This window comes from Tenrec ecaudatus, chromosome 7, assembly GCF_050624435.1.
Source record: "Tenrec ecaudatus isolate mTenEca1 chromosome 7, mTenEca1.hap1, whole genome shotgun sequence".
Classification (NCBI taxonomy): domain Eukaryota; kingdom Metazoa; phylum Chordata; class Mammalia; order Afrosoricida; family Tenrecidae; genus Tenrec; species Tenrec ecaudatus.
In genome coordinates this window covers 122,002,494-122,074,582 of record NC_134536.1, presented here as the reverse complement: position 1 = coordinate 122,074,582, position 72,089 = coordinate 122,002,494, and the positions used below count along the sequence as shown (strand labels likewise).

Genomic DNA, 72,089 nt, shown 5'->3' with positions numbered 1-72,089 from the left:
TCTGCAGCTTTATCTAAATTTGTCATCATTTTATAGAACTAGAGTAACTCCCATAGGATTGGAGTTTAATGCCTATAAATTTGAGATTAAAGATTTTTTTCTGGAGTACCACTGATGTTTCTTCGACTTCAAAACAGCTGACACTGGAATTTTACATCGAAGGTTTAGGCAGCACTTTAGTTTTGTTAGGTCTCTCTCTCCGGAACTAGATTTCAGCCTCGGTCCTCGGCTCCACGCGAGAAAGATTTCACGCCGAAGCCGGGCTCGTGATCCATGTGAATTTAATGAAAGTTCAAAGAAGCATCAGGTTTTACGCGGCACCCATTGAATTCCTTTGACCATACGGCCTGGCAGAGACTGCCCCAGGTCACGCGAGGATGTCTCTCTTCCCATGAAGACGACCAGACCACCCAAGAAAGACAAGCCCCTCTCCCTTCCGGTCCCTGCCTTTTCAAGGGTTCCTGGGGGAGGCGTGGTGAACGACCCCAGGTCATTCCCATTGGCTGAATTGCAATCACCTGGCCCAGGTGGGCTGCTCCAAGTGTCACGCCCATCTGGGCCCACCGGCGGGAAAATCCAGCTTTGTCCTTTGCTGGCTCTCCTGGGCTTGCGTAAATGGACTTCCCAATTCCCTAGGCTAAGCTACCTAACAGTTTCTTATTCAACAATTTCTACACAAGTATATCAATCATATTGCTTACATTTTCCCCAAAGTTTGAACATTTCTTTCATCATCTTCTGATTGTCCTGTGGATTGATTTATTTTTGTAGTTTCAGATTATTTACTTCTTAAGTCATGTTTATTTGCTGCCTGTATTATGAACTCATTTTTTTTCTGACAGGAAATAGCACAGTTAGATCTGTCTAAATAGTAGAAGACTACAAGAAAAGCTCGAATCCTTACAATCGGAACTGTTGGATATAAATAATAACTAGTATGCTTATCAGTGTAGTTATTTTAAAAATGTTTTTACTATGTGAAATAAGAAAATGGAATCATCGCAGATATCATATCTCTATTAATTTAGAAATGTTGTTCTATTAATTTGTAAGCTCCCTCAGATTGAGAAACACTTTTAATTCCTATGGCTATGTGTAATGTTTCTCTCCAAGCTTACGCTTTTTCTATATTGATAGGATTTACACTGTCTGAGCATGCTCTCTCTAATCTTGGTAACTGTTGTGATAACCTGTAGGAACCCAGATGAGCATGAGGAGCTCCATTTGAATTAAACTGCCTTCAATCCCTTGCTGGCAGTGAGCCCCATCCTCCCACCCCTCCCCCTTCCTGTTCTCCTGACAGACCTTGACTTCCAGCCCAATTAGCAAGAAATGTAAACTATCCTGTTAGACCTTGAATTATTACCAGTAGCTGTGCTGTTCTCCCAGCCACCAGTCAGAACACCACCCCACACCACCGCCCTACCCCCCAGCACACACGCACACACTCTACCCCCAGCCACTGCCTGCCTTTATCAAGCCAGCCTGCTAAGAAAGTAACTGCTTGAGCATCCCTCCCCTTAGGCTTGCCTACCAAAGATGTTTCACTTTCTTTGTTCTGAGTGGAGAGTATTCCAGGCTCTAACCTACTCTCGAACCAACTGTTAATAAAGGCTTTAGTTAGTAATGAAGTGGTATGGATGACCTCACCTGGTACAACAAACCCAGACCTTTGTTCAAGTCAATCTCTAAAACTGTCTCCCCCCCCATTATTATGCATGATTCATTAACATGTCCAGTTAGATTGTACCTTTAACCAGTTGGTAGTGATATTCATTTAGTGTTATTGAATTACTGGAAGAGAGTATTCTAGGCATGTTCATGGTCAAACTCCTTAATCCCTGGGATTGCTTCCATTCATGCATGACATCAAGCCCACAGCATCAAGAGAGTTCATTTCAAGTTGTCCCTGCATGCTAGAAACCAATAAGTATCATTGTAATTTAAGCTAAATGGCAATGCTCCCTAGCCCCACTTTGAGTCAACAGCCGAACACTTGATGTCCTGCTCCTCCACTTCCCCCCTTTCCATACAGACCGCCCTGTGCTGCTCTCCCCTGGTTTCCGATCCTTCTTACTTCACTTGAGCTAGAAAAGCACCTCTGTCCTTGGATTTGTCCGGCGCTGTGACTTGTTCTCAAAGTTCTCCTTGCCTTCTTCACTCTACTTCGACCATGCTAGGCTTAGTCCCTGTCTTCATATCTGCCAGATTTATTCCTTACTCCATAATTTGGCACTCAGTAGTCTCTATGACTGAATGATTTCCTGATTAGATCATCTCATTGTTTCCGTCCCTTCTGTTGTGTTCCTTACCCAGCATTATGATCTGACAGAGGACTGGCCTGGTAAATTTGCATTTTTCTTCCCATCAGTTCCTGTGATTCTCTTCTCATCAGCTTAGTTCTTGGTTCCTTTTCTTTTCGGACACCATGTGGAATGGCTAAAGCAAGTGGAGCAAGCCCACTTCCGTCGAGTGGATTCCGATTCCTACCTACCCTGCACGACCGAGTAGAACTGCGTCATAAAGCTCCAAGGCCATAAATCCCTACGGAGACAAACTGTTACATCTTTCACCTTTGGAGGCCTAATAGGTTGGGACTTTTTACTTTTTTTTTTTTCGGTTGCAGCTTTAACCACTATGAAATCAAAGCTCCCTAAGTTAATTTTTTTTGTTCCCTACCCCTTCACCTGGCCTGTCTTATTCATTACTTGATTTAAAAGCCTATGATTAAATACTTGATCCCTACTGGTCTTCTGAAGCATCCCTGGTATCAGAGGAGTTACAGCACTTGGTGGCTAACCAAACCGTGAGAGGTTTGCAACCCAGCAGCAGTTTCGCTGGACGAAGCATGTCAATCTGCTTCCATAAAGATTGACAACCTAATGAGCAGTTCTGCTTTATGTTACAGGGTTCTGCGAGGCAAGAGATTTTCTTTGGCAAATGTTTGCTAAATGTAGGAATGTATGGCATAAATGAGCACTTAAATACATTATTTTATATTGTGTTTATTTCAATCAAGAGAAAAATCAGGAACTCAAGAGTGGGGATGCATTTCTATAGGCACTTATTCAAAGGATCTCTTGGAATAAAATGGTATTTATTTTGTGATAAAAACAGTGTGCAGGGACTATGTCAGTATAAAATAGGCAATTTCTCTATAAGCCCCAAGTCTCACCACTGTGGAGTTGGTTCTGACTCTCCATGACCTTCTATAGGACTTTAGAAACTATCCGTCTTCTGAACACAGTATTTTTGGCATAAAATTTATGTACCACCCAATTTAATGGCTTAAATATATCCAAAAGACTTGTGCAATCATTACCACAATTAAAATGACTACAGTTTCTTCATTCTTATACCTAGTATAATTAGCACCACATGTCTCCTAAAACTCATCTGCCATAATCTGAGGGACTATTAATATAGTTTCTGGCTCTATAGATTATAAATCAGGGATTTCACATAAAGAAAATTATACAAAAATTCTAATAATAACTGCAAAATAATATAGACAAACCTCAATCCAAAGAAAAGAATAGAGCAGAATAGAAGCTAGAACAAACTAAATATAAATCAAAAGGTCTAGACCTCTATAAAGGCCCTTTGCCTCCCAGCTCTTTCCTCTATTTAGGGCATTTATAGAGGTCTAGATAAAGCATGTACATATGCAAATATTTTATATATGAGGACGGGGAAATAGATCTATGTGCATATATTTATAGGTTTATTATTAAGGTAGCAGAAGGACATTGGGCCTCCACTCAAGTACTCCCTGAATGCAAGTATACTTTCTTCTATTAAATTGGCATTCTATGATGCTCGCCTTCCTGACACAACTGATGAAGACAAAGCAGGTGAATAAGCAAATATGGTGAAGAAAGCTGATGGTGCCTGGCTATTAAATGATATAGTGTCTAGGGTCTTAAAGGCTTGAATGTAAACAAGTGACTATCTAGCTCAGATGCAACAAAGCCCACATGGAGGAAGCAGACAAGCCTGTGTGATCACGAGATGTTGAGGGGATCAGGTATAAGGCATTATCAGAACAAAAAAATCATATCATTGTCAATGAGGCTGGGAGTGTGGAATGGAGACCCAAAGCCCATTTGTAGGTCACTGAACATCCCCTTACAGAAGGGTTTCGGGGAGGAGACAAGCCAGTCAGGGTCCGATGTAGCAACAATGAAAAATACAACTTTCCTCTACAATTTCCTCCTAAATGCTTGCTCCCTCCCCGACCCTACCCCCATTATCATGATCCCAATTTTACCTTGCAAGTCTGGCTAGACCAGAGGATGTACACTGATACAGATAGGAACTAGAAACACAGGGAATCCAGGGTAGATAATCCCTTCAGGATCAGTGGTGTGAGTGGCGATACTGGGAGGGTAGAGGGAGGGTGAGTTGGAAAGGGGGAACCGATTACAAGGATCTACATGTGACCTCCTCCCTGGGGGACAGACAACAGAAAAGTGGGTGAAGGGATATATCGGACAGGGCAATATATTACAAAATAATAATTTATAAACTATCAAGGGTTCATGAGGGAGGGGGAAGCGGGGAGGGAGGGGAAAATAGAAGCTGATGCCAAGGGCTTAAGTGTAGAACAAATGTTTTGAGAATGATGAGGGCAATGAATGTACAAATGTGCTTTACACAATTGATGTATGTATGCATTGTGATAAGAGTTATATGGGCCCCTAATAAAATGATTAAAAATAATTCAATGTTGAAAAAAAGGTAAAAGCAATCACAATATATTATAACATAACTATATCTGCAATTTTCATTGCACTCACTCTGAGGGCAAAGTTATTCACATCCATAGTCAATAATCTGAGGGAGTTAAGTAAAGGCTTAATCCATATGGGGTCTCTGCAAATGGATTTTGGGTTTCACTCTCATCCGTAGCCTTTTGCAAGCTGGTGTTCAGAACTGGAGTGCTAATACAATTCCTTCCTCTAATATTGGATTTTATAACTTACAATCCTCGGATTACCTTAATGGTGTGCTCCTTCCATGTGAACTTAGCTGACAGCTCACTTAGATGTGTGCTTGTTTTAAGACAAACCATTGAAACTCCAGGTGCTATATTTTCTGATAGCTGGGCACCATCTGATTTCTTCACCACACTTTGCAATAACGCCCATATCTTCAGTCATCTCTTAATAAGGGCAAGTAATTTGAAGTTATAAATCTTAACCAAAGCAAATAGTCTCAAATAGTTCTCCCTGGAATTAGTAGGTGAGTTACTTTGGGTTGTTGATTGCAAGGTCAGCTGTTAAAGATGAAGTTATATGTTCCAGTAAATATACACAACATGAGACACCCAAAGAGGTAGCTCTACTCTGTTCTAACAGGTCACTATGAGTAAGATTCAACTTGATGACTCTGGTGGGGATGTCAGAGGCTCTCTGAAATGAGCCTTGAATGGAGACCAACTGGAAATAGATAATTTTATAGCTATGGGGGAAAACATAATAGGGGTTTCTCAAGCTGAAAGAACCAAAGTGGGGAGGGAACCTCAATATTTATTTATTCTATGGGCAAGAAAAAAAAAAGAATGGTGCAGCAAGCAACAAAAGAAGATGGAATACAGAGAGTCACCTAACAAACAAACAAACAAACAAACAAAAGAGGGTCACCTTCCAGCTATTTCAAGCAGTAGCATAAGATCGAGAATCAATGGGTATCAAGGGAAGCCAGCCCCTAACATCATTACGGGTCTGGTAGGCACAATTGTACAACGATAATAAGTAAAGATCATAGTAAAGTTATAGAAAGCATGAGAGATAGACGTGAAGTATTGAAATAAATGGAGTCAGACATGATTCATAGTAGCATGCTCACCTCAGCCCCACTTGGTGGTCCATGTGGAGGGAGAGAGAGCTATTTAATGCTAGCCCAGGCTTTTATATTCTCTGGGGACATCCAAGCCCCCTAGTTACAGGTGAAGACATATGTCACAGGAAGGGATTGTGCTATAGGTAATACAGTAATTGGAGGGGGTGATCTAGGGGTATCCACGTAATAGGAAGAGGAGGGATTGGGGGTACATATGTGGCAAGATGGGTGGATCCTAGATTTAGGATGGCAACTTAACTTTGGATGTCACAGAGCCGGTTTGGCCTGCTCCATGGCTCAACTGATAGAGACCATTATTGGTAGGGTGTGAAAGCTTGGTCGCAGGCCTCAGGAGAAATTGTTTATTGTCCCCAGCAGCAGGAAGTGAGGCCTACCCTGTAGTCTGGTGACTAACTGCCCTCAGGGAGGATGTCTGTAAACATCTGACCTCCCCCACAAATGGGCCTCAAGGAAGAAGGTGAAGATGAGCTAAGGACATTGGAAAAAAACACCACTCCAGGAATTGATGACGCACCAATTAAACTGTTTCTAGACACATCTGTAATGTTGCAAGTGCTCCCTCATCCATGCCAAGAAGTTTCAAGGTACGTGTCTGGACGACTGAGTAGAAGAGTTATGTATTTATGCCCATCAAAAAGAAAACAGAAATGAAAGAAACAGCATGATGTTGAGATTCTTGAGTAATGACACATCAATGTCATTTGATGTTAAAATTTCACAGAGGAATAAATTTAAATAGCCACAACAATACATGAACAAGACGTGCCCATTATTGAGGCTGGATTCAGAAAAGGACATGAACAAAAAACATCATTGCTAATGTTAGAGCTTTTTTTTTTAATCGTTTGATTAGGGGTTCAGACAACTCTTATCACAATCCATACATAGATCAATTGTGTAAAGCACATTTGTACATTCATTACCCTCATCATTCTCAAAACATTTGCTCTCCACTTAAGCCCCTGTCACCAGCTCCTCATATTTTCCCCTCCTTTCCCCTTCCCCCCTCCCTCATGAACCCTTGATAGTTTATAAATTATTATTTTGTAATATCTTGCCCTGTCCGATGTCTCCCTTCACCCACTTTTCTGTTGTCTGTCCCCCAGGGAGGAGGTCACATGTAGATCCTTGTAATTGGTTCCCCCTTACAAATCCACCCTTTCTTTACTCTCCCAGTATCGCCACTCACACCACTGGTTCTGAAGGGATCATTCACCCTGGATTCCCTGTGTTTCCAGTTCCTATCTGTACCCAAGTACGGCCTGTAGTCTAACCAGACTTGCAAGGTAGAATTGGGATCATGATAGTGGGCAGGCGGTGGGGGGACAGAAAGCATTTAGGAGCTAGAGGAAAGTTGTATTTTTCATTGTTGCCACATTGGACTCTGACTGGTTCGTCTCCTCCTGGAAACCCTTCTGTAAGGGGATGTCCCGTGACCTTCAATTGGACTTTGGGTCTCCACTCTTCACTCCACCCCTTAGTCACTATGGTAAGATTTTTTGTTTTGATGAAGCCTGATACCTGATCCCTTCGACACCTCATGATAACACAGACTTGTGTGCTTCTTCCACGTGGGATTTGTTGCTTCTGAGCTAGATGGCCGCTAATGTTAGATCTTGGTTAAATGTAGAGACTACCACGTAAATGTTTATCTGGTTTAATTGAGTATTCAAGGCATTGAATTGTTTGCATCATTACAAATTAATGATAATAACATCATGAAGAATTTCAGAAGACTTAATTGTGCTCACACAGAACCTATATCTAGACAAAAAAGCAGTTGCTTGAAGATCAAAGGTATAAGGCATGGTTTGAATTCAGGAAAGGTGTGGGTCTGAGTTGTATCCTTTCAGCATACTGAGACAGGCTGTATGCTGAGTAAGTAATACGGAAAACTGGACCCAAAAAGGAAGAATGCAGCATTGGGATGGCTCATTAACAATCTACAATGTGTAGATAATACAGCCTTGCTTGTAGAGCGTCAAGAGGACTTTCTACATATAGTGATGGACATCAAAGACTGTAACATTCATTATGGATTGGATTTAAACCAGAAAAGAAAACAAAATCATCACAATTGTACAAGTAAGCCACGCCATAATGAAAGGAGAAAATGTTGGAGTTGTCAAAGATTGCATTGTAGTTGGATCCATGACATCGATAGTAGCAAAAACCAATAAAAATGGCATATTGCATTGGGTAGAAAAGACTGCAGGTGGTTAAAAAAATACAAAATAACCCCTTGAGAATGATCATGTACTTGACATAATCTATGGTATTTGCATTTGCCTCAGAAGCATGTGAGGTAGTTAGTTTATTGTGCCAGCCTGGCCGATAAACACATGTGGGATTAATTGAAGGGCAGAGAGATAAATGGCTCAGCGAGCCTTGCCTTTCTTGTCTCTCGCTCATTGATTATCGGACCACTGTGCAGCTGCCTTGCTTATTCTGTGCCTCAATTTGCAAACTACACTACATGTGGGACCTGTGGACTGTGTTGCTGTAATTTGAGGTTCCTTCAAGACCTGCCTTGTCACACAATTGGAATTCACATTCCTTGAGCTTGGGACTGACTGTTGGTGACCTGACTGACTGTTGGTGACCTGCCTTGCTGTTTGCTGCCTGTGCCCAGATAGCCTGAATTTCTCTACAGAGGACTACCTGGTGGCCCTCAAGACTTGAAGGACTGCAAGTGTCTCACAATTGTCTCATGGGAGTGAGTTGCTCTGAGCAATCTGTACTGCTTTATAATTTAACTGTTCATTTCTTATATTATATATCTATCTGTATATATATACATATATGTATATGTAAATTATTACCAATCTGGTTTTGTCTCCCTAGAGAACCACGTCTAACTCATTTTGGTACCAGGAGTGCTTCTAGAGAAATAAAATCATAAATATGGGCTTCTTAAATTGGCTCTCCAGCCTGATTAGTTTTAATACTAGTAATGCTACTTCAACACAACAAAGCATGGAAAAGCCTGCTACTCTTACTAGTCCATGGTGTGAAATAGCAAGGTAATACCTACAGTAGCACCACCGAGAGATGAGGTGCTGGTTAAAGGAGAGGCTCTGAGTGATCATATGTTTGATATTTTCCAGGAGTTTTGTAAGGATGACAAATATAGGGAAGCTGGTTGTTTGGTCCTTCTTACAATGGAAAGTGTGATTAAGGAGAGGGATGGTCTCAGAGCCTCAGAGGTGCACCTCAGGTGCAGACTAACAGATTTGAGAGCTTCCATCTGTGCTACAAAGGATAGCCTTCTTTCCTCTAGTAAAAGAGCTGACATTGCTGAGAACCAGGTCCAGAGTCTCATGCAAGTGGCTGAATTACAATGGCAGCTGAATTGCAGATCTAGAGCAGTGTCTGATACCAAAGTGAGGGCATTGATTGGGAAAAGTTGGGACCCTGAAACATTGGATGGGAACATATGGGCTGATGATCCAGAAGAGGAGGATATTGAGCCCTTAGAAACAATTGACCCGCCCCAGTCAATAGATCCACCCCTCCCAGCTGAAAGTATTAATTCACAATCCACACCCGAGCAGATTGACCAAACTATTCAAGCTGATATGCCAGGTGGAGCTATATCAGTAGGATTTCCTGAGAGAGATGCCTTATAAGATATTGCTGAGCGTACCTAGGAAACACCTCACCACCCATTATTTCTGCTAGACCTGTCACTAAAATTAAGTCTCAGAAAGCTCCCAAAGGTGAGTTTGAAATGATTACCCAAGAAGAAGCGTGCTATACTCATAAAGATCTGCTCGAGTTTTCAAATACTTACAAGCAGAAGTCTGGGGAATATCCCTGGGAATGGTTACTAAGGGTGTGGGATACTGGTGCACGAAATATAATATTAGACCGGTCTGAGTTTTTGGATATGGGACCCCTATGCACAGACTCTTCTTTCAATGTCTCTGTGAGAGAAATTAAGAGAGGATCTAATTCTTTATTTGCTTGGTTCAATGAAGCATGGACTGCCAGATGGCCTAGATTAGACCAAGTTGAAGTACCTGACCTACCTTGGTATACTGTAGAGGAAGGCATCCAAAAACTTAGAGAAATTGGTATGTTGGGATGGATCTATCAGGTTATTCCCATAGACCCAAAAAAGGGGTGTCCTGAGGATATACCCTTTACCACAACCATAAGGAACAAGTTTGTGAAGTGGGTCCCAGCATCTCTTAAGACTCCTGTAATTGCTATTTTATGTGCACCAGGATTAACAGTGGGCACTACCCTAAGTGAACTCGGACATGGTACCCGTGATGGTAGAGGGCAGGTGTCAGCACTGAATCAACAGAGACAGGATGGGCGTGGTTATAATAGACAACAAGTTTTCAGTAGTAATCAAAGCAACCTGTCTCATGTGGAATTATGGCATTGGCTACTTAGCTACGGTGTCCCTAGGAATGAAAAAAATGGGAAACCTACTAAATATTTATGTGATCTATACAGGCAGAAGACTGGTAGATCAAGTGAACAGCAGAATAGACAGTCACGCTCGCTCAACCAATTCCCAGACCTGAGCCAGTTTACAGACCCACAACCCCTTGAATGGGGGTGGGGTGCGGGTCCCTTTGAAGGAATGACCCTGCTACATCACCGAGCTTTCTTCTAGCCTTCCCCAAAGGGACCTGCGACCTTTCACAAGAGTGACGTTCATTGAGGGAAAGGAAATAATCAAACCTTTCGGGGATTACTGGACACTGGCTCAGAACTGACACTAGTTCCAGGAGACCCAAAGTGTTTCGAAGGCCCAGCAGTCAGAGTGGGGGCTTATGGAGATCAAGTTATCAATGGACCCATCCTGTGGTTATTTCCCCAGTTCCAGAATGCATCATTGGAATAGAATAGACACACTTAGTAACTGGCAGAACCCCCATATTGGATCCCTGAAATGTGGAATAAGGGCTATCATGGTAGGAAAGGCCAAGAGGACACCATTAGAACTGCCATTCCCTAGGAAAAAAGCAAATCCAAAGCTGTACCACATTCCCGGAGGGATTGCAGAGATCAGTGCCACTATCAAAGACTTGAAAGATGCAGGGGTGGTGATTCCTACTACATCCCCATTTAACTCACCTATTTGGCCTAGAAAGAAGACAAATGGATCCTGGAGAATGACAGTGGATTATCATAAGCTTAACCAGGTGGTGACTCCAATTGCAGCTGCCATTCCAGGTGCGATTTCATTGCTTGAGCAAATGAATACTTCTCCTGGTACCTGGTATGCAGCTATTGCTCTGGCTAATGCCTTCTTCTCAATAACAGTTTTGAAAGACCACCAGAAGCAGTTTGCCTTTAGCTGGCAGGGGAAACAATATACTTTCACAACTCTCCCCCAGAGGTGTATCAATTCTTCTGCCCTGTGCCATAATTTAGTCTGAAGGGACCTTGATCACATGTCTATTCCACAAAATGTCACACTGGCCCATTATATTGATGACATCATGCTGATTGGACCCACTAATGAGGATGTATCAAAGACTCTAGATTCATTGGTACAATATCTGTGTACAAGACATTGGGAAATTAACCCAACAAGGATTCAGGCACCCTCCACCTCAGTAAAATTTCTAGGGGTCCAGTGGTGTGGGGCATGTGGAGATATTCCTACTAAAGTGAAGGAAAAGGTCTTGTATTTGGCGTCCCCAACTACTAAAAAGGAGGCACAATGCCTAGTGGGCCTCTTCACATTTTGGAGGCAACATATCCCTCACTTAGGTGTTCTACTTCGACCTATTTATCAAGTGACACAAAAAGCCTCCAATTTTGAGTGGTGCCCAGAACAAGAAAATGGCCTTCAACAGGTTCAGGCTGCCATGCAAGTTGCTTTGCCACTGGGACCATATGATCCAGCTGACCCAATGGTGACAGAGGTATCAGTTGTAGATAAAGATGCAGTGTGGAGTCTTTGGCAGACCACTATTGGTGAATCACAGGGTAGACCATTGGGATTTTGGAGTAAAGTCCTGCCATCCTCTGCAGACAACTACTTCCCCTTTGAAAAACAGCTGTTGGCCTGTTACTGGGCCTTGGTGGAGACTGAACACCTCACCATGGGCCACCAAGTCACCATGAGGCCTGAGCTACCTATCATGAACTGGGTATTGTCTGATCCATGGAATCATAAAGTTTGACATGCGCAGCAACACTCCATTGCTAAATGGAAGTGTTATATACGAGATCGGGCCAAATCAGGACCTGAAGGGACAAGTATGCTGTATGAAGAAGTGGCCCACATGCCCACGGTCTCCACTCTTGTCACATTATCTTCTTTCTCCCAGTCTGCACCTATGGCCTCCTGGGGAGTTCCTTACCATACTTTAACTGAAGACCAAAAAAGTCATGCTTGGTTTACGGATGGCTCTGCACGATATGCAGGTGCCCCTCGTAAGTGGACAGCAGCAGCACTACAGCCCCTTTCTGGGATCTCCCTAAAGGACAGTGGTGAAGCGAAATCTTCCCAATTGGCAGAACTTTGAGCAGTTCACCTGGCCATTCAGTTTGCATATAAGGAAAAATGGCCCGATGTGAGACTGTATACTGATTCATGGGCTGTGGCTAATGGTTTGGCTGGATGGTCAGGGAATTGGAATGACCATGATTGGAACATTGGTGACAACGAGGTGTGGGGAGGAGGTTTGTGGATAGACTTCTCTGAATGGGCCAAGAAAGTAAAGGTAATTGTATCTCATGTGAACACTCACAGAAGGATTACCTCTGAAGAGGAGGACTTTAATAATCAAGTGAATAAGAAGGCATGTGCTGTGGAGACTGGCCCTTCTCTTTCCTCTGCCACTCCTGTTATCGCCCAATGGGCAGGGATGGAGGTTATGTATGGGCACAGCAACATGGACTTCCACTCACCAAGGCTGACTTGGCCACTGCCACTGCTGAGTGCCCCATTTGCCAGCAACAGAAACCAACATTAAGTCAAAGCATGGGACAATTCCTCAGGGAGATCAACCAGCAACTTGGTGGCAGGTTGATTACATAGGACCACTTCCATCATGGAGGGGACAGCATTTTGTTCTTACTGGAATAGACACCGACTCTGAATATGGATTTGCCTTCCCTGCACGCAATGCTTCTGCCCAAACTACTATTTGTGGACTTACAGAATGCCTCATCCACCAGCATGGCATCCCACATAGCATTGCTTCAGATCAAGGAACTCACTTCACAGCAAATGCAGTGCGGCAATGGGCCCATTCCCATGGAATCCACTGGTTGTATCATGTTCCTCATCATCCTGAAGCTGCCGGCTTGATAGAACGATGGAATGGGCTCCTAAAGACAAAATTACGGTGCCAACTAGGTGGCAGCAACTTGCGGGGCTGGGGCAATGTTCACCAGGAAGCTGTATATTGCTCTAAACCAGTGGCCACTATATAGTGCCGTGTCTCCAATAGCCAGAATTCACGCCTCCAGGAACCAAGGGGTGGAAACTGGAGTGGCACCACTGACTATTACTCCTAGTGATCTACTTACAGCATTTTTGCTTCCTGTCCCAGCAACCCTGTGTTCCTCAGGCCTGGAGGTCCTGGTCCCGAAGAAAGGAACTCTCCCACCTGGAAACACAGCACAGATTCCACTGGACTGGCAGTTGAGAATGCCTCCTGGCCACTTTGGGCTTCTCATGCCTTTGGATCAACAGGTAAGGAAGGGTGTCACTGTACTAAATGGTGTGACTGATCCTGATTACAAAGGAGAAATTGGACTGGTGTTACACAATGGAGGTAAAGAAGAATATGTCTGGAATCCAGGAGATCCCATAAGCCGACTCTTAATGCTACCATGGCCTGTGATTAAAGTAAATGGTAAATTACACTAACCCAATCCTGACAGGACTTACAATGACCCAGACCCCTCAGGAATGAAGATCTGGGTCACCCCCCCATATAAAATATCACAGCCAACTGAGGTGCTTGCTGAGGGCAAAGGTAATACAGAATGGGTAGTAGATGAAGGTAGTTCTACTTATTAGTTACGACCATGTGATCAATTTCAAACGCGAGATTTGTAATTGTCAGTGTATTTTCTTTTGATGTGCTTATTGCATATCTTTCCTTTCTTCAGGTATGATATATCAAATACAATTGGACTCAATGTGTTTTCATTTATATGTATGATAGAATATTGATGATAAGTATAAGTGTGATTTCATCCGTCTGGAAATTATATAATTATACATGGCTAAAGAATTGTGTTAGTTACTGTGCCAGCCTGGCTGATAAACACATGTGGGATTAATTGAAGGGCAGAGAGATAAATGGCTCGACTAGCCTTGCCTCTCATCTCTTGCTCTTTGATCATCAGACCAGTGTGTGGCTGTCTTGCTTGTTCTGTGCCTCAATTTGCAAGTTACACTACATGTGGGACACCTAACCTGTGGACAGTGTTGCTGTAATTTTAGGTTCCTTCAAGACCTGCCTCGCCACACAATTGGTATTCACATTCCTTGATCTGGGGACTGACTGGTTGTGACCTGACTGACTGTTGGTGACTTGTCTTGCTGTTTGCTGTCTGTGCCCAGATAGTCTGAATTTCTCTACAGAGGATTACTTGACGGTCCTCAAGACTTGAAGGACTGCCAATGTCTCATAGCAGTATCACGGGAGTGAGTTGCACTGAGCCATTTGTACTGCTTTATAATTTAACCATTTATTTCTTATGTTATATATCTATCTATCTGTATATATAAAATTATTAGCAATCTGGTTCTGTCTCTCTAGAGAACTGTGTCTAACACAGCATGTGAAAACTGGTCAATAAATAAGAAAGACTGAAGAATAATTGACTGAAGAAAGTGAATGATGATGTTAGTGAAGAATATCAGAGATAGTATTAACTACCAAAATAATGGACATATTTGCCTTGGAGAAAGTGTAGCCAGAAAGTGCCTTAGGAATGAGGATTGTGAGACTTCATCATCATGTTTGGCCAAGTACAAATGCAACAAGATTAGGATCCTGCAGCTATGGCTTTTACATGGCTTGTAAATTGATTGACAGAATGGTTGCATCAATGGGCTCAAACATAGCCATGACTGATGCATGAATGATAAGCAAGTGTTTCATTCTTTGGTACAAGTGGGAAACTGAGGACCTGAAAAGAAGTGTGCATGGCCTGCTCTCAGCACTCGTGACCACAGGGATTGGTACACCATCCCTAGTGAGAGGCCTCAATACATATAATCCAGGAAGGACATTTCTTGATAGCACATGTGCCCACCATAAATGCAAATATAAAGCTGTCTCCTATAGACTCCTGTCTCCTCACTTACTACAGTTAATGGGAGTTGATGTCTAAGAGCATTTGCTCCTTTGTCCCATGCTCCTAAGTAGTGATTTGCACCTCTTGTCTCTTGGACGCCTGGTATTCCATTTGAAGTATTCCCCTTGAGGTCTTGGGATATTCAAGATTTGTACATTGCCCATTTGTGTGCTGTGTAATAAGAAGTCGGCTTGCCTCAAGAGCTATAAAACCTATTGTGGAATAAATTCTGGTCTCTGTACCCCTTTATACTTCTCCTAAGCCCAGTGTCCTGAGCTCTGCTGTCTGTCTTCTTTGTTTTCTTGCACACATTGCTCAACAGGACCATTTGACTGTGGGGCTGCACTACACAATAGAGTGGCAGAGAATCAGAACTAACCTTAAGGAAGGCACCTAGTGGCAATAACCAGACATGAGGGGGATGCCGGGGGAAGTCAGCTTAAAGGTAGTCTTTGGCTGTTGCTTGTTTTCTCTTTCAGTCAAGAATACAAATATCCTTGAAATCATTACTGAAACCTAATGCTAGATAAAATCTGTGATTCGTGCATTGGATTTGATGATGCAGTCAGTGTGACATCTTTTTGATGGAGCCACGAAAAATCAAGGTGCTTTTCAATACAATTTTTATTTTACAATTTTTTTGATTAACAGCAAGTTTACAAAGATATTAAGAGAGTTCCCCCACACCTGCAACCTGGTGTCAGTTTAATGTTATCATCTTATACAGCGTGGCATATTTGTCAAAACTTACATCAACATGACTGTTAACAAAATTTCAGAATATTCACCTTTTACCAATTTGTTTCACTAATGATATTTTTTCCCCTTTCAGGATCCAGTCTGGGGTATCACATAGTGTTGCCTCAATCTCCTCTGATCTGTGACAGTGTCTCAGAATTTTCTTGACTTTCATGCTTTTGACAATTGTGAGAAATGTTGGTCATTAAGGTGTATTTGGGTTTGTCCACTATTTTGCCTCATGAAAAGATTGGGGTGATACCTTTTCAGATAAAATGCTACAGATGCTAAATGCCCTTATAATCACATCACATCAAGGGTCACAAGAACCCACATGATTTATCATTTTAATGTTAACCATGATCACTAGTTTAAAGTAGCATTTGCCAGATCTCTGCACTGTAAGATACTATCATTCTCTTTCCAAATGCCATTCTTCAGAAATGAATACTAAAGCCAACCTACACACAAAGAAAAAAGGGAATAAGTTTTATAGAGTATGCATATTATTTACTTATAATTCCTTAAGGAAGATTTGCTTAACAGAATAGTGACTTTAATATGAAGTGCTGTCATGTTCTCCTATAAGATTTATGCAAGTTTGATCATTAATTTTAGCAATCTTAGCTATAAGTGGGAAGAGGTTAGAGGATTACAGTCTAGTATACATGTAATAATGCTATAATAGTCTTTTACTTATTAGAAAGTTTTCTGGAGACATATGATTTTCAGTTTCAATCTAGCGTTATAGTGCTCCTGTGATAAGGAAACACAAGTTTCAGAATCACCAATTTGATTCAAATCTTCATTTCATAGCACAAAATTCATATAAAAATCCATAGATATTACTATCAATTACATAATTTAAAAATAATTTGCATAGGAGAGTTTTCTGTAAAGAAGAAAGTCTAAGAGAAAAAGTCCACTATTGTTTGTAATTAAATTTTCCCTAACATTTCATTTCTAACACTTCACACAAACAAAAACCCTACTGGGGTTGAGTCAATTCTCACACACAGCAATCCAACTGGACAGAGTAGAACTGCACCATAGGGTTTCCAGGGGTGTCAATGTTTTTGAAAGCAGACTGCCACAACTAAAGGAAAATGGCTGATTTTTTGGTTAGCAACTGCATGCTGTAACCATTGTGCAACCAGGTTTTCTTCATTTTCCTGCTGGGTCATGTCCAATCTAAGCAGATGAGGGAGCCCTCCTCCACTTAGCCTTGGCTGCTAGAGTTAATAAATTTTGCCTATACAGTTGCAGCTGGACTTGCAATTGTTTTTGACAAACTCATGACTACATGTCCACCGTTTCTTCAAATCTTCACAGTTGCTGAATTTATCTTCAACTTCAGGACAACTATTGGCTGGAATAAAAGCAAAGCATTTAGAGACTTCCTTATCATTTCCCTCTAAACAGCAACGTAGTCATTGATTTCAGTGTCATAGACATTACATTCAGTTGACATTCATAGACATTCAGTTGACATTACATTATGGTGGATATTCCCAGCCTTGAGAAAAGATAAATTCTTGCAGTTAAACTTATTGCTAAATGGATTTCTTCCTTTAAAATTTGAATTTTACTTTTTAAGTCATTTTATTGGGGGCTCATATAACTCTTATCATAATCCAAACATACATCCTTTGTGTCAAGCATATTTTTACATTTGTTGCCCTTATCATTCTCAAAACATTTGCTTCCTACTTGAACCCTTGGTATCAACTCCTCATTTTTCCCCTCCCTCCCTGTTCACCCGACCCTCATGAACCCTTGATAATTTTTATAAATTATCATTATTTTGTCATATCTTACACTGTCTGGCGTCTCCCTTCACCCATTTTTCTATTGTCCATCCCCCAGGGTAAAATTTGAATTTTAAAACATTTTAAAAATGAGTTGATCTTTTCTCCTCCATCAGAACTCAGAGTAGAAGTAGTGTCATTGAATCTCTCTGGGATTTTGCTACCCAAAATGATAAATGTTAATCAGATGTCTATTTATACATTAGCTTAAATAAGACTGAAATTTTTTTCTCCACTTACATTAATTACACTTCATATTAGAGCCAATGTACTTCAAAGAACAGTAACAAAATGTCATTCATTGCAGAGCATAATGGTGGACTGAATTCTAATACCATTAGGCTTAACTATTATTTTCTTTTAAAAATTAGATTATTTTTATTTAATAAATCATTTGGGGGCTCTTACATCTCTCATAACAATCCATATTTGGAAATCAAATATTTGGAATAGAATATCTATCTGACTATTATTTGTTAAAACCTTATTGAGGCTTCTGTGAGCTAATATCATAGATAGATATGATTTTGACATTTAAAAGTGAAAAAAATACTAGCAAAGGAAACTGGAACTAAATACTAAGGTAACCTTATTGATTCTAACTACACAATGGGGAGAGAATGAGTACTTTAGAATGAAAACTAGATAAATGTAATATAAATGGAAATATTTTGCATTCCCATCTCAAATAAGCCCTATCTTATCACCGTACAAAATTAGAATTATATATATCTTTAGCTAAATTTTAAAATACCATCCATGTTATAATGATCCAATTTTGATTAATGAAGTATTATATTTTATTACACTTAACTACAATTCACAGAAACCATTATTATATGGACTCAACATAATTAGAAATACACATTAATGGAAAATATATCATTTACATGTGGTAACATACTTTTCATTGAAAATAATACACAGATTCAAAATTGTATAAAAATATTCATACATAGATACAATGTTAAGTAATATTTCCATCTTTTGCATAAAATATCACTTACTTTTATTATTTTCATATGATTAATGAATTATTAAATGTAAACATCATATCATTTTACTAGAACTCATGTTCCAACGAACATGAGTGAAACTTACTGCACAGTCCTTTGTCACAGTCATTAGGGCAACTGGCACAGGGGAGCCCTTCGTCATAAGGCTGATACAGGCGGTTTGCATAATTACCACTGAAATTCGAAAGGGCAAACATGTTTCACTTATCTCTTTAGTTTATGTGTCAAGAGTAACATGTCACCGAAAAAAAATGCACATATACTCAGAATTTTAAATTACATTAACTAACTAAAAGAACAACATGTTTCTAATATGTAAATTAGGTACCAATAAAGAATGAGTGACTCCACACATTCACTTATCTCCTAGAGTATTATAATTTCAAGGCCTGAGCAATTAAATGGGCTAACTAGTATCACATGTTTTTAGAATATGTATTCAATGGAGCAATACTCTCTTTTATTCTTAGTTTCAAAAAGGAAAAGTAAAAATACTAAACAATTAAATGCTATTGATTCAACCCCTAGTGAGCCCCCATTGGGTTTCCAATACTGTAATTGATTACGGGAGTAGAAAGGCCAGTTTTTCTCCCCCATAGGCAAATGATTTCAAACTGCCAACCTTATGAATCACAGCTCAACAAATAAGCCCTACACGACCAGGTGTCCATTGATACCTGGTAGAGTAAGTAGCTAAGGCAGTGCACCATAAGTGTGCAAGGGTGTGTACCACAGTCTCAAGACATAGGAGACACCCCCAGTAGCCAAGATTTTGCAGTATAAAAACAATATAAAGTAGATATAGAAAGAAGCAGCTATATAAGTGAGGCATCCACTAAATCCACATGAAAGAAGCATACCAGCCTGTGGGATCCAAGGACTGTGGGTAACAAATTCCCAGTTCAAAGGAGAAGATGCTATCAGAGATTTAATTGGGAACACCATTTTGCAGTAGGTGTGGGTAAAGGTGGAAGCCCCAAATCCATTTGTAGGGTTCACACATAGATTAAGTCTCCAGTGAATACCCCCTGACCAGAGTCGAGTGGTGTGAATATGTTTCTTATCAGACAGACTGCATTGTGAAGTCAATTATGACAGAAAGAGGTTAAAAGGCAATAACTTGTCATTTGATCTTTCTTTTGACCCACTTTAAAACCGTGTGTCAGTTTTTAATATTCTCTGCATTTAAAAATTTTTTGTTTTGTCTAGTCATTGGTTTTTGTTTGTTTACTTGTTACTTTGTATGGCTTGCTGCATTTGAAATCCAGGATCTGCAGGTATATAGAGATAGTAACTGGACTGATAATTGCCTGGGGGCATGGCGGTAAGGATGGGGCCGATGGGAAACAAGGACCAACGAATATAAGAAGAAACTGTTCTGAAACTGATGGTGGTGATGAGGGCACAGAGCTTCTGACTGTAGTTCAGTGATTAAGTTGTGTGATACTTGAAATGTTTCTGTCAGCAGAGCTGTTTTCAAAAAGTGTTCGGAATGTTTTCTTCTCTGTTTTTCCTCATCCATCTCCCAGTATCTGGATTCAATGCCTGGCCCTCTTTTCGTAGCCTAAGATCTTCTAGAATCTTTCAGTTATTTTCTATAGAACTCAGTCGGTGTCCTCTGAAAAATTACTTCAAAGGTTCCACTTCTCAAAATGGATAACCGTGTCCCCAGGTAATCTACAAACACAAAGTAAATCAGACAGGAGGCTTGGTTTGGAGGGTAAGGTGTGCCCTACTACCCAGTGGTTCAAAACACACAGGCCCTTCCAAGGGAGGACGACTAGGCTCTGTGTTTCTGTAAAAACGGCGAGGCCTCAGGAAACCCTGCAGAAGAGCTGCAGCCATGAAGTAGAACCCACTTAATGGCTGTGGGTTTGGGATTTTTTATGACTGCCTCCCAGGGTTAAGAATTTTAAAACTTTAACAGAAATGAAAATGAATAGATACAGTGTACCTATTTCGTCAATGTATTCATATGATTGATTGCGGCTATATCCAAGCAAATTGCTTAAGTAGGGCATGATCCAGCTATAAATCATGAAGTTAATGTATGGTTTATTGTGGAATTTTCTTTTAAAAAATCCGAGAACAAAGTCTTAGGGTGTTTCCCTTTTCTGGACTATTTGCAACATATTAGGATTTTTTTAAAGTACTCAATGCCTAAGATCCAATTTTTTTTTTCATGGCAATAATGTATTACTTTCAGAACATGACTCAGAACACATAAGGAGAGAGATCTGGAACCACTTTACTGTGTTGTTCCCTATTGTTACCCAACCCTAATTATAGCGCAACAAAAATGCCACATTCCAATGAGCGAGTTTACTAAGAAATTATTATACCAAATCTAGAGAACTGCACCATACCCCCATTCATAAAATTAAGCCTAAATTTAAGGAAACCTGATGGAGACATAAAACAAATCACTTCGACATGAAAATTGACACCTTTGAAATTTACACTTGAACCTTGGAATTGTGGCTTCTTTCTTAGAAAACAAAAAATATCTCAACTTTAGAAAACAACATTTACCATGGTTCCTTCCTTTGATTGAAACATGCTTTCTACTCCAATATTTCTTATTATTTGAGAAATTTTAATTATTAAAATTTCAGAGGACAGCATTAGCATTCGACTCTAAAGTGTATACTTACGCAGGACAGTACTGACAAACGTAGAGTTTGCCTATTTTGGGACAATCAGCCACTCCACATCCAACTTTGAAAGACGAATACCAAACAACCTACACACCCATAAATGAGAGTACATTGAGAAGAAGAAAAAATATCACCAAACAAATAGTGGCAAGTATAAAATTAAAACATTAATGATGTAGTTTATTGTACAAAATGATAAACTATTGAATGCAAATCACAAACTTTAAAAAGTATAACATATCTATGTATATTCCCTACTTTTTTCATTTAGATTGTTTCTTTAAGATATAAAATATATATGTTTTCCTACAGAATCCACAGTGTACTTACAAATTACATCTTATAGTTGAAGTAGATGGATGATTTTTTTTTAAACAATTGGATATTTTCCTTAAATTGAACATAGAAATCATTCAAAAACAAGAGAAGTTTTTTTTTAAAGGACAGGTCATTTGAACAGAATAACAACATCAACAAAATCACTGACTTTTCTTACCTGAGTGTAATGTCCAACCATTTCTCCTTCTCTCACTGGTCCCACACCAAGCACTAAATTGTTGACTTCATCATACCACGCTTGGACTGCATTTGACCAGCGAGCAAAGAAACTTGCCAGAAAGAGATTCTCACCACACTGTTTATCTAAGAGGAATGTGTTATTCATGAGAATAAAAGTAACACATACAATGTCGCGATAAACCATATATGTAGACACAAGAACTGTCACCATTCTGAAAATGTGGGGGCCAAAGTTGCTAATTGTTGGTACACTAGGATGGTTTCTCAGATGCTAAGGAGCTACTTACTGAATAGAAGTCAGTAGTGGCTAACCCAAAGAAGTTGTCATGAGTGTGGAAAAGGTTGATTAGATGAAGAATCTCTTTGGCTTGAAAATTACATTTCTTCGAACTGTCAGAGATGTACTCACTGCTATCGAAGCCATGTGTACCGTGCACTTTGCATTAGGAGATTATTGAAGGCACAGACTAAGACTTGTACTCTCTCTCCTGCTCTTGCCCAGCATCACCAAGACTTTTTTCAGGAACCTAAGTAAATATGTACTATTGTGATTTTGTACATGGTTTTGTTAGTATTGTTGGTTGCAACACCATTCATAACAATGTTGGTCATTGTGAGCCTCCAGGTTTTCAGTGACAGCTTTTCAGAAGCAGATAATCAGGCCTTTCATTCTAGCTTGTCTTAGTCTGAAAGCTCCACTGAAACTTGTTTAGGATCACAAAATCACACAAGACTACTCTGAAAAACTAAACAGGAATTTTATTGACTGAGAACCCAATCCAGTCTCCCACTGCACAGAGATTTCTACCACAAACTGCTTAAAGACAGTACAAACTACTCATGGAGAGCTCTGCTCAGAGGGGATAAAGGAATGAACAGTAAATTGGGATATTTAAGAACACATGTTCCCTGAATTGTCTACAGAATACATTCATTCCTCTTCATAATCTTATTATAATTATACTATAAAGTATAAATAATAATGGAAGCTTCCCTATTTTCAAAACAGATAAACAGTTTATTTACTACTTCAAACTGAACTTGTTTATATTTAGACTAGGCTGATGAAGACCAAGGATATCAGCCTTCAGTGTGGATGACCACTCAATGTCAAGAAGACCCAAATCTTCACCACTGGACTAATAGGTGTCATCATGGTAAATCGAGAAAAGATTGAAATTGTCAAAGATTTCATCTTGCTGTATTCACAATCGATACTCATGGAAGCAGCAGTGAAGAGGTCAAGCATCATGTTGCATTGGGCAAATCTGCTGCATAAAACCTCTTGAAAGTGTTAACAAGCAAGGGTATTACTTTGAAGACTCAGGCGCACCTGGCCCAAGTCATAGTACCTTCAATGATCTCATGGCCTGTGGAAGTTGGACACTGAATAAGGCAGACCAAAGAAGAATCAATGCATTTGAATTGTGATGCAGCAAGGAATGTTAAAAGTGCATTGAACTGCAAAAGGTCAAACGACCCTCTCTTGGAAGATGTACGGCTACAGTTTCCTTAGAGGCAAGCAGTGGTGGCATTCAGCCATTTTTGCACCAGTTCGGCATAACCAGAAAGTAATTCTTTGTTGAGTTTAGCCAAGTGGTTATTAAAATGACACCTTTAATCAGGGTTCTCTCTAAGGTGGGCAAACACACCATGTGGAAATAAACACTTTCCATTCCTTACCCTTTTCCCATGTTAATCTATTCAATTGAGTATTCAAAGCATCTGTGGGACTGTTCATCCCATTCATAGGGATAAAATGCGCTATTTTACAACTGTGATCGTCACATGGTTTCAAGTCAACTTGAAGAGATACAAAAGTGTAGAGGTGGTATTCAACCTGTCAGTAAGAGCATAGCCTGGTGATGCCTCTTTGTGGGCATGGCCTTCTCCTAAGGAGGGTCCTGTGAACCTCCCACTCTCTCCCTTCCTTCACTTTCCTGTTGGCTGACCCTGTTGTTGCCAGAGCCCAGTGATGTTCCCACTGCCATTGGATCCACATAACTTTGCACCCACTGGCCTGTGATATTCCTGCATTGTGCCTCATTGCATGTGGCTCTGTGAGCCTGAAGAGGGACGTACAGAGGGACGTATCTGACTTATGGACTTGAGCGGGACTGGGCTGGGATGTTCTCTTGATATATAATTACTTCTTATATAAAGTTCTTTCTTACACACATAGGAATGTCTCTGGTTTTGGTTTCTCTAGTCCACCCAGCCTAACACCCACCTACTTTTTTATGTTTCTTTATTTTAGAGTACATTCATCATAGTTCATTACATCAATTAAAGGTACCCAAAGCATAAATGACTTGAGTTTCATCCTCAAAGATTAATTAGGAAATATTAACAGTCACAGAATAACTAAACATGAATGTTTATTTTGATTAAAAACATGTTAAATATTAAATCTAAAAATCAGAAGTAATGTAATGTAAAATCCACTACAATCTATAAATAGAAAAAAGAATTATTTTTAGAGCACAAAAGGTTATAAACATAAAATAGTTAAAAATGCATAGTATTATGAAAAGAACAGTGGTATAGAAGTCAGAAAGCCTGCCTTCAAAGTTTCTATATATTCCCTAAATATGTTTAATATGCCAAGCCTGTTTTTTCCAATCTTTTCCCTCCTAGAAGCCTGTTTCCGTATCTTTACTGACTTGTATGAGAACAAAACCAAAACCAGACCCCCTGCTACCAAGTAAATGTCAACTCAGAAAAAGCAGGGGAGGGTAGAACTACCCTTGTGAGATTCTGAGACTCTAACTCTTTATGGAAATAGAAAGCCTTATTTTTGCAAAGAAGTACCTGATGGCTTTGACCTGCTGACCTTGAGGTTAGCAGCCCTATGTGTAATCATTATGCCACCCGGGCTCCTGGACCTGTGTTATAAATGACATTTATTCAAAATGCTTTTGTAATGTAACAGCATAAAGTGTCAAGTTATTGTTTCACTCATTTGTTTACTCAATAATTAGTGATTAATTTACATACCAGTTTTCCGCATCCATTTTTCACTGTGTTCAAATTTGCACACATTTGCCCACTTTTGGGCATTAGCTGCAGTTTCATTGTCCCACTGCTAAAAAAGTGTGAAAAGGGCACTTAAAATACACAAAGCACCAATATCTTACATTCAGATTGATAAGACTGAGAAAGATATTTCCAACCATTGTCATAATAAAAATAAAATTTTATGTGCATTTAATCTGATCCATAAAAAGCATACTTATTACATTATATCTATAGCTAATTTTTAAAATCGGTTCTACTCTATTATAAACAGATGGAGGTATTTTTGTTACTTTGTTTAATAGTACTGAATTGGCCTGAATACACTGGGGAGACTCCTGGACTTTGTAGGGGGTCAAGGAATGTAATTTGCTAATTGTCTAAAGAGAAATTGATCCTAAATTAACAAGGTCTTTGAAATGGAAGATTAAGAAAAATATTGATAAGACAATGTAATGGCCTCTAACTGGGTTTCCAAAGATTTGGTTTTAATTCTATCAATTTAATAGCTTGGTCACTGTGGCACATTATTTCATTATTTGTAGAATGAATTTAATAATTACTGCCTTGTCCATAATACATTTCAATTAAAGAAAAAACAAGCAAAAGACACTAAACATTTAAACCACCAAGTTCTTGAGGTAAGTTTATTGCTAAATTCCTATTCATATCACAATTAATTCACATAATTATCCTTATTATATTATTGCCTGTTACCATCTTCAGCATGTTGCTGGCTGTTGGAGAGACATTTCTTCTTAGTTCATTGTGTTTATCTACAATCTCTTTTTGTACTTCAAGTAAAGTAGGTAACAAAGCAGCTAAACGTGGATCCTAGAAGGAAATAACAGTATGAGATAAAAAATACGTATTAAAGGATTTTAGTTTAATCTGCATGCAAACCTCTGGAGCTATGATTTTTGAATGGGTAGTAAATAATGTTAAACTTTTGAGAGGCGAGATATAATTCATATATAAAATTAAGTTAGTAATTCTTTTAAGACAACAAATCTCCATTTCTGACTTCAATGAAATCTTAATGTGATTTATTTTTAGATATTTTCATGCTAACCTAACCACAGGAGTGCATGGGATGAACTATTTTAAACACACCTTCACAAAGCGGGAGGTTGCAACAAAGAGATTGCTAAGGGTCATGTTGAAAAATTCGCATTAATTTAAATAGAATGTAATCTGACATGGTGTTTCATCTTTAGAGAAGTAATGTTTAGGCTTAGTCTAACTATAGCTAACACTCAAAACTAATATGCAAAGCAAAATGGTAATTGATGTTGCTACAGGCTGCTGAGTTAGTTCTGACTCATAGCTAGCCATAAAGAATATGGTTGGTCTTAACCGTTTTCACAACTGTCATGTTGAAGCCCAATGTTTCAGCTACGCGGTGTCAACCCATCTCCTAAGGGGTCTTCCTCTTTTGGGATGCCCTTCTGCTCTTCCAAACATGCCCTTTTCTGGGGACTTGTTTCTCCTGATAAAATTTCCGATTCATTGAGACAACATCTGGTCATTCTCACTTCTTTTTTTTTTTAAATATCATTTTCTTGGGGCTCTGACAGCTCTTATAACAATCCCTACATCCAGTGAGAGCACATTTGTATATAGGTTGTCATCACTCTTTTCAAAACATTTTCTTTCTACTTGTGCTCTTGATATCAGCTCCTCATTTTTTTCTTCCCTCACCCACCTTCCCATCCTCATGAACCCTTGAGAAGTTACAAATTATTATTGTTTTCATATCTTAACTGTCTGCTGTCTCCCTTCATCCGTTTCTGTTGTTCATCACAGTGTGTGTGTGTGTGTGTGTGTGTGTGTGTGGTGGGGTATACATCAATTATTGTGATAGGTTCCTGCTTTCTCCACTCTATCATCCCTGTACCGTCATGGATCACTACCCCAATTATTGCTCCTGAGGGGTCTATTTGTCCTGGATTCTGTGTGTCGAGAGCTCTTATCTCTACCAGTGTACATGCTCTTGTCTAGCCAGATTTGCAAGTTACTACTGGTGTCATGATAGTGGGGGTAAGGAGTTCAGGGAGCATTAAAGAACTAGAGGAATATTGTATGTTTCGTCAGTGCTATACTGCCCCCTGGCTGGCTTGTCCCTTCCTTGTGACCCCTCTGTGAGGGGATGTCCAATTGTCTACAGATGGGCCTTGGCTCTCCCCTGACCCTTTCACGTCAATATGATGATTTGTTTGGGGTTTTCTGATGCCTGATGCCTGATCCTGTCAACACTTCATGATCACACAGGCTGGTGTGCTTCTTGCATGTGGGCTTTGTGCTTCCCAGCTACATGGCCACTTTTTTATCTTCACACGCTTTTAAGAATCCAGGTGCTGTATCTTTTGATAACTGGGCAACGTCAGTTTTCTTCACCAAATTAGCTTATGCATTGATTTTTGTTTTCAGTGATTGTGTTGGAAAGGCGAGCATCACAGAATGCTAGGCTATTAAAATACAGTTCTTGCGTACTTGAGTAGAGGCCCAATATCCATCTGCTACCTTAATACTTAACATATAAATATGCATACATAGATTTATGTCCTTATCATTATATAAAAATATATTTACATATGTACATGCCTATATTTACCTCTATAAATGTTCTTTGCCTCCTAGTTCTTTCCTCTATTTCCTTTTACTTTTCTCCTGTCCCACTATCATGTTTGACCTTCACTCAGCGTTCAGTAATTCCTCTCGGCTACATTGCACTTGATCAAACCCCACCAGGCATTCTACACCCTGCTCTCCATCTATTTTAGGTCACTTATTGTTCCCTTGTCCTTGGGTTTATTGAGTCTCTCCCCTTCCTTTCCTCCACCTGCCCTTTTCCCTTATTCCCCCAACACTGTCAGTCCCACTGTTTTCTCCTTGGTCTTGTTGATCTTATATAGATAGATACGAAAAACAACAACAACAAAAGCCGATAAATAGTTCCAAGTCTGTCTGTTGACAATTATGAATGTTTTCTGATTGAGTCTGATGAGGTGCCACACCCTACCCCAAAAGTCTATTTTGGGGATTCCCCATAGACTGCTTTGCTATGCTCCCCTTGCAGCTCTGTTGCATTCCATTCGTGTTTTGCCCAGGTGTGGGGGGATGCTCACTTCTAAGGAGTACTGTGACTATTCTCCCTCCATGACAGATATTTTTTTGTTCCTCTAGAAGTACACAGAGTAGTTCCAATATTTTTAGCCAACATCATACTTCATATGGATGCAATCGTGTACATTTTTCCCAATTCATTTTCCAAGTTTCAGATGCATTGAGGCCTTTGAACATACTCTGGCTTGGGTCAGACCCACCTTATCCTCAAAATAATATCATTGCCCTGTAGTGTTTTAAAGAGGTCTTTGAGAACTTTAATTATTTTTCTGCTTATTGAGATGGTTTCCACTGCTACAGTGGTGAGGTTTTTTGTTTTCTTTACATTGAATTTAATCTATGTGGAAGTTATCAGTTTCTGATTTCCAGAAGGCATGCTTCAACTCCTTCTCAATTTCAGAGAGCAGGCTACGCCAACTGCTGTATTAACTGTGATTAATAAGACGTCCTCCTATCCTGATACATAATTTTTCTTTATATCAGCCAGGTTCTCAGATTATTTGGTCCCCATAAAAATTGAATAAATGTGGTGAAAGCTATAATCTTGACACACACGTTTTCTCATTTTAAACCATGCAGTAATCCCTTGTTCTAATAAAACAATTTCCTCTTGATCTATGCATAGGGTCCACAGTAGCAAAATGATGTATTCTGAAATTTTTCTCAGTGTTATCCATAGTTTGTTATGATCCACACAGCTGAATGCCTTTCCATGGTCAATAAACACAAGTAAACATCTTTCCAGTATTGGCTCCTTTCAGGCAAAATCCTTCTGATATCAGCAATGATTCCTCTCTTGACATGTTCTCTTCTAAATCTGGTTTCAGATTCTGGCTGTTTTCAGTCAATGTGCTATTGCCACCATTTTAAAATTCCCTTTAAAAAATTACCTAGCATATAATAGTAATAATTTTGTTCACAAATGTCTGCTATCTGTTGTGTCACAAATATGAACTCCTTTCTGTTGCTTGGCCAAGTAGCTATCTTCTGAATTTCTTGGTATAGATGTGTAAATGCTTCCATTGCTTCATAACGTTTCACTGCTTATCAAATTATTTTCATTGGAATGCCATCATTCCCTGGAAGCTTGCTTTGGGGCTAATGTCTTCATTTTGCCTTGGAGTCTCCTTGCAATATCATTAGTTCTTGGTCATGCTACTTCTTAAAATGTTTGAATGCTGACCAACTCCTCTCATATAGAAAGTCTGTGCATTCTTTCCATCTTCTTTGGATGCCTCCTGCACCATTCAACATTTCCCCCAATGAATCCTCCAAATAGAACAACTTAAAATTTGGATTTATTTTTCTTTAACACTTTCAGCTTGAGACATGCTGAGTGTACTCTTTGTCTTTGGATTTCTAACTGCATGTCTTTGCACAGTGAACTACAATACTCATCACTGTCTTGTTAGGAAACCCTTTGAAATTTTCAGTTCAGTTTTTTTTACTTCCTAAATTCTTCTATTTTATTGATCTACTCTATGTTCAAAAATACTTTAAAAAAATCTCTTCTGATATTCATTTAAGCCTTTTCTGTATTTCCTGTCTTTAAAAATCTTATGTTTTTTCATATACAATGTGGTTACAGCCATCCCGCATCTTATCAGGTCTTTGATCATACTAGTTCAATCAAATCGGTTGTTGAGAGATGCTCTAAATACAAGTGGGACACATTTGGGGTTGCATTTGAGCTCCAGAGGACTTGCTATCATTTTCTTCACCTACAACTTAAACTTCCACTGGAGCAATTGATGATCTGTTCAACAGTCATATCTGATTTTATATTTGGTTGATTAATATTGAGCTTCTTTGTTGTCGCTTCCTAACGTTATTCCTGTGTATTTCATCCACTGAAATCCATCTGTATATTACACAACTTTCTTGATATTAAAAAAAGCATATCTATAGTGAAAAATACCTGTGTCTTGCAAAATTTTTTCATGGAGCCTCTATTTCCAGCATCAAAGCCATATATTCCAACTACTATTGCTCCTTTTTTGTTTCTAATGTTCATATTCCGGTCACAAGAAATGATCAACGCATCTTTGTTGCATAATTGATTAATTTTGTCTAAAAAAGTTGGTAGAGTCCTTCAATTTCTTCATCCCTGGCTCTCAGAGTATATAAATGTTAATGGTTAACCAGACTTCCTTATAAGGATGTCGATACTATCCTAAAACAGACAGCTTTATAATTTAATATAGAGATCGAGATATTCTTTTGATGATGAACATGACACATTGCGATGCTTTTGTTATCTGGTATATAAGGAGAAGATAGACATCTAAAGACTGGAGAGACTAAAATGTTTACATGCCCAGGAACTCCTGAGATGGAAAATTAAGGAAGTTGAGAAAGGATATGGGCCAGAGAGAGCTTCCCTTACAGCTAGTATGCTGAATCTGTGTTTTTAGCCTCTTAAACAGACACAACTACTTGGTGATGTCACTGTGTTGCCTGGATTCTCTATGCTCTGCCACTGGTGTTTCAAACATCAGCAGAGTCACTCACAGTGAGCCAGTTTTGGTGGAGCTTCCATACTAAGAACAGACTACAAAGAAGGAGCTGAGGGGTGCTCTACTCAAAAACTTATAAACAGCAGCCAGACACGGTCTGACAGTGCACGAAGATGAAGTCCTCAGGTTGGAAAGTAATCGATTTTGACTGGAAAAGAGCTGTCTCCTCAAAGTGGAGGTGACTCTAAGGATGTGGATGGAGTAGCATTTTCAGTACCTTCATCTACTGATAGGGCAAGGCTCACAATGAGAAGAAACAACTGCAAACACCCTACAAGCGTCAGCATCTGGAATGGGCAATGTATGAATCCAGGAAAACTGAAAGTAATCAAAAAGGAAATGGAACAAATAAAGATTGATATCCAAGGCATTAGTGATTTAAAATTGACTGGTAGTGAGCATTTTGAGTCACCGAATCGTATGGCTTACTATTCTAGGAATAACTAAGGCACGAAAAATGGTGTTACATTCATCATCAAAAGAATATATTAATACCTGCCTTTTAGTACAACACTATCTATGATAGGATTATATCAATATGCCTGTAAGGGAATCCAATTAACACAATACCAGAAAAACTCACTGCCACCCAGTTAATTCCAACTGGCAAACGGAAAGTGACAGGAGAGAATATTCTTTCCCCTGTAGGTTTCTGAGACTGTAACTTTTTATAGGGGCAAAAGACTTCATCTTTTTCCCATGTAGCAACTGGTGGTTTCAAACTGCTGACCTCCTGGTTAGCAGCCCATCTTGTAACCATTATGCCACACCAACCATTAAAGCCAGTGATGAAGAAGTTGAAGGATTCTACCAACTTCTTTAGTCTAAAATTCATCAAGAATAAAACCAATATTTATTGATAATTACTGGTGATTGGAATATGACCGTAGAAAACAAAAGGAAGGGATAGTAGTCAGAAACTATGGCCTTGGAAATGAAGCATAATAGGATTTGGCAAAAGTAATGTCTTCTTCCTTGCAACTACCTCTTCTGAACATCAAAAGCAGTGCCTATTCAAGTGGACTTCCCCCAATGTAAGACCCAGGGATCAACATGGAGATGTCAGTGTGGCAAGAAGCAGGAGTAGGAGTAGCTAGATACCATTAGCCAAAACAAAGGCTGCCTCACACGCAAGGCTCGGATGAAGTGTATGAAAACCCAACCTTTAGTGCGTCCCATCTGAATACAGAGATAATCTTAAGAGTAGAGATGCTGCGTGCAACATTAAGGACAAAAGACCTGATGAATTGTGGGATGATATCGATAACATCATGCGTAAAGAAAGCAACAAGTCATTAAGAAGGCAGAAAAGAAAAAATAGCTGATAGTGGATGTCAAAAGAGACGATCAAACTTGCTTTTGACTGTAGAATAGTTAAAGCAAGAGGATGAAATGAGGTTGACAAAAAGTAGAACAGAACAATGAAAAATACAGCTTGAGAAAACGAAAGAAATCGATATTGGGGCGCATGCAATGAGCTAGTGTTAGCAAAACAAAGTAAATAGGAGGCTCAGCATATCTCAATCTAACAGAGCTGAAGAAAATTTTGAGTCGAGTTGGTATGCTGAGGACTTCTATCGGCCAAATATTGCAGGATGCAGGAAACATTACAAGACAATAAAAGGAATACATTGAGTCACTGTATCAGAAAGGATTGGTCTGCATGTAATATGCTCTTCATGGCTGCTCCAAAGTAAAGAAAACAATGCAGTTAACATTAATCATCTACTTTATTTAAATAATATATCTAATATAGTACCATTATACCCCAAATATAATCATTCCACTATAAACTCAATGTTAAAATTGTGAATGAGATATTTTACCTAATTTATTCATATTATGGGTTTGAAATCTGCTTTTTATTTTCATATTTATATTTATCCACATCTTAACTACCTTATATTTATGCACATACCATAATGACATTGGACTAACTACATTACAAGTGGTTATCATCTCTCAATGTTGTCTGAATTGTTCTGAAAATATGTTCAACCTTGACCATACCGGTTCATCTGCAGGGAAGACCGGACCCATCACAGCCACCAGAAGCAGCATCTCTAAGAGCAGAGTCATAGCTGGAAAACACAACAAAGGGAACAAGTTCTGCATTGACTTATTTATTATCTGCATTCCTGAGTACCAAACAACAATGTAATGGTTTTCCTTATCCCAAAGGAACTGTGATTCCCAAGTTCAAATGCAACTTAACAAGAGAAGAATTATTACAGTCCCAGAACTGTGCCTCCACTGAAACCAAGAGGGAACAAACAAACAGAAATACTTCACAGAAGCCCTGGGCACATACCTTTAATGATTGTAGACATGCTAGCTTATTCAGGTCCAGTCTTATCTATGAAACGGATCTTTTCAGGTTCCATTGCCCATTCAAAAGTAGTAATGGTTACAGACTATTATTAGCCCTTGCAGGTTTTCTTAAATCTTGTCCACACTTTATAAATATTCCCTTATTAACATCCCTCAAATTATCACATCGCATGTATCATTTATATGTTGTCAGAACTCTGGCCGATATACTTGCCTTTCTTAGAAACCCTACAGGAATATTTTAAGAAGAAAATGGTGTTTCTTTCACACACCTTCTTCCTATTCCTTGATATCTCTCTATGCTTTCCACTCAAATCATTCTCTTAATTATCCTGATTCTAATTCTAAAAAGAAAACAATCTATCTCCTACACATCTGTCTGAATGCAAATCTGAAAGTGGAGGACAGTAATTTGATTTCTCATTTTAAAGTGGTTATCAATCCAATTTGTACTAGTGCTATTAAAATGTTTACAGTTTTTCCCTGACTAACTGAATCTATGTGGAATCTTAGGAAATGATTATATATTTCATTTGAAATATTTATTCAATTATATTATAATATAATTATATAAACATTTTAAGTCAATTATATTATAATATAATTATATTAGTAAGTAACAAAAGCTTTGTAAATTAATTCCAAGTCCATCTTTGGAGATGAAAAATCTTACTAAATTGAATAATCCATATGATGACTATATTAGACATAAAAATATACAATGGATTTCAAATGTCTTTGGAAAATTAATTATCTTTTATCTCCATATTTTCATGAAATCTTGAAGCCCCTTCATAGTTGTGGTGACTTAAAATTACAAGGAAAATGTCCATTCTTGAAGGTTAGGACCCACACTGTAGATAGGTCCTTAATATTTTTATATTTAATATTTGAGCATTAATGTATTCTTGACTGAGCGTTTGGAGTCCCGTTTCTGCACTGAGGAGGGAAGTGTGTGGGAGAAAGTCACTTATTTACCTGATTATGTCCTACTACCATCTGGCATCCATATCTTAATGCAGTTTTATTTATGAAGTAGGGACGTGAGACAAGATTAAATTTAGAAAACTGAAAGAATTCTATTGCATAGAAGCCTTATGGATGTGAGGAGAGTAATCTCATAATATGTTCAATATGAATCTACAATTCTCCCACACAGGAAAGGAACCCTGTCCTCTTCTTCAGAAAGTAAATGAACAAACAAAATTCACGATGAGTAAATAAAGATAGTTTTATATATATATTTATATACACAAGACAAGGTAGTTATCGTCATTTGTTAGAGCATATCTGAATATTCTATAAGTGCTTACATTACTATAAACACTTTAGTGGCCATTCCTACTAATTTAATTAATAAGGAGAATTCTTTAATAAAAATAAGCTACAAACCCTTAATAACATGCTCCTGACTTTGTCCAATGTGGTTTTGGTTATTTTTTTAATAGAAATTCTGTAAAGTTGGATAGCTGTTGATAGTTGCTCTCAAGTTGATACTGACTCCCAGCAGCTCCACATGTGCGGTGTAGAACTGGGCTGCGTAGCCTGTCCAATCCTGTAGCCAGTGTCGGGAAGTTCACACTGGTTCCCCAGAGCCAATACCCATTTTCTGCTTGAGCTCAGTGAACCGGGTGTTAAAATGGCATTTGGAATAAAGGTTCTCTCTCTGAGCAGCTGCCCGATCTCAAATTTATATTCCTTACCACAGTGATGTATTCTTAGCAATGTTTATGCCATCCCTAGGTATAAAACATTGTCCATAAGTGTCCTTGTAATATTGTTCACTTCATAAAACTCATTAGACTTCTGATGAAATGCTACACTTTTATCCCCCTGTGATTGTTACTTCAGTAAACAAGCACAGGACCTACAGAGAAAAAGTGCCAAACAACCTGACCTTGACATGCTGTGAAGGCTCTCTGCCTGAAGATTACCTGTCATCAAAAGCAGTCAGACTATCTAACCCTATGTATGGCCCAGTCCCTTCTGATAAGGATCATAGATTTTTCCTCTTGGAGAAGAGCTCAGAGACACGTAAGGTCAAGTCAACTCAGAGACGACCAAGGTTAGACTACCATATTAATACTAGAACCCACCCACCTTGTGCCGCCCTGTCATGGGTATGCCCCTAGTGTCTCCTTTTCCTGTCATGTCATACACTTAGTATATTCCCTGTCTGTTACATGTAAGACTTTAATACAACCCTTCCTCTTATGTGTGTGTATGGTGTGGTTTGCTAGCCCAAATTATAGAAGCCTGTTAAGAGAATACATTACTCCCTCTTGATCTTGCCACAGGAAGAGCTGAGCCCTTTCATGTCTTGTCTGATGTCTCTTTAATTAACCTCCTCTTGACCCATTTGTTTGTGAAGGGTGGTCCCCCATATCACAGCAGATGATGCAGCTAAGAATATTGTAAGTAGGGATGCCAATAAAGAAGAAATATGGAACTCTCTTAAATAATTGTTTTACAGGGTTTGTCAGGCATGATTTAATATTTTTCATTAATATTTTAAAACTCTTTCTTATAACATAACCTGGTGTTATGCACTTCCTTTATTGTTCTTATTTAGGTATTAACTGTACAATATAATAAACTACTTCTTGATGTATCTTCTTAGACTTCAGAAGATCATTAGGGCAGTAAACCAGTTAAATTATTTGAATCCCACCATTGGCTGTAACTGTTCTGAAGCTGATAATGAATAATTTAGTTACATTATACTTACATATTAGAGTTAAAGGAGAAATATGAAATGATTTTCAACAATTCTTATGGGTAATTGCACATACTTGGGAAAGAACCTAAATTCTCTTTTGACCTCAAAATCCATTTCCAACGGGACAGTGTTGAATTTGATGAGATGGGAAGCTCCAAGAAAATCATGCATTGCCTTCCTGCCTTGAAAATGAAAATGTTATTTTTTGCTCTAAAATGTTCAGCTGCTGGGGAACAACTGGTAGATTGCTACACATGTTTGTTAAAATGAGGGGGGGGGAAGACAACATAATAAACTATACCATTTTACTAACATAAATGTAAAGTCTTCAAATGTAAAAGATTCCCAAGCCTTAAAGAGTTCAAATAATAAACTCTTAAAATGTCCATTCTGAGTTAGAGATAATCCATTATGTAGAACTTTATTTATATAACTCTGTTGAAACAGCAGGGAAAATTATTGATTGGAGAACAATTCAATGAAGTCTTTTTGGGTAAAACGAGAAGAAAAAAATTGGAGTGGAAACCACAAAATTGATGATGTCTTGCATAAGGTATAAAACTTGCACAGGTGTTCTTACAAGTTTTTGAAAATTGTAAGCTGTGTTTATAGTTATTAGTATAACTTACTCCTAGTAATATACAAAGGTTGAGTTTTTATTTACAAGGAATTTTTTTAGGTGGAACAGAGGAAGAGATGAGAGATCCAGATGAAAATTTCAACAATGAAGGAAAACTAAGGAAAGAAAATTTAACTTAATTCTTCCTTTTTTCATTAAAAAAAAATCATTTTATTGGGGGCTCATAGAACTCTTATCACATCCCTCCATTATGTCAAGCACATTTGTTGCCATCATCATTCTCAACATTTGCTTTCTACTTGAGCCCTTGGTGTCAGTTCCTCATTTTCCCCCCTACTTCCCCACTCTCCTCTCCCTAATGAGCGGATTTTATACCCATGAAAACATTTACATAATATTGATTACATCACTTGATGGGAATATTGATTCTGTTCCAGGATAGAAATATTTAGAGTTCTAAAAGCCATCTTTTGATTATATTCAAGGTGTCAGACTGATGTTGCTTTTGTTGTTAGGTACCATCAGGTCAGATCCTACTTACAGCTACCCTATGATGACACAGTGAAACATTGCCTCATATGCATTGCCTCATATGTTGGACATGGAAGAAGAATTGATGCATTTTCACTGTGGTGCTGGAGAAGAGTATTGAAAGAATCAGGGACTGCTCAAATGAACAACTAATCACTTTCAGAAGTGTGTCCCGAGTTCTCCATAGAGGTAAGGATAGTAAGACTTTGTGTTATATGCTTTGAACGTGTTGTGAGGAAAGACTGGATCTTGGAGAAGGACATCATGCTTGGTGAAGTACATGGGCAGTGAACGAGAGAAAGGCCCTCTAGGAGATGGTTGACCCAGTTGTTGTAACAATGGATTCCAACATAGGAATAATGGTGAGGATAGCGCTAGCCTGGGCAATGTTTTGTTCTGTTGTGCACAAGGTCATATGGTTTAGAGCTGGCTCAGTGGTACCTAACTAAAACAACCATAACAACAGTACACTAAAGTGCATCCCATGCTGATGCTGTCATCCTTGATCAGCACCAGCAAGTGCTTCAAGTCTGTCTCACTTTCAGCAGGCAGGCTTGAGTTAACCACATAGTCTTCCAATCCTGATGCCACATTCTTCTTCATATAATCCATTTTTCTTAATTCTTTGCTCAGCATATAGATTAAATAAGTATGAGAGGCTACAACCCTACACACACCTTTCTTGATCTTAAACTATGCACTATTTCCTTGCTCTGTTTGCACAGCTGTTACTTGACCTTTGAACAAATTTCCCATATGAACAATGAATTATTGTGGAATCCCCATCTTTCTCAAGATTCTCTATAGTTTGCTATGACTCAGACAAGTTGAATGCTTTGGGATTCTCTGATTTCAGCCATGATTCACATGACTTCAGCAATGATATCACTTGCGTCATGCCCTTTTCTGAATCTGGTCTGAACCCAGCAGGTACCTGCCAATGCACTGCCGGAATCATTGTTGGATGAACTGCAGCAAAAGTGTACTGTTTATTGTTCTTGGTTCTATAATGTGAGCATTGTGTTTGGCCATCTTTTATTTGGAATGGAAAGAAATGCAGATCTCTTCCAGTCAGTTGGTCACCTGCCTGTCTTCCAAATGTCCTGGAATAGATGAGTGAGTGCTTCCAGTGTTTCGTCAGCTTGCTCACACAGTTCAACTGGTATTCCATCAAGCTCTGGAGCCTTGACTTTGGCTAATAGTTTCAGTGCAGCTAGAATGCCTTCCTTCAGCACCATTGGTTTTTGCTCATATGCTACCTGCTGAATGGTGGAAGGGTGACTAGTTCCTAGATTTATGTAGAGGACTGTATTTCTCTCGATTGTCTAATTAAATTGTGAGTTTGGAAAAACAATTCTCAAATTTCTTAAAATGTCTTATGGTTACTGATTGGCAATCTGTGCTTTCTCAATTGTGTGGCAGCAGAGTCTTGATACATCTCAAAGAGAACCTCTGTTAGCCTAGCCCTTTGGACACAATGTTCTGTCATCATTTCAAGTAGACCTCCTGGAGAATTTGAGACAAAAGAGAAACTTTTTTCAAGTTAAAGATCCTTAAGTATTGGTCTTTCTTTAAGTGATAGTATTCAAGCTTGTGCACTCTAACCCAAGTATCATGCTAGAGCCTCGGGGTTGTTATTGGTTAGAATAAATTGGATTTTAACTTAAAGTGACCCCATAAGACACAGCAGACATAAGTTATAGAGTTTTCTATGCTGCACACTTTACAAAAACAGATCACCATGTGTTCCTCCTGCAGAAGTGCTGGGTAGGTTCAAAACACCAAGCTTTTGATGAGACATAGAGCGTAACCACTGTTCCAACTCTCTGCTTACTATTGAGGGTGAAATGAACATCCTGAAGTGAAGAACACCTGATCTTTCTCTTCAGAGCTTTAGTGGACCTTCAGGGGAGTCACTCTTTCAAGCACCTAGTGTTTCACTTCTCCATGCATATCAAAATAAATTGTGCACGTTAGTTTTCTTTTTGTCCTGAATTTTTCTGAGTCTGTGGTGAGAGACCGGCAAAAATCTAGCACATTTAAATGTCTAGGGGTAAATATTTTACATGAAAATAAGATGCATGGACTTCAAACAGATTGGGGAAACTCGATCAGAAAGAAACTCTTGAAGCTACTTATGTAATGAGGGTCCGTTCTTGGCTACAGTATTCAGAATGGAAATGACTGTTTTCTTTGAAACAAGCCTTTAAGGAAAGTCTAGTAAAGTCTTATTGATCAATTAAAAGCTCAGTAAACTCAAATTAAGGGAGTGAATTGGAATATCCTTTCAAATTAATTATTAAGATTATTAAGAAAACAAAACAAAAAGATTATTAAGATAATTATGAAGATTGATTATGAATTTATGTTGGCAAAAATGGAATGTTATTGTAATAATGGGGCAGTGGAGATGAACTGAATGGCAATGAACCACACTAGGTGGCTTCGAGAAATTTGGCTTCAAAACTCTTGCTGTTAACAGTGCAGGTCAGTGATGGAAAGTTCTTAGAGGATTACACAGACCCCAAAGGATGATGTTAAAGAGCATTAGCAAAGCTGTAGAGTGTACATTCACAGTGCAGGCCCTCGGAGATGCTAGGCACAGCCCAGAAACAGATCCTGCATGGGGTATTTTCTAATTTCAAATGTAATATTTACTGTGTGTTCTGATCATTTTCATTCATCTCACCACTTGTCTGTGAAAGCCTGTCAATGTAAAGAGTTGTCAAAATGTTACGCTTCGCGTTTTAGAGAATATATTAAGCACATTGCTGTCAAATAATTCTGTTCACAGAAACCTTAATGTACAGGCTATTCTATAGAATTCCCAAGGTTGTGATCTTTAGAGAAGCAGACTGCCACATCTTTCTCCCTTCCAGTGACCTTGGAGTGTGAACTGCCAGATTTTTTTTTGTTTTTGTATAGCAGTGAAAAGCTTAACCATGCTACAGCCAGGGCTCCTGAGGAAGTGTATAAAACATCAAATAACAGAAAGAGAAAGAAAACTAGCCTAATTGCCATTAAGCCAATTCTGACTTGAAGTGTACAGAGCAGAGTAAAAAGACTCCCTAGAGGTTCCAAGGCTGCAAACTTTTACTGGGGGACAGTAGCTGATGTACTTGAACTTGTGATCTTGCAGTAAATACTCAAAAATCCCAATGTGTAATTCAGACACCAGAGCTCCAGAAACTCTGTAAGGAGGTCAAAACAAAAAGTGCCCTCCTCACCAGTCTTTGAAAACCCCCAGCCCTTCAAGGTTGAATTACCTACCACCCCTCCCTCTGTACTTGAATTTACTAAGCAATGTCCCTAGATCATGTGAATATTTGATTTGAAAATTATCAGAGACGCCTGGCAGTATTTCAATTTCCTCCTAAGCTTTGTAAATCATGGGTCAATTTAAGGTCCACTTCTACCTCAAGGCACATCATTATAGAGTAATTACTGTGCTTGAAACCTAACAATGGTTTAATTTCTTTTGGCTTTTCTTTAGATGTTTAGTCAGATAGGCAGGCATTTCAGGTTTGGTCATTAACCAGTAGAAGAGGCAGCACCAGATTGCTTTAGCAAAAGCTGAAGAGCTCCTGGTGCTTCGTGGATAGCATCTGGCCATTGTGGATTGAAACATTCCCAAGCGACTTTTTGGAGTTAAAAGGATTCCTCTATGAGGTACATTTTTCCTTACCTGTTGTCATCAGAATTTCTCTGGTTTCCAAATTTGATTCTCTACAATTATTTCATAGTTGTCAAACAATATAAAGTTTTGCATAGAAATTGCTTTCTTAGATTATATATATATATATATATTTAACAAATTAAAATTTGACGGTATAAATGTAGTTGGGTAGGTTGGCTTTTAATCAGAATTTTTTTCAATTTTTATTTCTTTTCTTTGAGCACATTGCATGAGGGAAGGCATTGTGTCCTATGTGGATCATCTTTAAAAAATATTACCTTGTAGTAATTGTTATTTTTTGCTTTTGAATCACTTTACTATTAGTAATAGTTTTTCACTCTCATTTAACTATTTTATTTATCCCTACATTAATTATAACTACAGCTATAAAATTATACATAATTAACTATATTTAACCAATGAAAATTATTAATAATGAATACACACATCATCATAACTTTTGATTTAAAAGTTCATTTTATATTTAAAAGTACAGTGTAATTATTTTTGAAAGTATATGTTTTTATGGCAGTAAATAATTTATTAATATAAAGAGTGAATTTGAATATTAATTGAATGAATTTTCTTTTTAACTGCTATCAATACATGTTACCTTCTTAAACTGAAAAGACCCATAACGACTAAAGAGCATTACATTCAATAAAAATTACGTAGCAAAATTTTGAAAATGATGGATCAATAGATTTTTTTCATGAAAATTTAACATTAGAAAGCTTAAAATATATTGGGACATAAATTGTTCACCTTCAAATAATGACATGATCACTTACTTTTGGTTTCTGGAGAAGACTGAGGTACCAGCGTTGTCTGGAAGAAGGACTGTGGAAAGAGGGTTTGAGCAGTGGTTATATGTTACATCCATTTCCTGTTTGGCAACTTCTCATGGTGCAAGGAAATCTGAGTCAATAGACTGAAAGAGGATTTGCATGTCAATAGTCTCAAATTTCATTGCAGGTATCTAACTGCCATGGGGACATAAGTTAATAATTTTTGGCATGGCTTTTAAATATAAATGGCCATGTCTTAATCCTTTATTGTTCACTTACTCTTTTCACTCTGTATATGGTGTTGATATATCTCCTAAGCTGATTAACAACTAGTCAATTTTTAGCTTTGTGAATATTTCCTTATCGCTCTGTTAAAGTTTGCAGAGGTACTCCTTAATGTAGCGAAAACTTGCCACTTCCATGAAATCTACTAAATAAATTACATTCTTTCAGAGGTGTAAAATGTTTCCTAGTTAGAAATCTGCTCAACTTTATTGATTTTGGAAATAATTTAATCTTTTATATCTGTAACTTTAGACCATAATATACTTTAAACATAATGGTTGACGACTCCACAATAAATTTTAAAATTATCCTTATATTACCTGCTTTATTTTCTGGAAGCTTCTAATTCATCACAACCATCAATTCATCTATGGAAGTTTTAATTGTTAGAGATGTATTTCCAAAAACAAAGTAATTTTCATTTTTTCCCATTTCTAAAATGCAATAATTTGAATTCCTGTAATTTTATAAACAAAGGCATACAAAGACAAAATAAATATCAAGGATCACATATAATGCACATTGACAAGCATTTCTGGATGCTGATATTAACATATGGACTATACAATATGGCGTATCATTCAGCAACTTATTTTGTTCATTTTCATAGGTACACTTCGTTTTATTAATTTATGGACAAGCAAGTACAAGTAGGACTTGTAATCAACAAGGCACCTCAGATCTATATACTGCAATGATTAGAGGACAACAGCAACTTGAAAGGTTAGGTAAAACATGCACAAAACAACTACAGATCCCAGATGAGCAAAGGGAGAGGAAAAACAAGCTTCACAGCAATTACAAGAAGGGACAAATGAGGTCAGAATAAAAACATAGATTCATGCATTAACCGCTTTGCCTGCTTGTGTGGAGCAGTGTGGTTATTTTGGGATAGCATCAAATAACACCCTAGAAAGAGGGTCACAGGAAAGCAATTGCAAAGGCGGATCATCTAGTGGCAGAGATTCTGTGCAATGAACCTTTGAAAGAAATGGTGAAGTGGACATTCTAGGATGGGAGAATGGAAATTATATACCGTTGAAACCAGGGGAAAATGAGAGTGCTTCTAGAACAAGCAAAACAGAAGGGGTCATATGAGACTGAGAGAAGAAAACTGTGTAGACAGGGAGTTCACAACTGAAAAGAAAGAGGTGGTTGAAAATCCCAGCTCCTACGATGAGTGCAAGAAGGGAGAACATTAAGTATTGGTATAGAGGCTGCTTTTTGGTGGAGGCACCCACTCATTTATATGGGAGCCACCCAGTGAAAAACCAGCCCACAAAGTAACAAGTAGACCCTCGTGCAAACTGACAATGCACAGCAGTCAGTTGAGCTGCTTTAACAAATATCTTGAGGCAGAGACCTACAAACCCAAGGCAATAAAACCCAACTACATCCACTGCCTCTGTCCTCAGGCATAAATGGCACATGCTGATGTGCATGTCAGGCCAATATGCATAACCCATATATCTTGGAAAGAAGACACATTGCCAAGTACATTTCCTTTCATGTACTTGGCTGCTCATAACCGATATCATCACAAAAGTGATTATGTTATATTAGATCTCATCTCATGACTGCGCCACCAAGTTGACATGGAACTTAATAATACAGAACCGCAAAACATCAAGGGAAATAATATAAATAAGATATTTGAAAGTAAAAGAGAAGAAACAAAGATCGAAATATATTAAAACAAACAAAGCATGAAATAAGCACACATCCAATCAGTGAGGAAATACATACTTTAATGACTCAGAGACAGCAGAAAATACCCAATCATAAAAGAAAGCAGAATAAGGTAGCCCAAGTTCATGAGCAATATAAAAAGGTGGGGAGAACCTTCTGGGGGGGGGGGAGGGAAGTGGGAATAAAGCTATTTGATAAGAAAATGAGAGACCAAGGAAAATACAGACAAAACTGTAGAAGAATTTAGGAAAATAATACAAGAACAACATGACAAAATAAATAAATAAACAAATACAAAAACTACTAGAAACTCATAAAATTAATGATAAAATCTATGAAATATGTAACCAATGGAAAGACCAAACTCACTGACATCACGTTGGTTTCAATTCATAATGACGTATGACACAGAGTAGAACTGACCTACAGGATTTCTAAAGCTGTAATCTTTATTGGAGCAGACTGACACTTTTTTCCCACTGAGCATTTGATGGATTCAAATCACCAAACCATTCAGTAAGCAGTCAAAGAACTTTAATCATTGCATCACTAGGAATGCATAATGGAAAGTCAAAGAAGTAGATTTGAAGTAATCAATGAAAGACTAGATACAATAGGGGCCAGAATCTTTGACACGAATTGAGTTGGGGAACAACCAGAAAACAGAATGAAGAAAAATGACTAGAACCTAAGGGTTATGTGGGAAATTATGAAGAGAAAGAATTGACATGTAATTGGAATTTCAAAAGACAGAACAAGAAAGCACAGAACATTTTGTGGAAGATTTATTCATAGTCCACTTCTCTAATAATATGAAAGACAAGGGTTCCAAAAACTTTCAGCAAACCCTGTACTGGATATACCTCAAAAGAACGTCACAATGATATAATCAAACCTTATAAACCAAGAAAAAGCAAGAATTCTGAGAGTAACTTATGAGAAACAAAATATTACCAAAAAGAAACACCAGTAAGACTGAGTATTGATATCTCAGCAGAAATAATGCACTCAAGAGGACACTGTAATTTTTATATACAATAATAGTAGGAAACCTCAATGATAGAGCAATTAGGAAGAAATTAAAGAAAGAGAGATGTAAATGACATGATCAACTAACTTGACATCATATACATATGCAGAATATTCCACCATGGAGGACAATACACAGTCTTTTGCAACATAAATGGGATATTCTTAAGCATAGTCTAGTTATGAGACCACAAACAAGTCTCAACAAATTGAAAAAAAGAGAAATGCAAGACAAAATCTCTGATCATAATATTATAAAACTATAAATCAATAACAGAAAGAACAAATTAAATGAATACATGGAAATGGAATAATAACTTATAATAAAAATTATTGGATATTGTTGTTACTCATAGTAACCCTATGTACAACAGAATGAAACACTGCCTGCTTCTGCACCTTCCTCATGATTGTTTTTATGATTGAGTGCATTGTTGTAGCCACTATGTCAATCCACCTCCTGGAAGGCCTTCCTCTCATTCATTTTTGGTTATATATATGTAACAGCAAGAAGGAATATAATAATCAATTAGTCCACACAGCAGAACAGAAGGCTCAGTTCAACTTCCTTTTGTGGAACAGTTAATACACTGAAAGTTTTTCAATTCACGAGAGCTGCTGGTCCCAGGTCAGGGAAGCAGACATTGGAGTCTGCCCTCAGGCAAGGCAGGCAGAATTAGTCCAAAGGCAGCAGACAGCAGGATGGGGAAGCAACAGTTAGTAGCCCAGGAGCATAGTGAAGTGAAGCAGACCCCAATGTGGTTTTGAACTGTAGCCTAAGCGATGTATGCAGAGTGACACAATTCACCAGCAGCATAGCAAGGCAACAGTCCATGGGTTGGCTCAGCCCACAGGTAGTGCAACACATGGTTGAGGAAAAGAACTAGCTCAAGTAGCAGCATTCTTGTCCAATCACCAGGAAGAAAGAGAGATAGGATATTGTCCTCGGAAAGCATTTATCTTGGTCACCCTCCAATCAAGCCGCTACCTGATTAAACTCTGCGCACATGCTCCTATGGAGGCCTAGTTACCATGATAAACCTATCACACCAAGCATGATGTCTTTGTCCAAGGACTTGTCTCTCCTGATAACATTCCCAAAGAGTGTATGATGATGTCTCATCAACTTTGTTCTCAGATTCACTCTGTCACTACTTCTTCTAAGACACACGTTTGTCCTTTGGCAGTCCAAAATACTTTCAAAATTCATCTCCAAGACCACAATTCAAACACATAAAATCTTCTTCATGCTTCCTTACTCAATGCCCAATTTTCACATGCATAAGGCAACTGGAAACACTAGGGCTTGAATCAGGTGCACCTTAGTTCTCATGCAAAATCCTTGCTTGTTTTCAATATTCTAATGAGGTATGAGGTATTGAGTAGGAGATTTACCCAATGCAACACATTTTTCAATCTCTCAACTACTGCTTCTATCAGCATTGATTGTGGTTCCATCATATCAACACTCAAGCCACCACACTATGAAAAAATGACAGACAAGTGGCTGTATTGGATACCAGAATAAATTAAGTCAAAATGAAAAGTTCCTGGAAAAAAATAAGAATAAAATAAAACAGATCAAAATTGTTGAACACAGCTAAAAGAGCTCCCAGAAGAGAATTCATTGCAATAAATGCCTAAAGAAAGAAAGACACTAAGCCCCAAACCAAATTCACTGCCACTGAGTTGATGCTGACTCTTAGTGACCCCTAGTCGGTTTCCAAGGCTGTAAATGTTTAAGGGAGTAGAAACTTCTGTCTTTCTTCTGCAGAGTCGCTGGTGGTTTCAAACTGCTGACCACGCAGCCTGGTGCCAAAAGTGTAAGTGATATGTCAATAGGGCTTCTTAAAGGAAAGTACAGAAGATATAAATGAAACAATCAACCAACCAAAAAGGATGAAAGGAACAAAATCAATAGCTTGACCCTATGAATTCCCCCAAACAAGAGGCGCACCAAAAGAAACCCATAGTCAACATAAAAAGCAACTAATAAAAATCAAAGTAGAAGAAAATAAAATAAAAACTGGAAAAAACAAAAGAAAGGACCAGCAAGACTACAAATTAGTTCTTTGAGAAGATCAACACGATTGGCAAACTACTGATCAACTTGGCCAAAAACAGAGAGAGAGAGAGAGAGAGAGAGAGAGAGAGAGAGAATATCTGAATAATCAAAATAAGAAATGAGTTAGATGATACAGGTGCAAAAATTCTCATCAAATCACTAGCCAATCATGATATCATATAAAATTTATGGAAGAGATGCAAGAATGGTTCAACCTAAAAATATCAATCTGTATAACTCACCACATAAGCCAAACCAAGATAAAGACTCATGATCATCCGTAATGATGAAGAAAAGATATTTGATAAAATCCAACATTCTTGTGTAGTAAAAACTCTCAGCAAGTGGGAATAGAAAGGAAATTCCTCAACATTATTAAGGTCAAATATGTAAAAGCAAACATTATTCTCAATAGAAAAGAATGCCCTTTTCCACCATTTCTATTTAATCTTGTAATAGAAGTTCTAGCTAGAGCAGTGAGACAGGAGAGGGAAATACAGAATATCCAAATGGGAGGGACTAGAAAGAAAGAAAAGGCGGTCCAGTTCTGAGGGATTAGTCACTACCAGTTTTATGAGTAACAGTAGTGGAATATTATCGTATTAGTGCCTGGAGATGAACCCATCGGATTGGAAGAAAATTAAAATATGACTGGGAAGGTAACTGCTGCTCAAACTAAGCATTGATCTTAATGGAGCGAATGAAGCAAAGGTTTCAGGATATTTGTTTTATTGTTCATGTATGAATCATAAGAAGAGCCACAAATATGCTTTAATAGTGGGAACATTGATATGAATCTAGGAATATCAGAAATTGTCAAAAAATGGAATGGACCATAATTACTTTGATATCCTAGTAAATAGTAAGCGACATGGACTGGTATTGGCCATTCTGAATTAAATAATCGTATAATGATTGACTAGAAATGACAAATTCAAGAGGAATGTCATCACACTCATCATCAAAAAGAACATTTCAAGAGCCATCCTGAAACACAATGCTGTCTGTGATAGGATAATATCTATACACATACAAGGAGGTCCAACTCATATACCTATTAGGCAAATTTATGCACCAAACATTAAAACTAATGATGAAGAAAATGAATGTTACCAACTTATTCAGTTTGAAATTGATCAAACATGGATTAAGGAGTCCTGTCAATTAAAATGCAAACATTGGACACAAAAAGGGAAGATCAGTGGTGTGCATCAGTTGAACAAAAACAGGATGGATCATGAGTTTGATGATAGAAATAAACTTGGAAATCATGTGACAGAACTTTATAATATCAATAACTACTTCATTGCAAATACCTCTTTTGAACAACATAAATGGTGAGGCATATAAACATCATCAAATGGGATACAAAGAATTCAAATTGACTATACCTGTGGTATAAAATAATAGAGAATGCTAAGTTCATTATCCAAAAGATCAGGGGTCTGACTGTGGAAAATCATTAATTGCTCATATGCCAATTCGTAAATGAAACTAAAAAAGCAAATAAACAACAACAACAACAACAACAACAAAACCCCAAACAAAGACAGTCCACAAGACCCCAAACACGATCTCCAGTACATCTTACTTGAATTAGAGAACTTTTGAAGAGTAGATTAGACTCACTGAACTCTAATGACCAAAGACCTAAGGAATTGTGGGATGAAATCAGGAATTTACAATGAGAAAGCAAAAGAAAGGTCATTCAAAAGACAGAAAATCCCAAGTGGAGTCTAGAAATGGCTCTGAATTTTGCTCTTGAATGTAAACACTAAAGCAAACAGAAGAAGTGATAGGGTAAAAGAGCTGGGCAGAAAATTGTAAAGCACACCTTCAGAAACAAAGTAAAGTATTATAATGAAAGACTTGGAGTTAGAAAATCACAGAGTAAGAAAATGCTTCATGTATCTCAAACTGAAAGAAATGAAAAAAATTTAAGCATGCCAATTTGCAATATTGAGGAATTTTGGGACAAAATATTTAATGATCCAGGAAGCATAAAAGGAAGATGGAAGAAATATACCAGGTCAACATTTAAACGTTTAAAAAGATAACATTTAAGAGACATACTTCAAGAGATATATTCAAGAACCAATGATACTGAAAGAAGTCCAAGCTGCACTGAAGGCACTAGCAAAAGACAAGTCCCCAGGAAATGACAGAATTCCCATTGAAATGTTTCAATAAGCTGATGAAGAACTAGAAACACTTATTCACCTATGCAAAGAAATTTGAAAAACAGGTATCTGGCCAACTGACTGAAGCAGTGCCCATTGCAAAGAAAGGTGAACCAACAGAATACAGAATTTATTCAACAATATTATTTTTTTTAAAAAAAACATTTTGTATAAAGCACATCCGCACATTCCCTGCCCCAATCATTCTCAAAGCATTTGCTCTCCACTTAAGCCCTTTGCATCAGGTCCTCTTTTTTTTTTTCCCCTCCCTCCCCGCTCCCCCTCCCTCATGTGCCCTTGGTAATTTATACATTGTTATTTTGTCATATCTTGCCCTATCCGGAGTCTCCCTACCCCCCCGCCCCCTTCTCTGCCGTCCATCTCCCAGGGAGGAGGTCACATGTGGATCCTTATAATCAGTTCCCCATTTCCAACCCACTCACCTTCCACTCTCCCAGCATCGCCCCTCACACCCTTGGTCCTGAAGGTATCATCCACCCTGGATTCCCTGTGCCTCCAGCCCCCATATGTACCAGTGTACAACCTCTGCCCTATCCAGTCCTGCAAGGTAGAATTCGTATCATGGTAGTTGGGGGGAGGAAGCATCCAGGATCTGGGGGAAAGCTGTGTTCTTCATCGGTACTACCTCGCACCCTGAGTGACCCATCTCCTCTCCTAAACTCCTCTATGAGGGGATCTCCAGTGGCCAACAAATGGGTCTTGGGTCTCCATTCTGCACTTCCGCCTTCATTCACTATGGTATATATGTATATGTATATATATACATATACATATTCTTTTTTTTGTGCATGATGCCTTACACCTGGTCCCTTTGGCACCTCGTGATCGCACAGGCTGGTGTGCTTCTTCCATGTGGGCTTTATTGCTTCTGAGCTGGATGGCCGCTTGTTCACCTTCAAGCCTTTAAGATCCCAGACACTATCTCTTTCGATAGCTGGGCACCATCAGCTTTCTTCGCCACATTTGCTTATGCACCCGTTTGTCTTCGGTGATCGTATCATGGAGGTGTGCAGCCTATGATATGATTTTTTGTTCTTTGATGCCTGATAACTGATCCCTTTGGGACCACGCGATCACACAGGCTGGTGTGTTCTTCCACGTGGGCTTTGTTGCTTCTGAGCTAGACGGCCGCTTGTTTATCTTCAAGCCTTTAAGACCCCAGACACTATCTCTTTTGATAGCCAGGCACCATCAGCTTTCTTCACCACATTTACTTGTTCACTGCTTTGGCTTCAGCAGTTGTGTCGGGAGGGTGAGCATCGTAGAGTGCCAATTTAATAAAAGAAAGTATTCATGCATTGAGGGAGTGCTTGAGTAGAGGCCCAAGGTCCTTCTGCCACCTTAATACTAAACCTATAAATATAGACACATAGATCTATTTCCCCATCCATATATATATATATATATATATATATATATATATATATATATATATATATATTTGCATGTACATGTCTTTGTCTAGACCTCCATAAATGCCCCTTGACTCCTAGCTCTTTCCTCCATCTCCCTTGACTTTCCTCCTGCCCCACTACCATGCTCTGTCCCCACCTGGGCTACAGCTATACCTCTTCTCTAAGCAACTTTACCCTTGATCATTCCCCACCAGGCCTGCCACTCCCCCCTCACTACCATTTTTGGTCCCATGTTGTTCACTTGTCCCTGTGTTTGTTAACACCACTTCTTTACCCCCCTAACCCCAAGTCTCCCCCGGAACTGTTGGTCCCATTGTTTTTCCTCCAGATAGTTCATCCAGCCTGTCATATTCAAACAGACCTGTGGAGACACTAACATGCGTGAAAACAAGACAGAGGAAAACAAAGCAACAGTATACAACCAGACAACAAAACAACAAAAACAAACCACTGACAAAGAACAAAACAAAACACTTCACGAAAGAAAAGCTTGTAGTTAGTTCAAGGATTGTTTGTTGGCCCTTAGGACTGTTTTCCAGTCCAGTCTGTTGGGGCACCATGCCCTGGCCCCAAAGTCCACTCTCAGGATTCCCTGGGGACCTTGCCACTCCATTCCCTTGCTGTTCCGCTGCACTCCCCCAGTGCTTTGCCTTGGTGTGGTGGGACCAGACTTCAACCCAGTGCAGCAAGGGGTGAGTGCAATATCCCAGCGTGGAGTAGGGAACCAGTGGAGAGGTCTGGGAGGCTGGATTCCTGCCCCTCCCCCGAGAAGAATTTGTTTCAAAGGACAACATTGATTCTGCAGCTCCGGGAGATGGACATATCTGATCAGAGCACACGGGAGCAGATGAAGGGGCAGGAGGAGAGAGTGGAACACAGCCTGGCCCACCAGGCTGTGAGGATGATGTCCCTGAGTAGAGCAGCCAGTCCACAGAGAGAACAACATGGCTGGCCCCACTATGAGACATGATGCCCCCCCAGTGACTAAGGACGATACAGGGGACAGCACTGGAGACACAGTGTGGGAATTGCACCTGACCTGATCCCACCAATGTTATTATTATCACAAACTAATAAGATTTTGTTGAAGATATTTTTTTAAATGGCTCAGCAGTGCATCGGCACAGAGATTTCAGGAATTATAGCCAGGTTTATAAGAGGACATACCACAAGAGATCACTGCAAGTGGATTTTGGCTGAAAGGAGAGAACACCAGAAAGACAGATTATAACAAGCTATGGATAATATTGCAAAGAATGGGAATTCCAGGACATTTCATTGTGTTCACGTGAGACCTCTACAGTGTACATGCACCAGTCGGTAGTCCTTTGAACATGGGAATAGTTTGTGCTTTAAAATCTACAAAGGAATATATATGTCTGGGTTGTATCCTTTCATAATACTTGACCCATATGCTGAACATTCACTACTCCAGGCCAAGAAATTTGGAAGAAAGGTATCTGACCAAATTACAGATTCCTATTTGTGCTCATGCCAGAAAAAGGGGAACCAATAGACTGAGGAAATTCATGAATGGCATCTTTAATATCACATGCCAGTAAAATGTTGCTATGAGGTGGATGGGATAATGTTTTCCAATGAGATTCTCATAGGGTAGCCTTCGCTATACTTAAAGAAGGAGCAGATGTATTATCATGAGGGGAGAAAAATTCCTTGCCCAACATTCTTGGCCACTAGCTCATCAAACAATTTTTAATTTTTGTAAAGTTATTCATTGTAAGCTCACAACCATTTTACGTCCTCTGAGAAGCTTTATTAATATCATCCTGTAGGACTCTCCAACAGAAGTTGCCATAATCTTCTAAATTCTTTTATCCACCTTGAGTTTAATTGACCCACAAAAGTCACGATTTTGATCAGAAATTCTTAAGGCACAATATGGAAACTGAGACAAGTTTACTGAGATGACTTGTCTCCAGTTTTCCCTTAATTGCGGAATCATGTTTGAATGTATTTTGTTTGAAATGAACTTGTGTGAGTGGGAACTGTAATTCTTGTAATGCTTTTTGTTTACCCTTGTATATTCCTATGTGCTCATTCTTTTCATTGATGCTCAATGCATTTTTGCATGCATTCAAGTAGCAATAGCTTTCCTTGTAGTTATCTATAAGGTGTATTAAAAAAGAGTAAGATGAACGATCCTCTTCTTTTGTACACACACACAAAATCACAATATCCTTTTGCTATTAAATAGTTTAGAAGAAAGATTAACCAAATCAAATATTATTTCATTTATAATATTTGTAATTGTTATTACATTTTCTTAAGTTTATATACAGAGGTTGAAGAATTAAATAAAACCTATGAATAATTTTGTTAGGTGTTATGGTGAGGGTAGAATGTAATGAGCCTTTTGGGAATTTTCTACGAGATCATTTTAGAAAAATAAATTCTCTTTGGAGAATTTAAAATTAATAGCTTTATGCTCTTGTATTTGATTGTGTAAGATTGTGTAAGAATATTTTACTTTGTTTAGTTTGTGTTGGTTATTTGGTCTTTCTAGGGTTATTTAAAAATACTCCTTAAGATAGTTTTGGCTGTTTCTTCCTAAATTTATTCATTTTAAATGTGCTATTTGTTTCCATTTACCATTCTAGAGAATTGTGATGACCTATCTGAAGTAACCATTCTGTCTTTATAACCTAGGAAATGATACTGTAATGCAAGGCCAAGAGATAATTAAGAAAGCTTTCTATCACAATTGCAGAGTATGGATTGATCTTCTCCCTAAAAATCATATAAAAATTTTCTTACCTATCATCTGTGCATCCCAACCATTAAATATCAGTGATCCTTGGCTGAAGTTGCCTTCACCCCTTCTTCATTCCAAGAAGTTAAAAGAAGAATCATTAATAGCTTGAAGTGACAATTTAATGCATTGCCTAGGAGAAGTTTTACATATCAGCACTCTCATTATTTCTATATGATGAGTTCTATCTGAACAATAATACTGCGATTCAGTACTAGAGATCAATGTAGTGCCCCACGAGCTAAGCATCCTCCTTTTACCTCACCTGACCAGCCCAGTTTGAGGTAATAACCTTAATGCTCCCAAGCTGGGAGTCATATTTTTCATGTCTATAGAATTCTTGCTGTAGAAAATACCTTGCATGACAACATGTAAGATTTGCATGTCTATAGAAGGCAACATATGTTCAGGTATATAGAAAGACATTTATTGAAAACTTATTTTATCAGGAGACCCTGTTTATATCAAGCAAATGTAGAACACTAAAAGACAATTGGAATTCAGAAATTTTATCAAGTCAATATTCTGCCAGCTAAGAATTATATGAAAAAATATAGTTTGAAAAGAAACACAAACTTAATTTGCTGTTGAATTATCACACAAATAAAGTGATAGGAAATGTACTGGCAAATGAAAGTCCGTCTCAGACAGATAGTATTGTAGAAACAATTGCTCATAATACATTACAGAGATATTAGAGGAATCATGGTTGTGTACAGGGTTACGGAGTTCTTAGTTAATCCTAAGGGTCAGCCATTCACAAGGGCTGATTTAGAAGGGAAACATTAGACTTTCTACTCCAATAAAGATTTACACCCTCAGAAAACCAAAGGGGTAGTTCTACTTTGCCTTCTAAAGTTATGAATTGGAGTCAACTATAAAGTCATTATGAGTTGGACACAACTCAGTGACAGTCAATTTTTGTTGTTTGTTTTGTTTTTAGTGACTAAACAGCAAGGCATATTCTAAAATAAATCTGAACCTCTTTATTCACTGTACAAATGATTATGTAAATATATTGAAAACATGAGAGTCAGGAGACTACTTTTTACAGTCATTGGAATAAAAGTTCTCATTTGCGCTGACTCTGGTTGTAATCCCCACAGCGTAAGAGCACTGGTTCTGTTTCCTGTGTTTAATGTTTCTGTTCGTCCTTCAGTCCTGTTCCTTCCTGCTTTCCGAACTTTGTCTGAACAAATGTTGCCCTTTCAGTCTTGTATGATTGATTGTTTCATGGAGTGTGTCCTTCTCTGGTACTTTTTACAATATACACTAATATTTTCTGGCTCAAAATTGAACCACATGGATGAGTTCAGTCCTAGGAGTGAAAAGAAATTTAATATATTTTAATTCTGGTAGTAAAATTCTGTGCTTACATGGCCAAGGTTTAGAAATACAATAGATTCTAAGGAAAAAACAATGAATGTAAATGGATGTAATCTAAAGACAATGACCAATGCAGGCATATAACTGAAGAAATAGATCTAAATAGTCATATAGGTGAGTGCTCACATTCAAAATTAAAACCTAAAAGAAGAAAACAATTGTCTTTCAAACAAGGGCAATTAGTATCTCCCTACACTGAAACCCCCTTGTCACCCTTGAATCCAGATGGCTTCAGTGACCCACAGTCCTCAGAACTTGAGAAACTGAGTCATCACTATCTTCACTCCAAAATGATCATTTTTAATTTCATCCATAAACTTCAATGAAAACAATGCCAAATGTTCCACCTGTGTTAGATATTGTAGACCAGTGGTTCTCAACCTTCCTAATGCTATGACCCTTTAATACAGTTCCTCGTGTTGTGGTGAACCCTGACCATAAAATTATTTTCGTTACTACTTCATAACTGTAATTTAGCTACAATAATGAATCGACATGTAAATAATATCTGTTATGCAGCATGTATTCTCATAGTTACAAATTGAACATAATTAAGGCATAGTGATGAATCACAAGAACAATATGTAATTATATATTGTGAAATATGTATTTCTAATGGCAAATCAATGAAATATTGTCTTGAAGCATGGGGTAGCATGGGTAACACTCTTCATGTGTCGCACTCCTATGTGGGCATCTCTGCATGTGGGCGGACCTGCCTGGAGACAGGTAGAGGAGCGGTGTCTCAGTTCCAAAGACCATTGGAAATATGTTTTCTGATGGTCTTAGGCAACCCCTGTGAAAGGTTCGTTGGACCCCCAAAGGGGTCGCGACCCACAGGTTGAGAACTGCTGATGTAGACCAAATGAGACTAACTGGGAGTGTGAGCATGCTCAGAAGAAGAGCAAAGCTGCTCTAGCGTTGAGTCCCAGTCAAGTGGTCAAATTCCATGAGTGTTCTTTGGAAATTCTGTACCCCTTTTCTCTTTGAATAGCTTGTAAGCAGAAAATTAAATAAATTGAAAAGCCTCGTTCACGCTGGGAAAACGGCATTGAATTAATTTCTTGTTATAGCTCTTCTGGCTATATTCCTCATAATAATTGCCAAATGACGGGAGCTTGACTATATCCATGTGAGGTTTTTGGGGTCCACCAATGTGATAGGATAACCCATGAATACTGTAAGTGAAGGTACGTGGTATCCTTGTGGGACTATTGCCATCCAGTCGGCTCCAACTCATAGGTACGCTATGTACAGAAGGCACCACTGCCAGGTCCTGCACAAGCTTCACAGCTGTTTCCCTGGCCCACTGTTGCAGACTGTGCATCACTCCTGGGGCGATCCACCTTATTAAGGCTTTTCCCAGCGACTAGTCTATCCCAATAACATGTTCAAAGTACATGAAATGAGGTCTGACCCTTCTACTTTTTAAGGAATGTTCTGGCTCTATTGACTTCAAGACAAGAGTTAGGCACTTTTATGCCAGGCAGTCCATAGTAATTTCAATATATTTCACCAACACCTTAATTCAAGAGCATTGTTTTTTTCCCCCTGGTCCTCCTTATTCATTTGTTTAGCTTTCACTGCATATGCAACGATTGAAAATATCATGGCATGCATCAGGCACACGTGAGGTCTCCAATGGACACCTTCATTTTTAATTATTTAAAGAGGTCTCCGAATTTTCCCAATGCAATACTTCACTTGATTTATTTATTCGTGTTTTTGGAGTTTATTGACCTCTGCAATATTTCTTTTTTTTGACAGGAAATAACTTTATTTTTGTTAATTCAAATAATTATATCACAACAGCTAGATTAAGGGGGCCACACAAACCCAGCCCCAAATGTGACATCATCTCAACACAGAACAATGCCTTTTTCCAAGGTGCTTCTGAAAGTAAGGAAGTGATTAATGATGGAAAAGAGGTTTAACTTGTACACGTTACATGGCTACTATCAGTTATCGATTTATACTAAATTAACTTGGTCATGAGAGATGTAGATCCCAGTTCCTCGATCTGAATGTGATTAGGCCAATCCGTTTGCAAATTTGCACTGCTTCAGCACCTCACTGAAACCCTCGCAGAGCTTGAGGTTGCCCTGGTTCTGGGCACATTCCCAAAACTGCTTCATCTCATAGTGGCAAGGACCAAACTGCTGCTGCTGCTGGTACACCGGCTGGGCTCCCGGAGGCTCCTGGTAAGTGATGTCAGGCCTGGAGGGCTCAGTGCCACTCCCCCACCGAAGCCTCCAGTGATGGCATGGCACAGTGTGTGCCCAACAGCAGAGCCCACAGCCACACCGGCTGCCCTGGTCGCCATCTGTGCCATTAGACCGGATTGTCGGGGTGCAGCAGCAGGTGAGCCAACCGCAGTTGGTGGGGCTGCAGCTGGTGGGTGGGCAGCTGGGGCTGGCCTGGGGGCAGCTCTCATCTGAGGGGCTCGGCTGGCCGGAGTGGCCACGCGGGAGGTACGGCTCCGGCTTCCGCATGGCATCGTAACTACGCGGCGAGGCAGTTTCTCAGTGAGGGAAACGCGGAGGGCCTCTGCAATATTTCTTGAGCAAAGAAGAGGCCGATGGACCACACGGCTGATAAGTCAAGGACCGGGTGAAGTGGGTTTGTGTGTACGGCTGAGGACACAGGCCTGACGGAAGAACTGCGTCTGCTGTTTGTCTTAGCCTGAATTATAGCCTGTTAATTTCCTAGTAAACTCCACAATCATGAGTATGATCTGTGAGTTCTGTGTGGCCATCGCAAGGATTGTTGAGCCTAGCAGAGAAGTAGAGCGTTTGTTGGCAGGGAAAGATGGTTTCAGAATTGGTCCGTATCTTTGCTCTGCCTCATCGGAATTGGCCTTGGGCTGATATGAAGTTTGAATTTCCCGCCTCCTCGTCAAGTTGTGGGGTAGTGAGTTACATATCTGGCTGCCATTTTAAATCTACCAACCACACCTTGGAAGATGAAGCTTTCTACTCCTGGAAGGAGTGATAGCCTCTGAAATCCATAGGGGCATTTCCACCCTGTCCTAAAGGGTTGCTATGAGTCAGAATCAACCCTATGACTATAGGCTTTATGAAGTCAAAGTATGTCAGACCTCGCCTTCACACCATTATTACGTAACCTTGGCATTCTTTGGGGATGATTTGCTGAATGCAGACTTCTGTTAGCCAAAATCATAGATCATCAATGCCCGAATCTATGGAGACCTACATGATTGTACACTCCCAATACCGAAAGAAATTTAGGTGCCGAGAGTTTGTGAGAACCCAGGGTAGGAAAGTGTGCCTTCAGAAAAATCTCCTACATTAAATTATTGATCCTTAAAATTTCTTAGGTTTCACGTGTCCTTAATGGCGAGCAAATGCACTCACCATCCTCTTCGCTGTAGACTGATGGGGCACAGAAGGTAAAGAATGCATTGAGGGTTTACGTGAGTTGAATTATTTGATTGGCATCCAAGCTCATCCTTTGATTCTAATTAGCTAACTCACCTATCTACAAATGTTAATACTAATTGAGCAGGCTTTGTTAGACTTAGGACAAAGTATTTGAAGGCGGTGGCTTCATAACAATAGATTCCAAATCTGAAAATGTAGACATCTTTGGGAAATGCTACATGATGAGAGCCTATCCCAATTCAGAGTTTCGTTGTTGATAGGTGCTGCTGAGTCATTCTGACGTCTAGCTATGCTATGGACAACAGAACAAAACACTGCTGGGACAGAGCACCTGCAGTTTTCTCTGTCAGCCTTCTATGGTTCCTCAAGCCACAATAGTTTTTCCAGGGCACTCCAGGATATTTTCTTCAAATCTAGGGTTTTTTAAAAATTCAAATACACGTAAACACAAGCACACGCACAGCAATATGTCAATTAGTGAGCACTTATGTATATGGAATTTATTGTCACTTTTATGAAGAGATAGTAAACAAATTGAAAAGATGCTGAAAAATATCTGAAGAGATGACTCTAGCACTCCTCCTGATATCAGGAGAATCAACAAAGTGCTCAGTTTATTAACAATTCCACAAGTCCCCGTTTTGTCTTACTTTCTGCCTTTCCATACCTACTAAACTGATAAGGACAGATAATACACTTGATCTTAGCCAAAAGGAGCCCTGGTGCTCTAGTGGTTGTACCTTGGGCTGCTAACTCAAGGTCAGCTGGAAAGAAAAGAAGGGAATTTTTACTCATCCATTTACTCACAAAGGCAGTTCTGCCCTGTCCTATAGGGTCACTATGAGTCAGCATTGAGTCAATGGCAGTGAGTTTGAAGTTCGGGGGAAACTACTAAATTAAAATCTCTGGAAGTGGGACTTGGTGTCAGTGCATTTTAAATAAGCTTCCCAAGCTTACAGGGACAGTGGGTTGTGTTAATGATTTTGGAAAAGGTATTAAGAAAGTAGTAAAATTTGCAGAATGTAACCACACTGAAGAGTACCCGTAGATATGGCTGGAATGATATGTGTTTTGCTGTGTATATTTTCATCCATATAAATAAATAAGCTTCCCAAATGCTTCCTATACACTGAGGACTATTTTAAAAGCCATAAAGTATGGAACCATTTGAAACCTGTCTTAAAGTTGATTTGGATGACCGTTTTGAGAATATAAAAGTACACTACCATAAAATCACAGATGGAAAACCTTTGTTGATTTACCCTGGACACACCAGAAACACTGTCATTTTAGTGCCAGCCAAATCTTAAAATACATGTTTTGAAATCAAGGGTAGACGGCTAAAAGTTTGGGGCTTTATTCTAGGCATTTGGCTCCGTATTACGTCCATTCGTATCGAGTTAATCAAGGAAAACTTCAGACTATCCTCTCAAGTTATTGCTCATACCAGCTCCTTGTTTCCACCTCTAGCACCATTGTTCTAAGTCTACCCGTCCTCTAGATTGTAGCACCGGTTGTATTGTACCTCATGGGCTGTATTGTCCTCTAGATTGTATCGCGGGCTTTGCTTTTTCTTTTTCGTTATTCTTCCTCCCCAGGACGCCACAGTAGTCGTGCAGAGATGATCATCCTAGTACTAGCTTTTTCACATGATTTAACCCACAATAAGCAAGAAATGACTATATCTTACAATACTACTCACAAAAACATTGAATGATAAAAAGATAAATGCTCTCAAGTAGCTAGTAGACAATAAGGTTTAAAAATATCAGTTAGGAAATGGCTGATTCTTTCAACACTTCAAGTATTTCTCACAATAAAGCGGAACCATCTGACTTTTCTCTTAAGAACCCACTCAGACCTTCCTATAATCATGCAAGGAACAATTTACCTGGCACAGGAGGACATAACAGGATATTGGTGTTCGGATGTTTTTTAATCTGATATATAAAGCAGGTTAAATATTTCTCTTGAGAATTAATAATCTCTTTTTTGTGGAGATTTGACTCCTATATAGTCCATCAGCTACATGGCCCAAGCACTCTCACCTGATTAGGCTCCGCTGTTCTGTAAAATGTCATCCTTTTTTTTTTCCCCCTCCCTCCCCTATCCCCCCTCCCTCATGTGACCTTGGTAATTTATACATCGTTATTTTGTCATGTCTTGCCCTATCCGGAGTCTCCCATCCCCCTCTTGCAAAGGGCTTAAGTGGAGAGCAAATGCTTTGAGAATGATTGGGACAGGGAATGTATGGATGTGCTTTATACAATTGATGTATGTATATGTATGGATTGTGATAAGAGTTGTGTGAGCCCCTAATAAATTGTTTTTTAAAAAAATGCCATCCTCTCTCCTACGTCTATGCTTGTCTACTGGCTTCATGGACCACTCTATCTCCCTACTTTTCTCCTTCTGAATCTCTTCCCTGTTGTTTATAGCTCAGTTTAGTTATCAACTTTTTCTGGATGGTCTCTCCTAATTCCTATAGACAGAATTAAAGTCTTTCTCCATAATGACTTTATATTCTGTAAATATCTCCAAATCAATACATTTTGAAATGCAAATTTTATTTGTTGCATGTTCATCTCACGTCTAAATAGTATCGTCCTTGATGAAAGGGCCCATGTAGTTTCAAGTATACTGATCCTGTGTTGTTAGATCATTTCCTGCATATACACATTTTATATTAGTATATATTGCTTGAAAACAAAAATAATGACTATTTTAAGGTATACATCAATGAAAGATATTTAGATGAGCTTCGTCATAAATGTGATACATTTGGAGTTCATCTTTGAAGGGAATAATGGAGTGTGAAAAGAGGCAGCTTTACTTTTGTAGAATTAATTCTGCAAAACACAGGGAGAGAAATGAGGATGCTGAGAGGTGGAGAAGCTCAAGAGTGGGGTGGAGGGAATGAGATGAAAGAAAGAGAATTATTACGACAGACTTTATGGCAGTCTGCCAAGTTTAAAGTTAAGCCATGGAACCAGGTAAATCCAAAGCTTTGCCTCCTCACCATAGTCTTAGATTTGGAACGATTGACCTTTTGTCCATTCCTGGGCGTGGCTCCAGTTTCACACAATGTGACAACTGTGTCCCTGAAAGGATAAGATCCACATTAGCTCTCACTAATCTTCCTGTGTATGCATTTTCCCTGGGATTATCTTGTTTTTCCCTCAAAGGTCAATTGTGGGCTGAATGAGTTTACTGGTTTAGCAGTCTAATGGTCTCATAAAATTGTTGGCTCTTGGTAAATCTAGTGCCCCATGAAATCAAGTCCAAATAATAAAGAAATCTATTCAGTGATTTATCTGGATGTTGCTGTACCTGGCAGTGGTAACTTGCTGTTTGGCACGTGGCCTTTTTATGTTTGTTTAAATTTTTTACTGTGTCCAAAGGTCACTTATGGCTCAATAGAAGTCAATTGTTATGGTTCTAAAACTGGCCCTAATTGAAGAAAACACCTTGCTTGCCTTTAATATGAACTTTGTGAATCAACTATAATTGTCTATTACTATATCCACCTCTTTAAAGTTAATGATTATTTCTAGATTTACTAATAATTAAAGTGATAGTAATTTAGATTTGATTGGGGAAAATCACTTGTAAACTGGAATTTCATTATTGCTTTTGATTTATGTAAAACTGAAAGTGAACCAGGTTCATTTCATTGTGATCTTATGAATAATCAATATTATTTTTGTAAGGACATTTAGATCCCTATGTGGGTATAGAAATTGAGGGTAATTACAGCTTTCTATGAGCGGATAATAGATTATTATTTTTTCAGATTATATTGTCCTTTGAAATGTATTTTCTAAGCAAGTAAAGAAACTTCTGCCCACTGGGATTTTTCCCCTGTATATATAAGCATTACCTTTCTGGAAGGATGTTTTCTGACTACCCTAGATTGTGTTGTACATATTGCTTCTTAATAAAAATTATTGAAGAAATGACAACATAAATTGTTGCTGTTAAGTGCCATTGAGTTAGTTTCAACTCATAGCAACCCTATGATTAGCACAATGAAACGAAGCTCAGTCCTGGACCATCCTCACAATCATTACTGTTCCAATGAGCTTTAACCCATTTCTCGAGCCATTGTATTCATTCATTTTGCTGAGATCTTCCTCGGTTTTGTTCAACCATTATTTTATGTAGCATGATTTCCTTCCCCTGGGGGCTGATCTATCCTGATACCTTGTCTAAGAATATGAGCTAAAGTGACACCATCCTCACTTTAAAGAGCATTCTGGCTGTACATTCAAGACAAAGTTGTTCATTATTCTGGCAGTCTATGGTATACTCAGTATTGTTTGCCAACATCGTAATTCAAAGGCAATAATTCTTCAGTCTTCCTTATTCTTTGTCCAGTGTTCACATACATTATGAGGTGATTGAAAATGACATGGCTTGCATCTGGCTTCAGTATGTGTATACTGGCAAATTTTATAATACTGGGGATTTAGAAGCCCTTTGAGTTCCAAAGCTGTGAAATGCTATAGATAAATACTATTACGGGGAGGAGGCTCAGAGGTTCAAGTTTTTCCACTCCTAGGTCTTGTCCCTGACCCGTCCCACAGGTCATCAACAATGTGGATACCTGAAAGAGGGACTGGGAATGAAGATGGGCAAGAGACACAAGAAATGGAGACAAGACAGGAGTCTGATCAAGTCTCATTTATTCGCTTAAATAGCCAGCGAAGGGTGGACACCATTACATCATATGGAAATGAGGTATAGCTGGGGTAGCCAATAGTCACACACCTACCAAATAAGGAATAAATGGTGGGCGATTGTGCTCAAACCGGTCCGCATGCTAATGAGGCATACCGGGTGCCTGGCGGAAGTGCCGCCAGGTGTGTGTTGTCCAATGAGCTTAGCGGCTGCTAGCAATTGAGCACCAATCCTAGCAAAGGTCAAGTAACTAATGACCGCAGGGGAAACAAGGGCAGGAAGACCACTAGGCACAATTTATATGACAGAAAACCGAGAGTAAATACATGAAGGTTGTATATGGCATTGATCCAAGGCTAAGGGACATGCAGTTCCCTACAGGTCCCTACTCAAGAAAGATTTCAGGTGAAAGACAAAATTCAGACAAGAGTCAGAGAAAAGGGATGAACAGAAAGAATAAATTTATTGAATGGGGTACTTTGGAAAAGAAATCCAAAGGGCTCTTAGATAGTTTAAGAGGCCTGCCAAAACATAACGTGGACCTTCTATGGGCTATTGGTGGACGTCCCACCGAAGGCTGGCTTTCTGGTGGATCTTCTGCTATACGCTGGCCCTCTGTAGTGTCCTTCCTTATTTCATGTATGCCTATTCTATCACTCTATCAACCCAGTACCCCAGGCTTCATGCCACAGACCCCAAACTCAAAACTCCACAAAGTCATTGTGGAGATTATGTGAACTTGCTGTCTTTCTTCTGTGGCCTTGTCATTCTCCTGAATATCTCTAGTCTTTTTCATTGATAAGGAAATGCATTTTATTCTGGCCCTCACTTTCCTGTGTGCTGGCAAGGTGTGTGAGGAAGCCTGTATCCCAAAAGCTTATTTTTAAGATTCCTGCCAGTTTCCTTTCATTTATCACCTCAGTCTACCCATGACATTTTCTGACTAGCTAACAATATGATGAAGGTAAATCAAATATTTATATAAGAGTGCATGGATCTAAAGAAGTATTCTATTGAAGATAAATTAATATATACACATAAAGATACATATGAATCAAATTACAATGGTTATGGGAATAAGATTTAAACAAAAACATTGTCAAGGCATCCAACTCATGCCAAACACTATATCATCCTGGCTCCAAAAAAAGACTTAAGAGCATTATTGTTAGTACTTATTCATCTCATTTCTAAAATATGAAGGTTGCATACATATCAGCAATAGAATACATTTGGAAGTAAGTAAAGAAGAAAGCATTGTGTTCTTTCTTGAATTAACCATACTGTTTGGCATTTGCACCATGAGTTCTCACAAGCACAAAATTATCCAAATATGAAGACATAATTCTAATAACAATGGAAATGCCACCTTGCATCTCTTTTCCTGCTTACAATATTCTTGTCTTTATATATACAAGACTGGAAGGAACTAGATAGTGTAATGTTGATTTCATAGTTCAGAACAGTCTTTCTTCTGTAGAGATGCAGCTTAGTTTTAGTTATAGACAATTGGGGCTTCTTTATTTCTATCTCAACAGAAACACAATAATAAATAGGAGCAATGTCCAGTTTTTAGAGTGGATATCTCTTACGTGGTCAGCCTCAAGATGCCAGTAAAATTCTCCACAATTCTCAGCAAGGTTGTTTTTGTAGCTGTTGGTCTTTTAGAGTCGCTGATTTTTCCAAGTTTCTGGTGTTTTCGGTAAAATATTGTAATTAGTATATTTGAACCTACATCAACATCTTTTCTGAAAATGAAATTGTAATGACAGGGATAGAGAAAAATAAAAGGTTCTGCTCAGTAGCTATATTGTTTCAAGTAAGAATGTTAGACTTCAACATACAGTGGTCCAGTCTAATAACATGTGTCAAGTACAGGAGGTGAGATCTCACTGTCGTCACTTTTAGGAGCATTCTGCCTGTACGTCCAAGACAGATTTGTTCAAAGCTGTGCACAGCAAATTCAATATTCTCCACCAGTGTCATAATCTAAAGACATTGATTATTTATCAATCTTCCTTATTTGTTGTCCAGTTTTTTTCCATGCATATGAGATGATTTAAAATATCGTGGCTTGGGTCAGGTGCACTTTAATCCTCAAAGTAGCATCTTTGCTTTTTAACACCTTAAAGATAGCTTTAGTAGAAGATTCTTTCAGTGTAATAAGTACTTGACATGGATTTTCTATCCACAATCTTTGTTACTCTCGTCAAAAGGTGGGGTGTGGCTAGGCGTCCTCAAGTAGGTTGCAACTTATACCTACTCTATGTACCGCAGGGAAACACTGCTCGGTCCTGCCATCCTTACTACTGTGTTTGAGCCCATTGCTAGAGCAGCCATGTCAATTCATCTAATCAAGAGTCTTCCTGTTTTCACTGATCTACTTTACAAAGCATGATGTAATTTTTTGGGACAAAATCATAGGAGACTTTAATAAACAATAATATCAAAATGTAAAGCTACTGTTCCTCAACACATTCTCCAGCCAGGTCAATACATTTCAGAGAGAAGTGTTTCTATTTGGAAGCAATACAAAGCAATCCCTAAGCAAGTCTGAGCTCTTTGTCTTATGCGATGCTAAAAGCAGTTTGAGTACCCTTGAGCGATACAAATCAAGACCCTTTGGATTGCGCTCTGACTTTTGGGAAAGAAAAGAAGTCTAGCAGGGAAAAATAAGGACTGTAGGGTAGATAGGGTACAATTTTCCAGTGAAATATTTTCAGGATAGTCCTTGATACCTACAAAGGATGAGAAAGTGATGTATCATGATTTGGGGAACGGGGCGGAATCCGAGTAATTTTTCTGACCTTTTCCTCAACACTATAGTTTTCAATTTTCCTAAAACAACTTCTTAATAAGTATCTGTGTTCATCAAGGAAATCTATCAAGATTATTCCTTGATATACCTCAAAAGAATCACTATAATCTTCTCAGATGACCTCTCTGCCTTGAACTTTACTGACCCATCAAATCATCTTGGAAACAACTGTCCTGATTGGACATTTAAAAAAAAGATACCCTAATGAAAGTAAGACAAATTATTACTGAGAGAACTGTCTTCAGCCATTCCCTGATCACAGAGACATATTTAAACATGTTTTTTAGAACACACCTGCATACACATGAATGAGGAACCTAATAAAAATACTTACTTGTATAATAAAGCAGATAACTATAATTGCATACATTCTGACATATAAAATCTTTTTCTAAAATCATTTTATTAAGGCCTCATACAACTCGTATCACAATCCATACATATATCAATTGTGTAAAGTACACTGTACATTCATTGTCCTCTTCATTCTCAAAACATTTGCTCTCCGCATAAGCTCCTGGCATCAGCTCCTGATTTTTCCGCTCCCTCCTCGCTCCCTTATCCCTCATGAACCCTTGATAGTTTATAAATTATTATTTTATCTTATCTTAACCTGTCTGGCGTCTCCCTTCACCCACTGTTCTGTTGTTCATCCCCCCAGGGAGGAGGTCATATGTAGATCTTTGGAATTGGTTGCCCCTTTCCAACCCATCCTCCCTCTACCCTTCCAGTATGGCTACTCACACCACTGGTCCTGAAGGTATTATCCGCCATGGATGCCCTGTGTTTCCAGTTCCTATCTGTACCAGTGTACATCCTCTGGTCTAGCCAGATATGTAAGGTATAATTGGGGTCATGATAGTTGGGGGGGGGTGAGCATTTAGGAACTAGAGGAAAGTTGTATTTTTCATTATTGCTACATCGCACCCTGATTGGCTGTCTCCTCCCGAAGACCCTTTTGTAAGGGGATGTCCAGTGGCCTACAAATGGGCTTTGGGTCTTCACTCCACACTCCCCACCTCATTCACTATGGTAAGATTTTTTGTTCCGGTGATGCCTGATTCCTGATCCCTTCAACACCTCATGATCACACAGGCTGGTGTGCTTCTTCCATGTGGGCTTTGTTGCTTCTGAGCTAGATGGCCACTTGTTTACTTCAAGCTTTTAAGAGCCCAGACGCTATATCTTTTGATAGCCAGGCACCATCAGCTTTCTTTGCAATCACTTGCTTATGCAATCACTTGCTTCAGTGATCTTATCATGGAGGTGAGCACACAATGATATGATGTGTTTCTTCCATGTGGGTTTTGTTCCTTCTGAGGTAGATGGCTGCTTGTTTACCTTCAAGCCTTTAAAACCCCAGATGCTATACCTTTGACAGCAGGGCACTATCAGCTTTCTTCATTCATTTGCTTATTCACATCTTTTGTCTTCAGCGGTTGTGTCAGGAAGGTGAGCATCATAGAATGCCAATTTAATAGAAGAAAGTATTCTTGCATTGAGGGAGTACTTGAGTGGAGGCCCAATGTCCTTCTGCTACCTTAATACTAAACCTATAAATATATGCACATGGATCTATTTCCTCATCCTCATATATAAATATATTTGCATATATACACGTCTTTATCTAGACCTCTATAAATGCCCTTTTCCTCCCAGCTCTTTCCTCTATTTCCTTTGATTTTCCTCCTGTCCCACTATCATGCTCAGTTTCAGCAATTCCTCTTTGTGACATTATCCTTGAGCACACCCTACCAGACCTCCCACACCCTCCTCACCACCACTTGGATCACTTGTTGTTCCCTTGTCCCTGGGTTTGTTAACACCACTAACTTTCCCCCACCTCCCTCCCTCCCATGTCCCCCAAGAACTGTCAGTCACGTTGTTTTCTCCTCCAGATTGTTCATTCAGCCTATCTTATTTAAACAGACCTGCAGAGATAATAACATGCACAAAAACAAGACAGAACAAATCTAAGCAATAATATATAGCAAAACAACAACAAACCAATGACAAAACAAAAAAAAAATACATCAAGAAAGAAAAGCCTGTAGTTAGTTCAAGGACTGTTTGTTGGCCTTTAGGAGTGTTTCCAGTCCAGTCTATTGGGGCACCACACCCTGACCCCAAATCCACTTTCAGCATTCTCTGGGGACCTCGACACTCCATTCCCTGGCTGTTTTGTTGCACACCCTTACAGCCTTGCCTCTGTGTGGCGGGATCTGATTGGGCGTAATTCCCACACTGTGTCTCTGGTGCTGTCCCCTGTAGGGCTATGGGTCAGTGAGGGGTGTCATGTCTCATAGTGGGGCCGGCCATGTGGTCCTCTCTGTGGACTGGCTGCTCTAATTGGGATCATCATCCTCAAGGCCTGGGGGGCCAGGATGTGCTCCACTCTCTCCTCCTCCCCCTTCATCTGGTTCCGTGTGTTCTGATCTGATATGTCCCTCTCCCGGAGCGGCAGATTCAATGCCGCCCTTTTAAATAAATTCTTCTGGGGGGAGCAGCAGGTATCCACTTAGTAGTAGGGATTGGGGCTGGCCCCCAGACTGCTCCACTGATTCGCTACTCCATGCCGGCATGTTGCACTCACAACTTAGAGCACTGGGTTGAAGTTTGGCCCCTCTTTGCCTGTGGAGATATAAACAATACCCTTCCCTTGGGTAGGTTAGTGCCCTGTGACCCTGCTGCCCATTTCTTTTTTATTATTATTTTTTCCTTTCCTCACCTCCTTTGTAATTGTCTACCATGTGTCTCCCTGTATTTGGTCTGGCCCCTGTCATGTTATCTGGTCCTCACCCCAGGAAAGTTTGTATACAGTAGCTTTTGCCTAGGCTACTTTTTCATTTTTTTTTTAAGCTTACTTCCATAGAGTCATGTGTTACTTGTCCTTTTGTGCTTGGGTTACTTTGCTTAGCATGATATCCTCCATCTATTTCCATGCAGTGATGTGCTTCATACGTTCACCACTGCTTTTTAGCAATGCGTAGCATTCCACTGTATGTATGTAGCACGGTTTTTTTAATCCAATTTTTTTCTTTTTGGAAGCCAGCAGAATACTGTAGGTTTTAGTACAATATGTAGTACAAGGTCTTTTTCTGATGTGTCATTGCTAAAGATATTTTCCCAGTCCGTGAACTCTTATTACTCTCTTGGTGAATTCTTTCGATGTACACAGGTGTTTTATCTTTAATACATCCCATTTGTCAATTTGTATCGCCTCTGTGTTTGTGTCCTTCTCTATTTCTGATAGCCTATGTATTCCTTGTGCCAAAGTTCTCAAGTTGGTCCCAATTCCTTCATTGATGGCCCAAATAGTTTGGGGGTCAACTTCAATGTCTGTGATCCACCTTGAGTTTTTTCTTGTGCATGGAGTGAGATAAGGGTATTGCTTCATTTTTCTGCAGTTAAATATCCATTTTTTCCATTACCACTTGTTAAAAAGACCATCTGCTTCCCATTGGATATTTTTGGGACCCTTATCAAAGATCAGTTGTCTTTATGCTGGTGATTTTATTTTTGGGTTTTCAGTTCTTTTCCATTTGTCTGGGTATCTGTCATTGTACCAATACCATGCGCTTTTGAAACTGTGGCTGTGTAGTGTGTGCTACAGTCAAGTAGAGCAAGCCCTCACAGTGTACCCTTCTTCTTGAGCATTTCTCTGCTAATTATCGGCTTCTTCCCACTCCATATGAAGCTGGTAATCAGTTTTTCCATTTCTTTGAAGAAAGATGATGGTAATTGTATCAGGATTGCATTAAATTTATATCATGCCTTTGGCAGAACTGACATCTCGACTATGTTGAGTCTTCCAATCCATGAGCACAGGATATTCTTCATTTGTTGAGGTCGCTCTTGGTTTCTTGTAATAGTGTTCTATAGTTTCCCCCATAGAGATCTTTTGTTCTTTTAGTCAGGTATATCCCTAGATATTTCAATTTGTGTTTGGCTATTGTGAGGGTACCACCTTTTTATCCCAACGTCTGTGGTCTTATCCAATGTGTGTAACAGTCCAATGGACTTCTGTTTATTCCTCTTGTATCCTGCCACTCTGCCAAACTCCTCTATTACTTCCAGTACTCCCCTTGTGGAACTTTGGGGATTTTCCATATATAAAATCATATTATCTGCAAATAATGATAGTTTCACCTCTTCCTTCCCCAGATGAATACATTTGATGTCTTTTCTTTGCCTTATGCTGTTAGCTAAAACCTCCAGCACGTTATTAAATAAGAGTGGGGGCAAGGGGCATCCTTGTTGGTTTCATTTTTTAGTGGGACTGTGTTAGTCTTTTCTCCATTGACTACCACGTTGGCTTTTCATATATAGCTTGTATTGTCTTGAGGAATTTTCCTTCCATTCCTATCTTCTAGAGTGTCCTAAACAGGAATCGTTGTTGGATGTTGTCAAATGCTTTTTCTGCATCTATCGATATTATCGTGTTGCTCTTATCGTTTTTCATGTCAATTGGATGAATAATTATAATGATCTTTTGTATGTTGAACCATCCCTGTGTCCCTGGTATGAATCCCACTTAGTCGTGGTGAATTATTTGTTTTGAATACTTTTGTATTCTGTTGGCTGGTATTTTGCTAAGAATTTTTGCATTGATGTTCATTAGGGATATTGGACTGTGGTTCTCAATTCTTGTGGGAGTCGTTTCCCGGTTTTGGTATCAGAGTCACACTAGCTTCATAGGAGTTTGGGAGTTTGCTGTCTTTTTCTATGTTCTGGAAGAGTTTGTGTAGGATTGGTGTTAGTTCTTCCCTAAATGGTTGGTAGAATTCTCCAGTGAAGCCATCTGGTCCAGGGGATTTTTTTGTTGGTAATGCCTTGATAACCTTGTCTATTTCTTCTATTGCTATGGGTCTGTTGAGGTTTTGGATGTCCTTTGGGGATAATCTAGGGAGGGATTATTTTTCCAAGAATTTGTCCATGTCTTCCAACTTTTTGAATTCATTGGAGTACAATCGTTCATAGCACTGTGTCATTATCCTTTTGATCTCGCTAGTGTCTATTGTAATGCCCCCTCTTTCATCCCTTATTCTTGCTATTGAAATTTGTTCCCTCTTTTCTGTGGTTAGCTTTGCCAGTGGTCTGTCGATTCTGTTTATCCTTTCAAAGAACCAACTTTTAGCAGCATTATTTTTTCCCAAAGTTTTCTTATTTCCTTCTCCTGATTCTCAGGCCCAATTTATATAATTTCTTTTCTTTTGCTATAAGTAGGATTGTCCTGCTGACTCTGCTCTAGTTGTAAATTTTGTGCTAGCATAACAATCATGAGTCTCTCTTCCTTTCTCATATGTGCATGTATTGCTATGAAACTTCCTCTGAAAACTGCCATTGCTATGCCCCATAAGTTTGGGTCCATCGTGTGCTCATTCTCGTTGGTTTCTAGTTTTCTAATTTCATCTCTGATCTGTGCCAGTATGCACTCCTTTTGCAGTAGAGAGTTATTCATCCTCCAATTTTTTGCTCTCGTTTTCTTTGACTTCCTTTTGTAGGTATCCAGCCTTATGGCACACTGTTCAGAGAGAGAGGTCTGTATGATATTAATGTGTTAAAATATATGTAGATTCACCTTACTTCTCATCATGTGGTCTCTCTTCAGAAATGTGCCATGTGGGATTGAGAAGAATGTAATTTTTTTTGTATTTGGAAAAAATCTCTGTAAATATCATTTATAGCTATTTATATGTTTAGATCTAGTTATGGTGTTTAGATCTCGAGCCTCCTTGTTGAGTTTCTTTTCCTGTGATCTATCTTTTTCAGAGAGTGGTGTGCTTACATCACCCACTATAATTGCTGAGGCTGTGATTTCTTTTTTCATTTTTTGGAGTGTTTGGTTGACATAATCATCGGGTGTCTCATTCAGGGAATGTACGTTTACAATGCTTAGTGGTTCTTTGTCTACCATTCCCTTGAGCATTGTATAATGTCCTTCCTTATCTCTTTTTATGGCTTGCACATTCAGGTCAATTTTATGCGAGATTGGGATTGCAACCTCTGCATTTTTTGAATTGTTGTTTTCTTGGTATGCCTTTGTCCAACCTTTGATTCTCGGCCTATTTTTGTCTGTAGCCTTGAGATTTGTCTCCTGTAGACCGAAGATTGATGGGTTGTGTTTTCTAAGCCAGTCTGCTCGTCTTAGTCTTTTAATGCCTAAGTTCAGGCCATTGACAGTCTTTATTATGTCCATCTGCTGATTCGGTGATGTCATATTATACCTTTTGTGTTGGGTGTTGTCCTACTTTCATTTGTCATTAGTGTGCTGTGTGTGTGTGTGTGTGTGTGTGTGATTCTTCTTTCCATACTTAATCCAATGCTATCTTGGGGTCTGTTTTCTGTTTGTTGCCCTCTGGTTGAGGTTGTTCTACGTGGCAGTCCTTATTTATGTTTGGTGAGTGTTGTTCTTCTCCCCATACTGGGTTTGCAAGGATCTTTTGTAGGGTTAGGTTTCTTTTAACGTATTCTTTGAGTTTTTCCTTGTCTGGGAAGACTCTTACTTCTCCATCTATCTTGATTGATAATTTGGCTGTGTGGAGTATTCTAGGGTGTGCATTATTTTCCTTCAATTTTTGGAATATGTTTCTCTACTCTCTCCTCTTCTTCAAAGCTTCTGCTGATAGGTCTGAGCATATTCTTATTTGGGAACCTATATATGTGATTGCTTGTTTTTCCTTAGCTGCTCTCATGATATTCTTTTCCTCAAAGTTGGATAGTTTAACTATTATGTGCCTTGGTAACTTCTTCTTGGGATTCAATCTAGCTGGTGTTCTTTCAGCCTCCTGAATGGTTGCCTGGTTTTCACTCATTAAACTGGAGAAGTTTTCCTCCAAGAATTCTCTCACTATTGTTGCAGATGACGTGTTTGTTGTGTCTTCCTTTGGTTGGCCAATAATTCTAATATTATTCTGCTTCGTAGCATCAGACATAGCTCTTAGATTTTCTTCAGCTTCTTTTTCGATCTTATTAGATTTTTGTTCATGCTTTTTAAAATATGCTTGGCTGTCCTCCAAATCACTGATGCAGTTTTCTGCTTCTTCCAGTCAATTCTTGAGGTCCGTGTTTTTGCTAATGGTTTTTGTTTTCTCCTCCGTAAGCTCCTGTATTTCCCTTTGGTGTATGACCCTTATCACCTCTATCATTTCATCCTATTTCTGTATTGTTTCCC

The 72,089-nt window shown here is 38.9% G+C and overlaps 1 protein-coding gene and 1 pseudogene across 1 annotated transcript; both read right to left on the bottom strand.

The window, feature by feature from the left end:
* Nucleotides 1-17,132: 17,132 nt before the first annotated feature.
* LOC142452483 (cysteine-rich secretory protein 3-like) lies at nucleotides 17,133-32,630 on the bottom strand. The gene is made up of 7 exons (XM_075553775.1): nucleotides 32,562-32,630; nucleotides 25,627-25,743; nucleotides 24,892-24,979; nucleotides 21,872-22,017; nucleotides 21,373-21,461; nucleotides 18,804-18,892; nucleotides 17,133-17,263 (listed from the first exon to the last, which is right to left on the bottom strand). Exons 1-7 carry the CDS (start codon nucleotides 32,628-32,630, stop codon nucleotides 17,133-17,135), a joined length of 729 nt encoding a protein of 242 aa, XP_075409890.1.
* A 23,136-nt stretch (nucleotides 32,631-55,766) lies between these two features.
* Nucleotides 55,767-56,513, bottom strand: LOC142452918 (coiled-coil-helix-coiled-coil-helix domain-containing protein 2 pseudogene; annotated as a pseudogene).
* Nucleotides 56,514-72,089: the final 15,576 nt, after the last annotated feature.

Coding starts and splice junctions, on each gene's coding strand:
- LOC142452483 (XM_075553775.1), bottom strand. CDS start 32,630: ATGACTCTGCTCTTAGAGATGCTGCTTCTGGTGGCTGTGATGGGTCCG. Junction 25,744..32,561: donor TCTTCCCTGCAGATGAACCG/GTATGGTCAAGG, acceptor ATTTCCTTCTAG/GATCCACGTTTAGCTGCTTT. Junction 21,462..21,871: donor TGGTTGGACATTACACTCAG/GTAAGAAAAGTC, acceptor ATGGGTGTGTAG/GTTGTTTGGTATTCGTCTTT.